The sequence below is a fragment of the Durio zibethinus genome, chromosome 10 (genome assembly GCF_047325235.1).
Source record: "Durio zibethinus cultivar Kanyao isolate XHJ-2024 chromosome 10, ASM4732523v1, whole genome shotgun sequence".
Classification (NCBI taxonomy): domain Eukaryota; kingdom Viridiplantae; phylum Streptophyta; class Magnoliopsida; order Malvales; family Malvaceae; genus Durio; species Durio zibethinus.
Window position 1 is genome coordinate 19,795,249 of NC_143171.1, and position 72,089 is coordinate 19,867,337.

Below are 72,089 nucleotides of genomic sequence, written 5' to 3' on the forward strand. Positions count from 1 at the left end.
TTTGATAGTCTAGCACAATTTATCCTTTGTCATAGGATTGTTCTTAATGTATAAACTTGAAACTTTTGGGAATGAAGGAAAACTTTTAAATTTTCTATGAATGGACGTCTTTATTTACATTGTGTGCCTAAAAGAGTTTGTGAGAAAGAATTATGGTTGTAAATAATATTTTCACCATACTTTTAAGGTGGAAGAAATGTCTTTAAATAACCCGACTTGAATATAATAGGGAATTTGAGCTTATCCTCAATAATAATAAATTTTGACTTGTATATCATACATCATTTGTTTGAATTCATTATTTTTCATACTAGCTAAGGACAAAGAATGATGATTGTGTAAATATTTTTGTTAAACCTTTAAAGCAAAAAAAAATTATTCGTAATAAAGTCCCATATAAATAGTTTTCAATATCAAAAAATAAAAAATAGGTCTTTTCAAAAGAAAATATACAATTTTTCTAGTGAGAATCTCAAAGTAATTAGCGATTACTATAAAAAAAAATCCTCATCCAATACCACTAAACTTTTCCTTGACCACTCTTATGTTGCAATATTTTTGAATAATTTTACTCACCAATCATAATTCTTTAAGCGATATGAATTTTCACTTGTGAACCTTGTTGTCATTTGATATATTGAAACCATAGTCTTTTCTTGGGCAATGAACAAAAGAAAAGTCATTTTGAATTTTGAAAACCAAGCAAGATACTTTTTCAAATTTTTAATTGGTAATTCAATGTGTATCAAATCTTGCCAATATGATTCAAAAAATGCCTGAACTTTCTTTCTCAAGTAACCATTATTTCATATCTTAAGGTACATTAACTAAAAGAAACAAACTTCTTTCTTGCCTAAGACAATTTGTTCCGTGCTTTATTACCTTTTTCCTCATTTTACCAAAATGATAGACAATTTGGAACCAAAATGAGTCTTTTTGTGAATTGTGCAACCAAATTTAGGACATCCCATATAACCTCATAAAAACCTTGAGTAGAAAGACAAGATGGGACATCTATCTATTTCTTCAAATACATTGCTCTTTTAATCAAGTGATCATGTTTGAAATGATGAACAGCCATCTTTCTCTATCTTTCACTTATAAAAAAATTATCCACTTATTACCTTTTTGAGCTTATTAAATTTATTGTTCTCAAAATGAACCCTAGTCAAAGATCACTTTGGAGGGCACAATGAGGATATCTTCAAAAGTCCAACTTTAAGGAAAGTGTCTGATATTGAGAATATCTAATAAGCACTTTGAAAATAAGGGTTTGAAGTAAAAAAAAAAAAGTGAATGACATTTTAGGAAAATAGAATTCAAAAAGTTTATTGCTAAAATAAAGTCAAATGTCACAAAAAAAAAAAGAGATAGAGACAAAAAAAAAGAATGAAAAGAAAAATGGTTATGACATCATGCATTTAGGAAATTTAAACAAATCTTGACAAATTCAAAGCTTTGGAAAAGGGACGAAAAAGCCTAAAATAAAAAAATAACAAACAAAAAAAACTGTTGAAATGAAAATATTTTTTTGAGATCATTTTTCTAAAGAGAACTACTCTTGAATTTAAATTTTAATACCTGAAATGATAAATGACCGTCTTTCATTATCCTTTCACAAATATATAAATTTATCCATTGTTACCCATTTGAGCCTGATTGAATTTTTTCAAAATAAACCCTAATTTACCCTTCACACTAGGTGACAAAAAAGAAACACATTTAAGGTTTAAGAATGGGGATGTTCGAATGGAATCTCATGTGATAAGGGAAAAAGCCCAATATAAAAGTTCACAAAAGTTCTAAATTCATTCAATGAAAGAATGCAAAATATATATATGATAGAAAAAAGGAAAAAAAAAGAATAAATGAATGGGTAAAAGGCAAAAAAAGGAATAGAGCTCAAAGTGCTTCTTTTGAATGGAAAAATGATCCTTTGTTTTTAATACCCTTAAATACTTTTTTTTAGGCCCTTATATCCTTTTCTTTGACAACCCTGAACCTTAACCTACGTTATAACCTTTAAAAAGTCTATATTGGATCAAGTATGAAGGCTTAAAATTGAAGAGTTTCTCTTAGAAAAATGATCATGAATCTTTTGAGTTCCCATTTATTACACAATTTCTTGCTTGGACCGTTAACCCCATTTGAAAAATTATTTTCCTTTTTTGGATTAGTTTTGAATTTTTTAAATGCATGGTGTGTTAATCGAAAAAGAAAAAGTAAAAAAAAAAGAAGAGTAAAGAAAGATAGATACATGGCTTTTCATTTAAAGAATTCTTCGATTGATGCCTTGTTTTAAAGATACAGCTATGAGAATGCATTCTTTCCACACTTGAATTGACTTTTAATCCACACATGTAACGGTAGTGTACACCCTATAAATCATCTTTTTTTATTCTATCGATAGAAATTCAATGACCTAATGGTTTCAACTAAGACTACTGGCACAGGATTAATTACTTGGGTTTTACTTTGCTCAAAAAAGTTTGCCACCATTATCTCGATATAGCTTAAGATCTTTTGGAAGATCACCATGCCATACAATGCCAAAGTAAACATAACCATGCCTTGATCATCATCTAGATGCTCTTAAACAAAATTACAGATGAAGTTTCAATGAATATTGAGATGTTCACTTTTAGGCTTTAGAAAGAATCTATGGTTTCCACTTTAACCCCCATAAGCTTGGCCAACTTTTTGTGATAACCTGATTTCAACTTTCTAGTAAACACTTTTATCCAGACCTTATAATTTTATCCCAAGCAAAATCTAGTATTCTCCAATGGTTAGCACTAAATTTTCCTAATTAAAAATGAAGCATCATAATGGGGGTTCCAAAACTGTATATTTGTCTGGACCAACTATTCCTTGATTAAAACCAAAATGAAGGGATGTAATCTACCCATACTTCTTGTAAAAGCTTTCTTTTCTTTCTTCACTTAACTGATCCTAGATGACAGCTAAGTCTTCTAAATTGCTCTATGTAAGATCCAAATGCATCTTTTTGAGTAACTCATACACATAACTAGTAGGCAAACAATCTCTATTCTGTTACTAGGCTTCCTTTAACCAAACATGTACTTCATTATATGATTCACATGGGATATTGATGAAGAATGAGCAAATCTGTAGTTTTATAGGATCCTTGAAGAACTTCTCAGGAGAAAGATATCCTTGAGCAAATATCTCAATGCAGAACTATATGATATGTTTTAAATTTCAAATTTTCTTAAAAGAAAAATGTCATAGGAATCCTAGATTTTTTTAGCTTTAAATTTCAAATTTTCAATCGATCTGGTAGACTTTAGTGGCTGCAATCCACATTGCCAAGTTAAACAAAGGTGTTAGGCGACTGTGACGATGGTGTTTTTGGTGTATTTAATGCACAATGACTTTTGGTCAAAATGACCTAAAAAGGGAAAAAAAGAAAAATAATAACAATAATGATAATAAATAAGAAAAATTGGACGTTTATAGGCCATGGCATGGAGAAGCTTAGCCAAACCTCCTAAGATTACATCAATGGTGGATTTTGTTATGGCTTGATCTCTATTGCTTCAAAACACAACTATTGATTAGTTGGTTGATTTTTGGATCAAGCTTGGTGTTAAGGAGGCAAACATCTTTGGAGGAAGCTATTTTCTCTTGAAAAATATTACTTAAACCAAAACAATAAGGAAACATGGCAAGAAAATTCATGGAAATGATCATAGAAATGTATGGAGGATAGGGTAGAAATATACCTCCCAAAAGCTTCCTAAAATCTTTTTTTTCCCTCCCTTTACTTCTCTTTTTCATGCTACTTCTTTGGCTACCTCCCCTTTTTTTCTTAGCCTAAAATGATGAATATAAAGGCTATGCAAATGCATGATAGCCTTTGATAAAAAATACATCCAAAGGCCACTAGCTCTCCTCCAAGTTTCCAAACAATCACCTTTCACCTTTAGATCAAGGTCTTTGAAAGATTAATGGTTCATGATGAATCCAGCACAAAATGAGGTTTATGGTATAGCTAGAATAACGTAAAAGTTCATTTTACCCTTTTTTTTTTAAATTTTCTCCTTTTTATGAGATTTTCTTGAAAAGACATGATCCTTTCTTTATTTTTGTGATTTCAATGTGCCAAAAAGTCATCAAATAATATGAAAACATTATCTGAAAGTTTTCGTGAAAAAATCAACCTCAAGAAAGTTAAATTATGAAAATAATCCTAAAGAGAATTTTAATAATTTCACACCTTTTGAGATATGATATAGGTTTTTAATGCATCAAAAATCATAAAATAATTTCAAAACATAATCTAAAGTGTTTCATGAAAAACCAACCTCTGAAGGTCAAATGACAAAAATATTCCTATAGGGCATTTTAATAATTTTAAAGCTTTCGAGGTGTGATCAAGGCCTTTAATATATCAAAAATCATAAAATGATATCAAATTATAATCTAGAGCATTTCGTAAAAAACCAACCTCAAAAAGGTAAAATTATGAAAATACCCCTAAAGGGCATTGTAGTAATTTCACATCCCTTGAGGTACGAACAAAGTTTTTAATGTACCAATAATCATCAAATAATGTTTAAATATAATCTAAAAGTTTTCACTAAAAATTAACTTCAAGAAGATCAAATTACAAAAATATCCTTAAAAGGCATTTTGGTCATTTTACCTTTCTTGAAGCGTGATCAGAGTTTTTAGTGCATTAAAATCACAAATTCCAACCAAAAGCCTTGTTAATCCCATTAGTTATAAATTTTGAAGAATGACCCAAGTTTGATCTTGTTCAATGGATTTTGATCGAGTTTGATCAAATTTGACAAAATTTGATTAAATTTGACCAAGTTTGACCCTAAGGCATTTGGGTCAAATTGGTTTTAAATTTGACTTTGAAAACTGTCAGTATTAAAAAATGTTGGATTTGAATTGAGTTAAATTTTAAAAGCCTCACAACTAGCTAGATTTTGATAAAATAAAACTAAATGTCTACAAAAGTCAAAAGGATACTTGTTTTTTGGCAACAGACAAGATGGCTTTATCATCCATTTCATCATAAAGCACATTTTGATGAATGAAATTAAATTATGGAGCCACTGTTCGTGTAATGTGAAAAGTAATGTATTCATGAATGAACATTTTATACTCTTTTATAACAAAATTGAATACTATATTAAATGATATAATTTAAATACCTTAATTTATAAGTGGTTTAAGACTTTCAAATTTATATTTCATGCAATTGTGATACTTGCTAAGTGTGATATTATTTAAACATTAAAAAATGATAATTTCATCTAATATTATTATTATTATATATATATTTGAACGAGTTTAGATGCTTATTAATGTAATTAATTAATTAATTTCTAGAATTCTTTGCGACCAAATATATTATTGTTGTGTACTTAATTGAATATGAATATTCTAGTAATTACCAATGCTTATTAATTATCTTTGGGACTCGTATTTGTGAATAATTCAAATATTAGTAAGTTTACTATAATGCATCTATCTACCTTTTTCTTAATGTATTTTTATCATAATTATATCTTGTATGTCAATGAAAGATTGGTTTAGTGGCAAGCAAGAGATTTTACATCCTTGAAGTTCTAAATTCAAGTGTCACTGTATGCATTTGATTCAATTTTATATTCTAATTTATTTTAGTTATATTATAATTTTTTTATTGATTATTCAATATTTCTTATTTATGACTATTGAACTTGATTATGATTGTAATTTTAATTTCTTAAAAAAAAAGTCTTATATATTCATTTGATTGATTTTTAAATTTTTTTTAAGGAGATAGTTTGAAAATGAAAATTATGTTTCATTTTTAATTTGTTTAAAATAAATAGACTATTTTACCATGAACTAGAAATTTTTGGGTTAAATCAATTCTAAATAACTAAACTAAAACCATGGGAAAATGGGGGGGTTTATTTAATTCTAAGGACAAATATTGTTCAACCTTAAACACCAAAATATAGTCCAACATTTACAAATTACAATTGGAATTCATCATGAATACAAGTATTCAATTAATTAAGACTCTAGCTAATTACGAAGCATTAAAATTGATTGTAAAAAGATTCAAAAATATATGTCAAAGTGAAATGAAATGATTATTTTAGTTTAGAAAGAGCCTAATAATAATAACTAAAATTCGACCCCTCTTTGTTGGGGTTCATTAAACATTTTTTATTATTCTTTTTTATATTTATGATGCTTTTTAACATAAAATTAATAATAAAATTTTTAATCTATGTGTTAAATATTATAAATATATTGAAATTAAAAAAATTTAATATAATGTTGTTGTATTTTTGTTTTAGGCTTTTTGTGCTATTTTGTGAAAGTTTAGGCTTTATTATATTTTTAATATTTTGTTATTTTATATTTAATAATAAATATATCCAAATAAAAATAAATTTCAAATCCGCCCAACACTTTTCATAAGAATCTATAGTTATTTTTATTTAAGAAAATTTAGAAAAAAATTAAAATGTTAACTTTTGAAAAAAATTTATTTTTAGGAAATATTTTCTAAATAATTATTGTTTCATTATGTTTATTTTAGGCTTTATTAGATTTTGCATTTGATTTAATTATATATATATATATATATTACTTTTTTAGTTTAGGATTTATTATATTTTCTATTTAGCTTTATTATATTTTCTATTTGACTTTAAGGTTAGAAGCTTAATGTGCCAAATAAAAAAATATTTACTCAGTCTTTTAATTTAAGCAAATACAAAATGAATTTATTTGTTTGGAGAAAGAGAGAGAATTTTAAAATTCAGGTGAATTTTTAATAAAAAATTTAAGGTGCTTGAAATTCCAACTAAATAAATAGTTTTTTAAAATTCCTTCTAACCCTCTCTCTCTTTACTACAAATGATCCATCATAAAATACAAAATTAAGAAAATAAATATAATTTTATTTAACTCTAATATACATTTTTAGTTTTTTATACTATTAATGATATATATATTTTTACAAATATAAAGATTTCCGTATTGCATATTTTATTTTGCATATATATTTTTTATCTTTAATATCATTATTATTCTTTTATAATTATTTTTTATCTTATCTAATTGCAATAGATTTTTTTTTTTAAGAAATACTTGTTCAAACAAAATAATTGCAAATGCTAGCATTTTAAAATGCATTCATTCCAAATTTCTTCAAAATTTCAAAATTCTCCATCTAAATGCACTATTAATAATTTTGCAAAATCTTTTTATTTTTTTGCAAAATACCCAAAACAATTCAAAATATGCAAATTATTATTTTAGAACATTGTAAATCTACAATAATTCAAAATATCCAAAATTTTTATTCTTTAAGGTTTTAAACACATAACAATTCAAAATACCCATAATCAATTTATGATCCTTACTCAATAATTTTTTTTTTTCAAATTTTGCTAAAATACTCAAATCCCAATATAGAAATCCTTAAACCTACTAGGAAAAGTAGTCAAAAAATATCAAAATCAATGAAAGAAAATTTTTGAGCAATTAAAGTATGACAACTAAGAAAAAAAGAAAAACCAAAACACAAGAAATATTGTAAAAAATAATCTTATACAATTATCTAATGTTCATCTTTCTCCTATCAAGCCATCACAAAGATAATAAAAAATAAATATAAGGGTTAATATGTAAACTAACATCTTCTATTAGTTTAGTACTAAAAATAAAAATTTTTATTTTAGTATTTTAAATTTCACTTCATTAAGCACTTTTGATACATCACACTGTTATTATCAGTTAAATGACTAACGTTATATGAATATCTAATAAAAGCATACCATGTATCATAAATGTTTAGTTATCGTCATGTTAACTATTGCCATGTCAGCAAAAAATTTTAAAAATTAAAAAAATAATTTTTTTAAAAAATAAAAAATAAAAGTAAAAGATTAGGGAGAGAGAGGCGGAATGAAAGAAAGGGAAGCAAAATGAGAAGGGGGAATGGATAACGTCAATGATCGGCCTAAGGTCAAACTGAGGTCGGTCTACCCCAGGCCTAGTAAAACAACATTGATCCAGCGTAAATGAGTTGTGTCGGTAGATTCGAAGTGGATCATCACCGATTGGCCCCAATCTGGCACTAAGCTGCCAACATTTGTCACCTTTGCCTTCACATTCCCCTATTTTCTCCTTTTGTTTCCTTTTTTTTTCTTTCTCCCTGATTCTTTTCCTTTCATTTTTTTTATTTTTTCATTTTTTTAATTTCGAATTAAGACATATACTTTTAAAAAAAATTTTGAATTTTTATTTAAATGCTGATGATATAACTATAATTGACATTTATGTTATTTGCAATGATTTTGTTGGATACCAATATTATGTAAGTAACTTAAATAACGATAATAGTTTGAAGTATTAAAATACTTGACAAATGAAAATTTAAGTATTAAAGTGAAAGTTTTATTTCTTTAGATACCAAAATGACAAAAAAAAAGTATAAGAGTCTTTTTTATTTAACATTAAATATAAAAATAAAAATAAATAAAAGTTATCCAATAAAATCTAGCCTAACGGAAAACACTAATCTTTTTAATCCCAAAATCCTTTTCATCATCTTCAAAATTAGCATGAAAACTTGCAAAAAATTCCAAAAGAGATCATATTACTTGTTGCAATTTTTTGCATCTAAGATTGCTAGAGAATGTTGCTGCCTTAGGTTGCTTTTACTGGGCATTCTTTGGAGATTTTGTTTTGTAATTGTTAAGAGAAACAAAAGAAAAATGGAGTGGAGTGGCAAGTGGAGAGGGAAGCGTGAAAAAGATTGAAGGATTGGATCGGGTGATTAGTAAGAGATTAAAGGATTAAAGTATGAATTGGTGACAAATAGAGAAGATGGGAGAAATTGAAGGATCAAGTGGGTTAATAAGAGAAAATGAAAGAAACGTGAAAAAGGAAAAAATGGAAATTAATGAATAATTAAAACTAAATTATGAGTTTTACAGGATTTTGATAAAACCAACCTATCTACAAGATATGTTTTTTTTTTGTACAAGTCCTTCAAGGCTTTAGTCGTAAGAATTAATGCTTCTCATGCTATAGTCTAGTGTCACGGACCTAAGAAAGAGTCATGAATCTCACATCGAACATAATAGGAGGGTCACTGGGGTATATAAGGGTTCACACTACCTCCGCCTTGTGAGGCACTTTTTGTAAGATAAAACCGTGAGGCGGGGGGGCCAGAGCGGATAATACCTCACAAGGGTGTGAACCGTGGCAAGAAGGCTGATCTGGGACGTCGAAAGGGTGAATGCCCGGGTCCTGAGCCGTGCGGGTTCGAAGCTTAAGTCTCGACTCGTGACAAGTGGTATCAGAGCCAGTCCTAAATCGTTCGATCCACGCCAAGCACCTCAAGGGAGGTAGGTAGGCTGGACAGCCTCCGTGACGAGGGCATCACGAGGTTGGGTGTGGAAGAATGTCACGGACCTAAGAAAGAGTCCTGAATCCCACATCGAACATAATAGGAGGGTCACTGGGATATATAAGGGTTCACACTACCTCCGCCTTGTGAAGCACCTTTTGTAGGACAAAACTGTGAGGTCAGGGGGGGCCAGAGTGGACAATACCTCATAAGGGTGTGAACCGTGGCAGGAAGGCTGATCTGGGACTTCGGAAGGGTGAATGCCTGGGTCCCAGAGTCGCGCGGGTTCGGAGCTTAAGTCTTGACCCGTGACAAGAAATGTCACGCCCTAGACGGGTGCGCCACGCACATCAGATAGACCAGCAGGCGAGCCAAAGGTTAAGGTCCGCAGATCAGGTGTGCTGACGGGTATCTGTGCGCAAAGCCTAGCAAACGAGTTCAGAACTCCCGTTCGACTTGCAGGCCAGCCCGTGAGACTAAGGCCTAGCATACAAGCTGCCCGCACCACATCCAGAAGGGCCCAAGGTGCTAGACACACAAGGGAAGCTTCTGAAAGCAAGCAGGAGCATCCTGACAGATTTGGTTGACCCTGAAAATCAGGAGTTGGCATCCTGATTGATTGTAATCTGTATAATCCCATGATTTAGCATTTATTCTAGGGATTTGCCATTAAGTGTAAGCTGAAGCCTCAACTATAAATAGAGGGCTACTCCACCCTCATTTGTATATCATCAAACATTTCTACTTCAGTGAATACAAAAGCATTTCCAAAATTTTACCTTCTTATCATGTTTCTCTTTAACTTGCGTAAGTCAGTCTAAAACACAAGCGTACGGGCACTAAAACAATGGGAAGGGCTGCCTCGAGGGAGGTAGGCAGGGTGGCTAGCCTCTGTGACGAGGGCGTCACGAGGTTGTGTAGGGGAGAATGTCACGGACCTAAGGAAGAGTCATGAATCCCACATCGAACATAATAGGAGGGTCACTAGGGTATATAAGGGTTCACACCACCTCTGCCTTGTGAGGCGCCTTTTGTAGGATAAAATCGTGAGGCCAAGGGGGGTCAGAGCGGACAATACCCCACAAGGGTATGAACCGTGGTGGTCAAGCTGATCCGGGATGCCAGAAGAATGAATGCCCGGGTCCCAGAGCCTCGCGGGTTTGGAGCTTAAGTCTCGACCCGTGACACTAGCACTTGCTTCTTTAAGTTTAAGTTCAATTAAACTAAGGAGATATATAGCAAGCCTTTTTCATTTAAGGTTTCACAGTTGCAAAAACTCTAATATATATTTATATATATTTATATATATACAAGAAATTATTAAATATATTAACAATATAAATTTTTAACTTTACAAGTGAGATTAAGATGATAATACATATCATTTATACATTTAAAAAAATTAATTTAAAAAAATAAAATATGTATAATTATCTTAATCTCGTTTGTGAAATTAAAAAATTTTCACTATTAGAATATCAAATAATTATATATATAGAGTAAAACGAGAAATAGGTTTAATGAAAAATAAGTTTTAGTAAAACTCAATATTTTAATAAAAATAATAAAAAAAGTGATGTGGACTAATTTTAACCATTGGATAGTGTTTTTAAAATCAATGGAGATAGTGTTTTCAATATTGGATAGGATCATTTTTTTTTTTTATTTTATGGTTTTTGCTTGTTGAAAGATGATTTTGTACTTCGCCTTATTGTTGTTCTATAGGTTTTTTTTTCTGGGGATACTTTTTTTTATTTAATCAAAAAAATTTTGGGGTTTCATCGAAACAAAATATTTGAAAATTGGATCCAATTTTGATTTTGATTTTCCTTTTTATTTTCTTTGCTGTCAAGCCTTTCCAAAGTTGATTATTTTTCTTGATTCCAAATTCACGAACTTTTTAAAATGTTCAAAATTTTTGGCACATTTTCAAAGGCTTTTTTTCCTTTTTTTTAAAATTTTTCATATTGATATTAAAAATTAATCATAAGAATAATGAAACAAAAATTAAAAGAAATTAAAAAAAAATGGGTAATCCAATTTTTCTTGGGCTTAAAGCTAAATTTGATATTGAAACTTAATTACCAACAAGTAGTTGGTTCAATCGATTAGATTCGTTCACCTTAATAAAAAAATTCTGGGTTTGAGTTTTGTTGGTGATCACTTGTTAGGATCATTTCGAATGTATTATTTGCAATCACATATCTTAAGTTATCAAGTACAACACATCTTATCTTTACCTGAGAGATTGAACAAGTTATCCACCTCCAAATTTTTTTTACCAAAAAAAAAAGAGATTAAAACTTAATTTGCCAATTTCAAATCCAACTAATAATTTTTAAACCCAAAATAAATTCCAAGCGCGAAAGTAAACCTTGAGGTACCATAAAAAAAAATTTGAAAACAAATCTTGAGAACCAATTGGTCTTGCAAGACCTAAAACCAAATATCGACTCTAACTCAACTTGATTAAGGTTCAATCATGAATATGAAAATAAACGCATCTAGCTTTAAGTCCTTAAAAGAATTATTCAATTCAAATTTTTTTAAAACACTTTTAAAAATCTCGAAGAAAAAAAGGATGTTTGTACTTATTCTTTTTATTGTTTTAAATTCAAACAATGTTAACTTAAAACATGTATTAATATCATTATTTTTTTATTTGAAATTTTTTTAATATATTATCAACGAATCAAATTATGATAACTGATTAAAAAATAAATATAATTCTTACAAAACTCTTAAAACAAATACACAAAAATTTTATTTTTTAATTTTTTACTAATATAGTATCATAATTTGATTTGCTACGAATGTTTAATATTTGATAATTGACATACATCAAATACAAATTTAAAAGAAAAATTATAGGAAACAATTATATCACAGTAATATATATTCTTTCTATTCACATCATATTATATAATTATATTATTAAATAAAAATATTAATTTATTATAAATTAATAAATTAATCTATTAAAATAAATATTTAACATTTAATTATCACAAATAATATATAATAAATGATTAATTTTTTAATAATATAATTATGTGATATAATTTAAATAAAAAAATATATACTAACCTGAAATATATCTTTTAAAAAATATATAAACTCTTTTTTGTTTTTACGTTAGACGAAAAAAAAAAAAATGGCGAGCCGCGCACCCTAGGGCACGATAGCGAAGCTGATCTTGGAAATAAATGAATTTTGGTAGAATAGCCTGCCTAGACATGATAAGTTGGCGCATGTTAGCATAGAACCGGAATCTCCTTTCATCTGGGCATAAAGAAAGTTTACTTCGTCTGAATTGAGATTAGCATCAAAATCCGTTGATCGATCTCTTCTCCGACTTTCGATTCATTGAATCCCTTTCTCCTTCGAAATCAATCGGTCAGCTCTCTTTCCCTTAATTTTTAATCCAATTTATTATCTAATTGATGCTATGAACTTTTTTTTATTAATTTTAATTCCTTTTTCAATGATTTCAATACGATGTCATATAGTTGTTCAGGTTTTCAATTTTTTTTAGATTAATTATTTGTTATGTTACGTAATTTATTTTTTGATGGATAAAGAAAAAGGGGAAACAATTTTCTTTCTTCTTTTAAAAAAAAAAAAATCTTTTAAATGTTGAAAGATAGAATATTGCAGTTTTAAAGAATGTTAGACTCGGTTGATTATTCCTGGATGAGCTAAATGAGCTAATTGTTGAATTTTTTTTATACAACTAATAAGATCATAATTTTAATTGATTGATTTTTATCTGCAAATCCAAGACTAACCATTTGTAACAACTAAAAATTGATAAAACTATGACATAACAATAGAAATTAACTATATTGCAATTTTATTTTTTTTTTTGGTTTTTCCTAGAGCAATATGTATTTGGAGAAGAGATGCAGGAACATAGCGAATATGAGGAAACCTCCTTCACTGGTAGACCTTTGTGTTAGGACGGCGATAGATAACGTAAGATACCTTGGGGATGTCGGTGAGACAGATTCACATCTTCTTGAGCGTATTCTACCCCATTGTACAGTGGATCAATTATTGCACGTGGAGAAGAGTACACAAGTAAGTTGATTTGCATAGTTTGTGCAAGAATTGGCATTTGGCTCTGATTATATGTATAATTTTAAAAGGGATTGATTGATTGTTCTAGGGAAGGGATCTTACTCCAGTAACTGATAAACTTTGGAAGAATTTCTATGAGCTGCAGTTTGGTCATCAGAATATGACTCTTGTAATTGAGAGGATGAAGCTCAAGAAAGTTTCATTTAGATGGAGACAGTTGTATGAGGTAGGTAATCTTTTAACTTTCTTTACTTTCATGCCGTCCTCTTACCTAATACTTAGGTTGTTAGTGGAATGTTGAGGAACCAGCAATGTCCCTTTACTTAAGGTGTGCACAGTTTTATGGATTTCCTTACTAAAGTTGGATGATTTATTGTAGGCAAAATTGAAGGATTTTCAGGAGGCTGAGAACAAAGCAAGTGATCGGCTTAAGCAGCTATACAAGAAAGAAGATGCTCGTATGCTCCTTGTTCTTTGAATTCTTAATGACATAAGCCATGATTTTGACTTGTTGCTTGCTTGCTACATGTATGCTTCTGTCTCTTGAACTTTTTTATCACTGGTTTGATTTGCATTTACAGTTACCAGTGCAATATTGCCCCAAGCTTTCTCTTGCAAGCACAAAAGTCTAGCCAAAGAGGCCATTTCATTCAAAAAGTGCTGAAAATTGGAACTATTTCTTAATTACCATTGCCAGCAACCTAAATCAGGCCAAACTTGCACTCAGAAGCAGCCTTTAATTGCGTGTCTATGTACTTGGATTAATATATTGAAGAGAACTAGAGAGTGCTTTGTGGTAGTTGCCAGTATATTTGTCGTAAAATATTAAAGCATTTACTGACTTATGTACCCTTTACCCTAAGACTGATTGGAGAGGACTAAAGAGTTTTTCTTGTGGTACTCTCATATGTATTTAGAGTAAAATATTAGAGTGATGCATATACCCTTTACCTTAATTACTTAAGAGAAATGTTCTTTTTATGATCATAATTTCGTACCATTATTTCTATTTTATTAGGAAAACAAAGTCGGCAGGTTCAGCTTTGCACTAAGGTTCCACCTTCAACCAAAAGAAGCTTTTATGCTGGTAACGTTCTTTGGACCTCAAAAGCTTAGTTGTTTGATCTAGTCCATTGGTCTCGTTTATTGGAATATTTGCAACTTTGGTCTTTGTGCCTGATAATTAAAGAGGGCATTTCATGAATTGTTGGCTTTATTTATGAAGTCTTAATACTTCTTCTAGGAAGTGGACCTGGCTACAATCTCTCCGATGTCAAGAGCAACATAATGAAGAAGGCGAAGATAGATTTTATGAAGAGGTAATCTTTTTCTTTTGGAGTTGTTTTGAAAACCTTATAGAAAGGAAAAAAGAGCACTGCAAATATTTTGCATATAAGGAAAAGTTTCCTACTTCCTCCAAAAGTTAGTAAAAGTGAAGTTAAAGTTTCTTATTTCATAAGGGCATATTTTGTAGCCTCCTGGATTTGAGTGGCAACATTGATTATTTATGGCATTAATACTATAGCAGCTAAAATCAGGAGTTGGAATCAATGAAAATGCCTTTGATTGATAATTTATGATTGTGACAGTGCCATTTTTGTACTTTTTTGCCTCCTCCAATCGTTCCCTTTTATAGTTTATGGGTAAGTGCCTTAATAAATAAGGTATAGTTATTTTTGAGACAAGCAAAGCTAGTCTAGAATTTCTTATAGTAGTATTTAAAATTTTAAAGTTGTAATTCTTGGTTGTATTAACAGAAAGTGCTGTATTACAGTTAAACAACCCTGTAAATACTGCTATTAGGTTATAAGGTTTTGAACTTGTACAATGCTTTAGTATGCTTTACGCCTAGGATCAACATTCCAATTTATCAAATAGAATATTTCAGGAAATTAATTGTTTCCTTTCTTCTCCTGTCATCTTTAAACAGTCAAGAAGTGAAAAATCTTGCAGCCTTGAAGAAAAAAGCAGTGCAGAGTCATCCAAGGTAATATCCTTACCTATATTTTTCAATTTTACGTTGAAAAGCCATCCATTGATTTGAATGAATCACTCATTACATTGGCTTCTTGAAACACAGTGGTAAGGCCATAACAAAGTCCGGTGCATTATTTGGAAAGAATTCTGCTTCAACTTCGAAGTATACCAAACCTTTAAAGAGGAGATTTTAGAAACATGTTTCGAAACATTTAAGATAGACAGTCATAAAGGTTCTAATATTTCCTTCTTTTTTTTTTTTTTTCTATTTTCCCTTATATTGGAATTTAATAATAGAATCATGTGTAATTTGATGAAGTGTATTTTTAAAAACAACGTAATTATTTCCAAGGTTTGCAATTTCCTTAGCTTGTCATGGAATCATATTCCAAAGAAAGACTCGTTGGCTTTACACTAAGGTTATTCACAAAGTCTGATTAGAATTTGCAAGAATCTCATTGTCTCAGTCTCAGGTCTAACAGAAAGAAAAGAGGTTGAAATCAATGTTGAGAGCTTTCTAATGATGAACTTTTAGTAAAGCTGTCACCTACAGCAGGGCAAAAACACGAAAGTTTATTTGAGTAGCTAGCTCAACATCAAGTTTGAACTCAGAATGATGGTTTATTTTTAAGTAGCTTGGGAATTAACCACTCTAAAATGACATATATAGGATTTTCATTCTTCTCATATCTGTATTTGACAGGTTTTGCTACTCAAAAATATATGAGCCTTAGCTATTAAAACATTAGTATTGTTAAAGTCAAAAATATTGTTTTATGGTGGGATAATTGAAACTTGATATTACCTACATTGATTTCTAAATGATACAAAGCAGGGCATATGAAGAAAAAATTTTGATTAGAGAAGGAAGTAAAAGTCCAAAAGGAAATGAGAGAAAGTAAAAACTTTAATGGTTGTTGAAATTGGATTGGTGCTTGCTAGGCTAAATCTTCGCAAGTTTCTTCCTGTCATTGAATTAAGGGTAAAATTCACGCTTAGTCCCCTAACTTTAGGACATTTTTTATTTTGGTCATCAAACTTTGAAAACAATTTGATCACTATATTTAAATGATAATGTTTTTTTTTTCACTATCCAACCGTTAGTTTCTGATGACATGTTAACATAATTGTTTCATGTTAGGTATCAAATTTCATGTGACATTGTCATGTCTTTGATATATCATGTGACATTTTAAATTTGATAAGAGAATGAAAGAAAATGATATAGAAATTAAAAAAAAAAAAAAAGAAAATGGTATAGAAGGAAAATTAAGATATTGGAGTAATATAATCCAGCCAAAATGGTTTTTAAAACCATTTTTACAGCAGGTAATAAGAATATTATATTTTCATAATGCTTTTAATATTTCTCAATTGAATATTTAATTGAGCGGTTTTAACTTTCCTTGGGCATTCTATACAAAAGACTTATATAAGGTGAAAGTGGTGAAATTCTTTACTAGAAATAAGCAAGTAAAAACTAAAATCGACAATCAAAATCGTTAAATTAAAAGATTTCATCATATAAATTAATAATGTAAATTTTAAAAAATTTAATAATTTTTTTATATTTTTATTAAATAAGAATTTTTAGTAAAAATATTAACAGAATTTTTATCGTTGAATAAATATAGATCAATTTTGAATTATAAATAATTCTTTTATATATTATTGATTTTTAAATTGAATTTTATCAATCTATCAGTTTAAATTTTTATTAAAGTTTTCGTTTATTTATTTTTAATAAAAAACTTTACAAACTTCACCCATCAAATTTTATGTAAGTTTTGTCCATATAAAAAAAAAAAACTTATATAAAGTTTTATAAGTGAAATTCCTTACTAAAAATAGACCATTTACCTCTCAAGAAGAGATGGAAAACATGCTCAATATCATTTAATTAAATAGTTGACCCAGCTCCTTGTTGTTTGAAGAAATCCTCCACTTCAATTAGTATTTTTTCACAGAAACCAAACATGAGATAACAAATCCAATCTTTCACTAAGATTTTGAATAACTGTCCTGATTTCAAGTTGATTATATTTTGCCTCTTAAAGACGATCAAACAATTCCCAATCATGGAAAGGAAAGGAGTGGGGTGCTGCAGTCATTTAAGTGGAAGGTTTATTTACCCTTTGCTATTGAGCTCCTGCTTTTTACAAGCACATAGAATAGTGTTTAAGGTGTGAGGATAAGATTATTTACTGCTTTCTAGGCAGAAAAGAGGGACTTCCTAATGCTTGACACATTTACGCACACCTTCCCCAGTGCCTTACTCTAATACCACTCCCTCTCAAACTCACAGCAGGAACTTCTTTTAGCACACAGAATCGGATTAATTAATGGGGCCTTCTGTTAATATAACCGCACCATATTTAGGCTGTGAACCACAGTTGTAAAATTAATGTGTGCTCATGAGATGTGGAATTTATAATACACAAGTCATTCCTTCAGTAATTCCTTTTTCTTAGAAAATACAAGCATATATATATATATAGGATATCGAAAGTAGACATCAAAGTTCCTATTGGTCTCATGTTTGTTTTATATATATATATATATATATATATATATATATATTACATCGGGAGCAGCAGGAATATATATAGGCTATGGTAATGAAGTTCAAGCAGTAGGGTAAGAAGCTTGCATTGCTATGCCACAAAGGCCTTCCTTTGCGCCAACATCTCTCTGCATCCTAATGTACCCTTCTTCACCCCAGCTAGTGCCCCAAGAGTTCTTCACTAACCAATACTTAGTCCCATCTGCATCCACTCCATAACCAACAGCAGCAACACCGTGATCTAGGTCAGTGCCACAATCTCCTGTAAATACACCACTTGAGTAGAACTGGAATTCAAACCCCCCAGCATCAATAGCAACAGAAACTGGCTGGTTTGCAACTGCCTTCTGTAATGCCTCTTCATTATTGGCAGGCACATCTTCATGTCCATTAATATTTGCTGCATGGTTGGCTTCCTTGTTGATATTGCATGTGCCGTCAACTCCCTTGTAAGGGTAATTCGATTCAGTTGTGAGGCCTTTGTTTTTCTGGACGAATTGGAAAGCATTGTCCATCAAACCACCCTGACAGCCTTGATCTTCACCTTTGGTATCACAGTCAACCAACTCTTGCTCAGACAAGGAAATTAGCTTACCTGTTGCTAGTTTAGTTACCCCTTCCATGGCTGCCACAGCCGAAAATGCCCAACAACTTCCTGCATTTTAATCATACATCGACAGTTAGAACCAATAACTAGCTAGAAGAACCAAAAATCATTATTTCTTGTAAAAACTTTGAACATACCACATTGGCCTTGGTCCTTAATAGGTGTTACAGCTCCTTTATTTCTCCAGTCCACGGTAGAAGGTAATGCAGTGAAATTTTCATATTTGAAAGTCGTAGCCTTGTTGGAACACATATGGCCCTTGAACCTATTTCGAGAAGCAATGAACTCTTCGTTTGTAAGATCTGCAAATTGATTGACACCGAGCTTGTAAGGTTTGTTATTGGCACTATTGAAAGATTCTATGCGAGCCACATTTTGTTTGAAAATATTGAAACGTCTTTCCCTCTCATTGTTGTCCGGGTACACTCGTCCATAACGGGCCATCCATTGCTCATGCCTTTCATACATCGATGCATCTTGAAGAGCGCGTGATGTAGCTTGACAAACTAAAGCACCAACTGTGAAGATTAAGGCCAAACAATTGCATTGGTACTGGCTTTTGTATGCCATGGCGGGGTACCTGCTAGGATTGAAGAGTTGAAAATTGATGAGGCACACTAAAATTTGATGAATCTTTACACTTACATAGTAAAAAATTTACTGAATAACATACTTGTTTTAGGAACTTTGAGATCACTTCTTGCTTATCTACGTGCCTTTGAAGATATTCTGATGAAGACCCATTATCAGAATTGGTTTGGGTAGAATGAATGGAGTTAATGTTCAAACTTAAATCCATGTACAGGTATAGTTTACAGACAGTTTTATCGTTAGTGATAGTGGTTTGGAAGAAGTTGGATTTTGTATTCAAAATAGCTAACCTCATATATATTAAGCCGAACAAAATTGGTGTCATCGTGCCTTTTCAGTCATGTGACAATTAAGGAAAGCTGTTCATTAATAGTTTATTACTCAAAGCGATATCTTTTGGGGGTTACACCAAAAAACTAGTTTATCACATCCAGTTATGTTTGTAAATTGATTGAATGCTTGAGGTTTTCTTTTCTAAAATATTTTAACTGCAGGCATCCCTCCTAAAATCATCATTCTGTTTTTTTATCATTTCAACTAATGAATAACATTTAGAAAATATTTTCAAGGAAATTACAGACCCCTTCCATGCCCTTCTCAAGATCGTCAACCCAAACATTCTTTATATGGAAGAGTTTAGAAATTGAAAAGATTAACTAATTGTCAAACAATTGGTCGGTAATTGTTTAAAATATATATAAATTTTGGGAGGAGATCAGTTGTTTTAAACTAAAGGTATGGGAGCAGATGTTGGGAATTATCTTCACGTATGATCTCTTAGCGTCAAGACGGTTAATATTATCGATTTTTCAATCTGTCATTTGTTAATCATTTAATTCATTATTAATATGTATTAATTTTTTTATAATTAATAAAAATAATTCATATCCGATAAATTTTGATTTATCATAAATCGAAATAGGATTTTTTTTAAATCAATGGTCGAGTTGGAGGGAAATTTTAAGATATTTCATCCCTACATATCTTGCAATATATAAAATATATTTTTTTATTTATTTACTTTTATATTTATATATGTATACACGTATAAATATTAACAAAATAATTATTTAATATTTTAATTTAAAATAAAAATTTAATAAAAATACTATATTTGCATATAATTAAAGTATAATTTATATTAAAATTAATGTTTTTATGAATATTATACTAAATTAAAGTCATTAAATTAATTTCAAGTTAGATATGTGTCAAATGCAAATTATACATATATATATTGGATCAAGATCAAGTATTAATAGTAATAATATGATATCGAATCAAGTTAAAATCAAATAAAATTTTTTAGAATTTAAGTCAGAATTAGGATAAACAAAAAAACATCTCAATCCAACACGTTATTATCCGTAAATAAACAAAAGAAGACCTTATTTTAACTTCTTTTCTTTCATTTTAAAATCTATTTATACATTAAATTTTATGCATATATGGTTCACCCTTGCAGTGCCACGTAGCGCTTCCTCACTTTTTTTTTTCTTTTTTTGCCTTTTTAAGATTTTTTTTTCAATTTTCTTTTAAAAATTTAATAAATATTTTTTAAAGATTAAAATTTTTTAAGAAGGTAATCACTTTATATGAAGGTTTTTTTTTTATCTCTTTCTTTTTTTTTTAATTAATTTTTTTAGTTTTTAAATTCTTTTTTGTGTAAGACTCACTTGAGACTAAAGTATGAATCCATAACACCTATAATTCTCTTTATTATAATGCTACAATTAGTCAATTACAATAAAAAATTATATAAGAATCTATGATTTAATGTATAAGCCCTACATTATTTTTTATGGATCCAATACAATGCTAAATTAAGATTGTTTAACTACACTATAATAATTATAGGTGATATGCTTCTCAAAAGTATGTCATATGATTGCATTTTTTTTTTTATTAATTTTTATATATTTAATAAATAGTTTTTTAGATTTTAAATTATTTTTGTTTAACCCATTTGATATCGAGAGAAAATTACATATCAAGATATTTGCTTCCTTTTTTTTTATTTTTCTCCTTTTTTAATATTTAATAATTTTTTTAATATTTTAACCTTTTTAAATGTGGAGGCATATTTGATAGTATTGATTAAAAAAAATTATTTTTTAATTTTTTTTTAATTTGATAATTTTTTAAGAAAAGGATATTATGGGGTTGTCAACTCACATTCGAATTTGACTTGTTTTTCTTTTTTTTTTTTTGTTTTTTTGTAGTTATTTTTAAATCAATGATATAAATTTTATAAAAAAATAAAAAAACTCATCATTACTAATATTGCATAGCAATTAAACTTTCTTTTTTTTTTAATTTTTTTCCTTTTCTTTAATTGGATCATTTAAAAAAAACCCCAATGTATGTGTACAGATAGCATAATATTTTGTTTTATGCGTTTCACCTTTTTTTGTTTTTATTTTGTTAATTAGATAAATTTTGCAACATAAAACTAGTAAATAAATTTTTTAGAAAATGTCAATGAAGATATAGATTACAAAATAACCCGTATTTATGGGTTTCAATTCGTTTAGATCCAACAAATTTTTTTTTTTTTTGAGATTGGATCAAGTTTTTTCCCATAAGTCAAGATCAAGTCAGATGCAAGTTTAATATGTTTTGCTTCACCCAAGTATATATAAATATATTTTTATTATTCATTTAATTTTACATTTTAAATATACAAGTATTATATTAATAAAACTATTATTTAATACTTTGATTTAATAAATCCACGTTGCTCCATTTTCTTTCTTGTTTGTCTTCCATTCCTTTGTTTTTTCAAAAATTTTTTACTCTTTTTTTATTAGATAAATTTTGTAAGAAAAAAAGTTAATGATGTAAGGATGACAAAATAACTCATATCTCATAAGTATTAATTTGTCCCATTGTATTATATTTAGTTTTTAAAAAATCCATCATTGAGTCGAGGTTTTTCCTTTTTTAAAATCAAGGTCCGATCAGTAACAAGTTTAGCATTTTTCGTCTTAACCTAAGTATATATAATTATTTTTTAATTATTTATTTTATTTTATATGTATGTATTATATTAATTGAATTTTCATTTAATATCTTAATTTAATAAAATTATATATTTATAAATAATTAAGATATAATCCATCCATCTATTATATGAATTCTACTTATTTTAACTTTTGTTTTACCCTCATTCAAAATGTCACATTGACACTTTATGTTTCTTTCATTTTTTGCATTTTTTTTCTTTCTATTTTTCTTTTTTGTAAACTTTTTTTAAAATTTTAATTTCGATAAGTTTGTGAACAAAAATTCAATTAAGGTGCCCACACAAAACCCAACTTTTTTTCCTTTTCATTTTTTTTAATTATATAAATTTTGCAATAAAATGACCCAATGAATAAGAATAGTAAAACAATTTATCAAATGAGTTTTGATCCAAATTGATCCAATAAGAGGTATTTTTTTTTAATTTTTTTACTTTTCCTTTTTTCATTTATTTTTTTTATTATATAAATTTTGTAAAAAATAATGCTGATGGTGGTGTCCATGTAGCATTTCCATTTGTTTATTTTCTATTTTTTTTAGTTTTTATTTTTTAATTAGATTAATTTTACAACAATAAGTTCTTTGATAAATGTAACAAAACAATCAGTATCTAATAGATTTTGATTTATCTCAATTCAATATGGCATTTTAGTAAAAATCAATATCAATGAAGTTAGGTCATTTTTTTTTTAGAAAATGAGGATAAGTCAAAAGCAAATTTAAGATGTTCAATATCAAGCAATTCCGTGGTATATAAAAGTATATATTTTATTGTCTAATTAATTATATATGTGTATTATATTAAAATTTATTATTTTATACCTTAATTTAAGATATTAACACTTTAAACTCAATTTGGATATCCATATAACACTCCAATGATCTCTCTTTTCCTTTTTCATTTTTTTTTATTTGTACTTTTTTTATTTTTTATTAGTAAATTATTATTTGATACCTTAATTTTAAAAAAAAAAAACATTTTAAGCTTAATTGGGATGTCACATAATACCTGTTCTCTTTGTATATTTTTATTTTTATTTTTATTTTTCTTTTTTATTCTTTTTATGCCTTTTTTTATTAAATTAATTTTGTTAAAAAAAAAAAAGGCCAATTGAGTTTTCTAAGGTGGTACCATCATTTGGTTTTTTTCTTTTTCACCTCTTTTTTTTGTATTTTTTACCAACTAATTTTTGCAGCAAAAGGTGTCCATTAATAAATATGCAAAAACAATTTATATCCAATGGGTTTAATTCTTCTCGATCTGATAGGGCCAATTTTTTAAATTGATATTTAATTAGGATGGATCAATTTTCTTTTTGCGAAAAATGAGAACAAGACAAAAGTGTATTTAAGGTGATTTGTGTTGACTAATTTTGAGATGTCCATATTATTTGATACTCAATCTAATAAATTAATATTTTTAACTCAATAGGATGTCCATATATATAACAATCTCTATCAGCTTTTCTTTTTTTCATTTTTTCATTTTTAATTTTTTAATTTTTTGTTTTTTTAAATTTCTATTTTAGGCTTTTTTTAAATAATAAACTTTGTAAAAAATGAGGTATTAACGTATCACATTCATTTATTTTTTTAATTTGATAAATTCTATAATAAAAAATAAATAAACAAGAATGATAAAATAAAAAGAATTGACCTACAATAATATATTAGTATTCATCAAGTATATATAAATATATAGAGAGAGAGAAAAAAAGAGGGTGCTCCGAAGCTTCGGCTCAGCCACCATTTTGGCTCTTCCGTTGAAAAATTATCCAAAAAAACGTGAAAGAAAAACTCACATAAAGTGATAAAGGCCTTAATCAAGGCTGTTGCCTTGGCAAGGAAACCTTTTACCTTTAAAATTAATAAAAATACGATCTTTTACCTCAGTTCTTGATTTTGCTTATTGGCTGAATTAGATAGGTCGTTTTTCTTGAATTTCTCAAAAAGAAATACTAGCTAATATATATATATATATATACATTATATTATATTAATTGGCTATTATTTTCAATTACCTATAGAAATTCAGTAACTTGATATATGTCGTAACCTGCATTGCTATGCCACAAAGGCCTTCCTTTGCATCAACAGCTCTCTGCATCCTAATGTACCCTTCCTCACCCCAGCTACTGCCCCAACAGTTCTTCACCAACCAATACTTGGTCCCATCATCATCCACTCCATACCCAACACTAGTGACTCCGTGATCCAGGTTAGTGCCACAATCCCCTGTAAGTACACCACCTGAGTAGAACTGGAACTCAAAACCCCTGGTATCAATAGCCACTGAAACTAGTTGGTTTGCAACTGCCTTCTGTAATGCATCTTCACCATTGGTGAGCTCATCTTCAAAACCATTTATCTTCATGTTCCATCAACTCCCATGCAGGTGTAATTCGCTTCAGTTGTTAGGCCTTTGTTTTTTGGGATGAATAGGAAAGCATCGTACATTAAACCACCCTTGATCGAGCTCCTGCTCAGACAGGGAACTCAGCTTACCTGTTGTTAGCTTAGTAACCCCTTCCCTGGCTGCCACAGCCGAAAATGCCCAACAATATCATGTAAACATCACGTCAACAGTTAAAACTAATTAGCTAGAAAAACCATAAACCACACTGGTATTTTGGGTATATTTCTTCCTACTAGAAATTTGAACTTAGCGCGATGGCCTTGGTCCTTGACAGCTCCTTCCTTTCTCCAGTCCACACTGTTGCGCCTGAAGCAATAATCACAACAATACAGAAGCAATAGACAACAATCAATAATCAAATGCGCAGGAAAAATAAAGCACACCAAGATTTACGTGGAAAACCCTCCAGTGTAGAGGGAAAAACCACGGGCCACCAGAAAAATCTTCACTATCAAATAATAGTTATACAAAGTTCTTCTCTAGCTAAAACTAGAGCTAATCAACAACTAGAGAAACAATTGGAGAAATCTCACCAAATAAGTGACTCAACAAATACACCCTGGATTTGTTCCTAGAGAGCTTCAAACCCGATCTTCACCGTTCAGAATGTATAACTCTGAATCATAAACCTCCTGACAAGGTTCCAACTCAATCAGACCACGGATCGACTTCCGTTTAATCAACTCTCCCTTCTCCTTTTTCTCTCTCTGCTTTTCCTGGCTTTTCTTCTTTCTCTGCTTGGTTGTCGACACACACTTTAAACAACCCCACCTCTTTTTTATTAAGTAGCTAGGGCTCTGTGTAAAATAAAAGATCAAGGCCCATGGCCTTTACTTGGTCCAAAACCACTTACATGGGACTGGACCCCATTTTCCTAACAATCTCCCCCTCCAGTCCCATTAGAAGGAGATTCATCACCATAGCAATTTCATTTGGAACTTACCTTGGCCAGGGAACTCATTCCGGCCAAGTTACTGCAAAGCTCAAGCTTTTCCCTGGGAAGTATCTTAGTCAACATATCTGCCACATTTTTATCAGTATGGACTTTCTTCAATAGCATCTGCTGTTCTTCAATCACTGAACGTAACCAATGATATCTAACATCAATGTGCTTTGTTCTAGCATGGTACATGGTATTCTTACTCAAATCTAAAGCACTCTGGCTATCACAAAATACCACATACTCTTTCTGATTCAACCCCAATTCAAAAAGAAAACGTTTCATCCAAAGCATTTCTTTACATGCTTCAGTTGCTGCAATATACTCAGCTTCTGTAGTTGACAAAGCAACACACTTCTGCAACTTAGACTGCCAAGATACAGCTCCTCCTGCAAAAGTGAACAAATACCCTGAAGTAGATTTCCTACCATCAAGATCGCCTGCCATGTCAGCATCAGTAAACCCTTCTAGAATTGGTTGTGAAACTCCATAAGTCAAACACATTTTTGAGGTACCCCTCAAATATCTAAAAATCCATTTTACTGCTTCCCAGTGAACCTTCCCTGGATTAGAAAGAAATCTGCTCACTACACCAACTGCATGAGCAATGTCAGGCCTTGTACAAACCATAAGATACATTAAAGAACCGACTGCAGAAGAATAAGGAATACTAGACATAGCTAGTTGCTCTTCCTTAGACACTGGACAAGATTTCTTACTTAGATGAAAATGGTTGGCAAGTGAACTGCTAACTGATTTAGCATGTTGCATGCTGAATCTACCAAGCACTCGTTCAACATACTTTTCCTGTGACAACCACAGCTTTCCAGCTCTCCTATCTCGGATAATGTCCATACCAAGAATCTGCTTTGCTGGACCTAAATCCTTCATATCAAAGGACTTAGACAATTGTTCTTTCAACCTGCAAACCATACTAGCATCTTGTCCTACAATCAACATATCATCAACATATAATAATAGGATAATGAAGTTACCATTAGGGAATTGTTTAATATACACACAAGAATCTGCTGCTGTTCTTTTATAGCTATGACTCATCATAAAAGAATCAAACTTCTTGTACCACTGTCGCGGAGCTTGTTTCAAGCCATACAAGCTTTTCTTCAATTTGCAAACTAAGTGCTCTTTCCCTTTCACTTCAAAACCCTCAGGCTGATTCATATAAATGTCCTCCTGCAAATCACCATGCAAAAATGCAGTTTTAACATCAAGTTGCTCAAGCTCAAGATTCAAACTAGCTGCCAATCCCAGTACCACTCGAATAGAACTCATTTTTACAACTGGAGCAAAAATCTCATCAAAATCGATGCCTGGTTTCTGAGAAAAACCTTTTACTACCAATCGAGCTTTGTACCTCACTAGTTTGTCACCATCCTTTTTCAACTTGAACACCCATTTATTCTTTAATCGCCTCTTCCCTGTTGGAAGTTTAACAAGATCATAAGTACCATTCTTTCGTAATGACTCCATCTCTTCTTTCATTGCTTTTAACCAGTGCTCTCTATCCGGAGTAGCCTGCACATCTTGAAAGCTTTCTGGCTCTCCTTCACTGGTAACTAAAATAAAATCTGAACTTGGATACCTGGTAGATGGCCTGCGCTCTCTAGTAGATCTCCTGAGCTGAGACTCTACATCACTTGATGCTGAAGGTAGCTCCCCCTGCTCAACACTCTCAGGTAGAGAGGATTGCTCCCCCTGCTCAAAACTAATAGCATCTGGCTCATCACCAACTATGGCTGGCTCATTCATATCCTCAAGTTCTGTTTCTGGCTCATTTTCACCATCTGTGGCTCTTTCCTGTGAAATCCCTGTCGGTGTTGAAACATCACACTCAACAGTAACTCGTGTAGTCTTCTCATTTTTCTCAAGGTCTGCTATGGTTTCTTTTTCATGAAAGACCACATCTCTGCTTCTGACTGTCTTTCTCTTTACTGGATCCCATACCCTGTAGCCAAATTCCTCATCACCATATCCTACAAACACACACTGTGTAGCTTTACTATCAAGCTTTGACCTCTGCTCTTTTGGTACATGCATGAATGCTTTACACCCAAAAACTTTTAAGTGAGAGTATGAAGCATCTTTTCCTGTCCACACTCTTTCTGGAATGTCAAAGCCCAAAGGAACTGATGGTGACCTGTTAAGTAAATAACAAGCTGTGTTGACTGCTTCACCCCAGAATGGCTTTGGTAATTTTGCCATCCTCAACATACATCTGACTTTTTCCACAATGGTGCGATTCATTCTTTCAGCTATACCATTATGCTGCGGTGTTCCAGGTTCTGTCCTCTCATGCCTGATCCCATGCTTTGAGCAATACTCTTCAAAGCTTTTAGATGTGTATTCCCCACCATTATCAGTTCGAATACACTTTAAGGGTAACCCTGTCATCCTTTCAACCATGGCATGAAATTTTTGAAAATACTGCAGTACCTGACTTTTATATTTCAACATATACACCCAAGTCTTACGTGAAGCATCATCAATAAAAGTAACAAAATATCTGCTACCACTTAATGACTCAACCTCAATGGGACCACATACGTCAGAATAAATTCATTCCAATATATTTTCTTTTCTCTGAGAACTTTTGCGAAAAGAAACTCTATGATGCTTACCAAACAAACAATAATCACATGAATCGAGAGACATACCTTTGGTCAAGGGAATGAGAGAGTGCCTTGCCAAAACCTGTAACCCTTTTTCACTCATGTGTGCCAGCCTCCTGTGCCACAAGTTTACTGAAGCATCATTTTCAACGGTATTTACCTGGTTACCGTTCAATTGCATCCATGTCTTATACATTGTGCAGCATAGTTTTCCCCTTGCAACTACCATAGATCCTTTGAGAAGCTTCCACTGTCCATTCTTTTGTCGGCTTTCATATCCCTCCTTATCAAGGACATTAATAGCAAGCAAGTTCATTCTCATATCTGGAATGTGTCTGACATCCCTTAAAGTCAACATGCAGCCTGTACTAGTTTGTACACCAATATCACCAATCCCAACAATCTGCGACACACTCTTGTTTCCCATCTTGGTACAACCAAAATCTCCTGCTTTGTAAGTTGTAAACAACTCTCTCTTAGGAACACAATGATATGCCGCTCCTGTGTCAACTATCCACTCAATGCCGGGATCACTAACATGATTACAATCACCATGTGTACAAATCAAAGTAACTGAATCACTATCTGAATTCACTGCTGCAACATTGCCATCATCTGAACTCTTGCCTTTCTCATCTTTTCGCTCTTGCTTCAAGATTCTACAATTTCGTTTTATATGACCAGCCTTACCACAATGGAAACACTTCACTTTACCTCTAAACTTAGATTTATGTTTAGACTTACAAGTTGCAATCTTTTTAACAAGCATAACTTTATTCATACCTGTTTTTCTCTCATACAATGCTGCCAATTTTTCCCAAACAATGTGAGCATCTGACTCCTGCGCTACATGATGAAACACGCTGATATCAACCCATTTTCTGATTGTAGCCAGCGTCTTTCTACCTAGCTTCTTCCAGCTTTCATCTTTCATATCTGCTGGTTTAGCCGAATCACCCAATACTGGCTCATACAAATCTTTGCAGTATAGATGATCCTCCATCATAGGCTTCCAAATTGAATAATTTGATGCTGTCAATTTTATCATGGAACCTGTATCACCCTCCATGATCTCAAACAGAATTTACTTCTATCCTGGGATGCTTCTGTATCGATGTCTCAAAATAACCCTCGCTCTGATACCACTTGTTGCGCCTGAAGCAATAATCACAACAATACAGAAGCAATAGACAATAATCAATAATCAAATGCGCAGGAAAAATAAAGCACACCAAGATTTACGTGGAAAACCCTCCAGTGTAGAGGGAAAAACCACGGGCCACCAGAAAAATCTTCACTATCAAATAATAGTTATACAAAGTTCTTCTCTAGCTAAAACTAGAGCTAATCAACAACTAGAGAAACAATTGGAGAAATCTCACCAAATAAGTGACTCAACAAATACACCCTGGATTTGTTCCTAGAGAGCTTCAAACCCGATCTTCACCGTTCAGAATGTATAACTCTGAATCATAAACCTCCTGACAAGGTTCCAACTCAATCGGACCACGGATCGACTTCCGTTTAATCAACTCTCCCTTCTCCTTTTTCTCTCTCTGCTTTTCCTGGCTTTTCTTCTTTCTCTGCTTGGTTGTCGACACACACCTTAAACAACCCCACCTCTTTTTTATTAAGTAGCTAGGGCTCTGTGTAAAATAAAAGATCAAGGCCCATGGCCTTTACTTGGTCCAAAACCACTTACATGGGACTGGACCCCATTTTCCTAACACACACCACGGTAGAAGGTAATGCGGTGAAATTTTCATATTTGAAATTTGTAGCCTTGTTAGAACACATATATATGGCCCTTGAACCTGTTTCTAGAAGCAGTGAACTCATCGTTTGTAAGATCTACAAATTGATTGACACCGAGCTTGTAAGGCTTGTCGTTGGCGCTATTGAAAGAGTCTATGCGTGCCACATTTTGTTTGAAAATCTTGAAACGTTTCTCCTTCTCAGTATTGTCACGGTACACTCGTCTGTCCATAGCGGGCCATCCATTCCTCATGCCTCTCATACATTGATGCATCTTGAAGAGCAGTGCTCGATTGATGCACCAGGTTTTTGAAAGCCATAGAGTAATATTATAGGAGCTGGTAAATTGGAAAAATGACAAGGCACACTAACTCTGGTGAATTCTTACACTCATAATATAGTCCCAATTTTCCTGCAATATTACATAATACCTGTTTTAGGTGCTTTCAGGGACATGTCTTGTTTATCAACGTGCCCTCCAAAATATTCTGCTGAAGACCCATTATTATTAGTAACAATTGCTTTGATAAATATGGTGATTGGTTAAATCCGATGTAGTTGTTTTGTAGACTTGTAGCTTATCAATATTATTCCAAGTAGTTGTAAGAAGTCAGATTTTGTATTCGAACGGCCTCACATCAAACCTATAAAAGTGCTCTCACTCATCTTGCCGTTTCATTCATGTGACAATATGAAAAGTGGTTTAGTTTATTACTCAAACCATTACGAAGCACGCATTAGATCAAAGCTTAACGTCCTCTTCCAGGAATTATACTAGTATTTCAATTCATGCTATATATAGCAGGTTCTGATTGTTTCCAATGACATCTACTAGCATTCTATTTTATGACCAAAATTAAATCTAACTCGCTATTCCAATTAATTGTCAAGCAGCTTATATAATACCTTGAGTACATACTATATCAATCTGCAACCAGGTTCAAGTTGACAAGTGAAGGCAATGAATTATTGCAGTTGCCTTCGAACAGCTCTTTAGCTTTGTTCTCGACCTCTGCTAGATGGAATAACCACATTCTTAATTTAGCCATGAGGTTTTTCCCAAACCTATTAGATAATTGAAATGCCTTTTATTCTATAAAACCTGGGCCGTCTAGATAGGATGATCCCCCGTAAACGTTTCTGGGTGATCCAAGTACCAGTATGCCCAAGCTGCATAACCACTAGGGCTAGGTAATATCCAACCATTCACGAGTCTAAACCTATGGCGTGCACAAGACCCTGGTCTCTTGCTTATATCTTGTTTGTTCACCCTGAGCCTTTCCCAACCATTTTGAAGAAATAATGAGAAATTAATTGCATTAAAAACTTAATTGATGATTATCTATTTATAATATATATTTAATCTAATTTTCCACTGATGCAACTAAAAATGCAGAATGATTTTAGATGTATAAATACATACATATATATATATATATATAGTAACCAAATAAATCTATGACACGTAGAATGTAGTCACAAAATATAGCCAGCTGCACACGCTCGCGCACACCGTATGTGCACCAAGCAACTGTTTTCCAGAAATCCACTTTAAGCCAAGTTGTAGGTCCTACGGACTCGGTATGTGAACGACAGTAATGATGATATGATGTCAGATATATTTATGCATACTGTGAGAGCTTCCACAAAATATACAGCATTGGTCGACAAAAGACCATTCAGGCAAAATACATTACAGCCTTGAAATGGTGTATCTTTATTGTCATAAAAGGAAATGGTGAATGTCTGCCCATTAATAGTAATACACAAAAACTAGAGACACACATATAACATTTATTCAAGAACACTAAATAATTCAAGGAATTTCCCGCTATCAAACAAGCACCAGATAGAAGAAACCTACAAATCCTAGGAAAGAAAATACGGACTAATTAACCTCTTCATTAAAAAATAATATCTTCATCCTTCTCCCTGGCTGCAGATAGCAAATTATGAGCTGAATTTATTGAAACCCCTTTTTGCAAGGAAACCTTCTCTGCAAACTGATCCTCCGCAAACTGCTTGGCAGCAGCAAGCTGTCTCTGTATCTCCCTCTTCTTATAACCTTGAATCTTCTTTAACCTGAAGAAATCCTCCCTTTCAAGCTCATCCAACTCTCCCTTGATGTAACTTATCGTATTCTCCAACCTTGGTTTCACAACATTCTCTAAAGCATTAACCCTACGATTTGTGGTCTTAATTGCCTCATCAAGTGTTAAGAATGATGTCTGAAGAGAAGCAAGCTCAATTAGAACCTCAATTGCTTTCACATAAGCAGCACGGCACTGTTGGACCTGTTGCCCACCTCTGGCTAAGCCAGTCAGATCATTCTTGCTCTCAGCTTCTGTGAAATACTCAAACTTGGGAAGCTTCACTCCAGCAACATTCTCTTGTCGGGATCGAACTTTAAGAGAAGCATTTTGAACATTCTCAAGGACAATATGTTTGATGTTCTCACCCGCAACATACTTAGCCTCGGTTAGGGCAAATGAAGAGGTTTTCATAATCTCTCCCATTGATTCCTTTGTAGAGACTATCTTCTTAAGAATCTGACGAAATTGTACAGTTAGGGCATCACTCTTCTTCTTGAGAAGTGCATGACCTCTTGTAGCACCCACAAGCCGAGCTTTCATGATTCCAAGCATTGTAACAGTTGGAACCACATTCAAGCGCTGGTTTTGACCAGACATCTTTCAGATATCTAAACCAAAAGAAAATATTGGTAGGATTAATAAAAAAATAACAGAAAGAATGTTGCTTAGGCTACCTTCAAACAGAAGGAAATTTACACAATTCTTAATAATTTTCCAATCTTAAAGGCACATCATTAACTTTAGCTTAATTCACCAACCTTTTAGCTTTAGTTAACAGTTTTACCAAAGCTCTTAAATTGCACCAGCAATTAGAGCGAAGGACTGCATCGGAATACCAGATCAGAGAACCATGAAGCACTAAATAAAACGTCAAATCCTTCTTCTTCCAAAGAAGAAGAAGAAGAAGAAGAAGAAACACCCAATAATTTATGAGTATCTAGTCTATGCTCATTCAACGCTATCAAGTTATATACACAGCAAAATTACATTCACAGTGTAGCTTCACACAGAAAACCAGAAACCAATCCAGAATATGAGAACAAACCCAAAGCACTATCAGAAAACCAAGTGATCATGAGTATCTAAGATTTATGATTGACACTCCGACACAGAAGTAAGTATCTGAGTTTCAGACCAACACTAGGACTAAAAAGTGAGCATCCAAGTTTGATGATCAGACACTATGACTCAAAGGATCATCGATCACAAAGATATCTTCAATATTAAATTTAGAAACGGAACAAAAAAGAAAAATGAAAAGATAAAATCATTTGCCCCTATACTGTAAGTCATGGGTTTCTTTTGGTTTTGGCCAGTAGAATAAGATGTATGCTTGGTGCAATGGCGACAATGGCAGCTACAGAGAGAAAAATCTCTCATCAATTCCAATAAAGTTTCAATTCAGTTAATTATTTTTTTAACGTAATGATCAAAATCTTCTTGCTTTGAATTGAATTGAATTGAATTATGAAAATGCAAGCCATAATAATGAAATTGGAATCAGACTCAAGAATTTCTAATCAGAAAACAAAATTTTCCCTCTTAATTTCCTAATAGGAATAAAAAAAAGTAACCACTATAACAGCCCAGATCAAACTATCAATTAATTCCTTTATAAAAAAGAAATAGAGAACTTACTATGGATTTAATGAAAGTAAAGGAGAAATCGGAAATCGAGGAAGAAAAGCCTGAGAGAACGCGTTGTCACCGGTAAACAGAGCAGAGATTCACCACCGGTTTTTCCAAGTTCGAAGAATGAATTTTAGTTTGCGATGTATTTCTTTTTTTCTTTTTTGGGGTATTTTGATTTTGATTTTGATCTTTCGGTTAGAAAGTGACGGAGGAAAGTGGGGCTTTTAAAGGTGGGTCCCATATCCCACTCTTGCTTGGCCCTTTTTTGTCTGAGATTTGGCACTTGATTATTTGCTTGGCCGGCTTCTTTGTCGGATCCGCTTTAATTTTATAGCCGAATTTTAGATTTTGAAAAAAAAAAAAATCGAGAAAGTGTGAATTTTTTATAAGAGATGATTCTTTGTCTAACGTGAATGTGAGATTTTTATATTTAGTTTGAAAAAAATGTTAGAGTATATAATAAAAATTTTTTATTATAATATTTTTTATTATGTGTTAAAAATAATGTTTTTTTAGACATAAATGTAGTATTAAACCAAAAAAAAATGAAATCAAATATAATAAAAATTCACATTTTTATTATTAAAAAATAAAATCAAATATAGTTAAAAATTATATTTTTGAACATAAACACAATATTTTATATCAAATATTACTTTTTTATGAAAATAAATGTAATGTTTAAAATGTTTAAATTACCTAAGTTTATTTAATTAAATGATTGCATTTCGTTAAAAATGATATTTTAAAAGAAAAAAAACATAACCTTTTAATTTTAATAAAAGATTAGGTTTATAAATGTACGAACATAATCGTTGATATAAAAATATTATTTTATTTTGTTATTATTTTAATTAATTTATTATATTTCATATGAAAAAAGGTTGTGTTTTTTAGATTAAAAAATTAAAAAATTTATTATTAAGGTTAAATATAAAACAAAAGTAATTTTTCTTTTGGAATCTTAAAAATCATAAGACAAGGTAGATTTTTTATTTTGAGACATTTGGGCAATGATAAGAATTTTAGATTCTTTTAATAATCAAATATTATGAACCGAATATGAGAATCACGTTTTGAAAAAATAAGATTCCAAGAAAAAATCTAATTTTTCTCATACCAATCACACCCTAACTAATTTTACTGTTTACAGGAGTGAAACAATCATGATCCAATCAGATTTTAGGAGTAAATACACTTATAATCCTAATAAATGTATATTGTTTTGATTCTTAAAATAAAAAGAAATTAATTTATTAATCCTTATCATATGTTCTAATAAAATGATTATTTCTTTGATATCAATCATATAACCTATTGATAAAATATTAAGGTCATGTTTAGTATAAAAAATTATGATAAAATAAAATAAAATAATATTATAAATAAGATTAAATTAAATAATATCATCATATCTTATGTTTAATGTGTATAATGAGTAAAATAGAATAATTTATTTATTACTCAAAATTATTTTTTTCAAAACTTATAAATTTAAATTATTGATATAATTTTTAAAAGTATAATAAGATATATAAATTTAATCCCATAAATTAAAAATAATTCTTTATAGTTTAGAAGAATTAAATTATTTTATACCAAAAAAATGATAATCCTCCTTGTAATTATATATATTTCAATTAGATAGAAACTAAACATAATATAAAAAAATTATTATATTATTCTATCTATCATTCTATGTATCACGTATGATCTACACTCTTAATTTTAATGTTAAAAGTTCAAATTCTAATAATTTCAAATATAAAAAATATCATCTAATTAATTTTGCTGTTAAATCTAACTTTAAATCCTAATTAGCGCCGCACGTCTAACATATGGCAAACATATGACAGCTAACATGTACAAAATATATGAATTAATAGTACTCATAGTCTTTAAACTTTAATTCAAATTTTATTTAGGTCTTTAAAATTTAAAAAGTTTTAATCAAATTTTTAATTTTTCAAAGTTGTCTTATTTTGGTTATTTCATCTATAGAACTGTCTAAATTGACAACAAATGCCAACTAACATCACATAATAATGTTGGCTACATCTCACATAACAGATAAAAGATCAAAATAAAATTCTCTCATAGTTTAGAGACTCAAAATAAAATTATCTCAAAATTTTATATATTTTATACATGTGTTATAAAAATATTAAAATTATATTTGCATATTTTTTGTTATAATATAACTTATTACATAGATTTTTGTTTTAAATAAAAAATAGATATTCAAAACTTAAAATTAAGTTAAAATTTTCAAATTTATTTTTTAAAAATTTAATAAATTTCAAAAACAAAAAATTATTAAAAATATTAGTTTACTCATAAGTCATAATAAAACATATTATTTTCTTTTCAAAAAATTTATTTTTTAAAATATTAAATATATTATATTTTTCCTTTTTATATATTTTATCAAATATGTTTTATAAAAAAATTAAAAAAAAACATTTTAAATTATATTTGTTATTTTATATGAATATAAAGTTTTTATATTTTGAATAAATTAATAAATATATTTTTGAAACTGATCTAAAAATTTTTATATAATATTTTAACATGATATAGAGTTTTTATTTAATTTCTTAAATCGATATAAAAATTTTTACTTAATTTTTTAAAATGATATATAATTTTAACAAAATTATTTTAAAATTTTAAACTTAATTTTACTTTTCTAAAAATCTATTTTCTATTAAAAATACTATTTTATTGATAAATCATGTCATAATAAAAAAATAAAAAAATTTAAATAATAATATTTTATAAAAAAATATTTGAAATATATAAAAATCAATTTTTCTTGAATTATTTTTATCTTTTTCTTTATTTATTTTTTATAAAATATATTAGAAAAAGGAAAATAAAAGATATTTAATATTTTAAAAAATATATTTTATGGATAGAAAATATTTTTATTATGATTTTTAAGTAAAATAGTATTTTTAGTAGAAAATAATTTTTTGTTTTTAAAATGCTATTGAATTTTTATAATTTTAAATTTAATATTTTATAAAATATAAATGAAATTTATAAAAATTTTTAGATAGTTTCATTTTTTGTCCCTAAACTTGAAGAGAATTTTATTTTGATCTCTTATCTATCACGTGAGTTGCAACTGACATTATCACGTGATACCAGCTAATATTTGTTGCAAATTTAAACGATTCCATAAAACGGAATGATCAAATAGGATAACTTTAGATAATTAAAGATCTAATTAGAATTTTTTAAAATAAAATTTAAGTCAAAGTTTAGGAACTATAGATACTATTAACTCAATATATATTATTACGAATTTTATTATTTTATTTTAATAAATATATTTTTATTAAAATCGAAAATGAATTATAAATAATAATTTTTATTATAATTAAATTAATTTTTTAGTTTTAATAATTTATAAAAATATATTAATAATTTATAAAAAATAAAAATATATGTAATTTATTAATACATAAATATGTGGAATTCAAGATGCTAAATTAGTTAATTGCTCAAATTACAATGACCACAAACAAGATGTTCCCTCTCTATCTCAATAACATTAATTGGTCATGCATCTTAGCAAAATTGAGCGAAGCGGCTTAGCTATGGCATTTTTACTATGATCATTTGAATTTGAGTGGTTTAAAGAAACTTCATCATAAAAATATGGTTGCTGGTCTTCCCAGTTTTGCTAGCCCTCCAAAAGAATGTGAAGAAGGTATTGTTAGCAAACAATACATTCCAAGTTTTTTATTTTTATCTCTATCACTACAATTAGTTTGTTATTCAAACACATCCAATCATCGAATTTAATCTTATGTACCGATTATAATATGCAATACTTAATCTCATCATCACTATTATTTTCATTTTTAATTTCACTGAAATTAATCTTATGATCCATCTAAATAAATCAAAATTAATCAAATTAAACAAACTATTTTAAACGAATTTCTTCCGTTAATTTGGTTTTAAACTAAAATTGCTCACCTCTAAGCAAGAGAGTGGTTTAGAGTGTTTCAAATCCTAATCTAGGGTGCAACTCTTTCTCCCTACACACGCCCCAGAGCAGTGGGCCAAAGCTAGCTAGCAAATGCGTTACACATTACATTTATACTTGATGCAGAAAATCTCAAACTACTACAACATAAACAAGTTACCATTTCCAACATAATTATTTTAAGGTCTAAATTATGTGACATTGGTTCCTAACAATAAGAGGTATATAATAACAAGGGGCCAATGTATCAGCTTCTGCCAAAAATACTCTTTTGATGCAGAAAGCAACTGACAATGGTACATTTATTTTCCTGGCGATATCTGTGCCGTTTATTTCACTTGCAATGCCTTCTATATAAGCTAAACCCCAGATCCAGCCAGTCGCCGCCTTGAGGCATTTGATATGGATACTTGAGTAAGCTTATCCGCCTCAGTTGACGCCATGCGCTCCTTGAGTGGCATATAATGCCTTAGCCATACACCAGTATAAACCTGAAAATTCAAGTGGAATAAGAGAGACCAAGAAATGGCATTTTAGTAACTCTCAAAAGTATTTTATCACATTGCAAAATTTCATAATTCCTATAACTTAGTGGCTAGGCCACTTATGCAGCCAAAAGGTGGAATGTGAAGGAAAAAGTTTTGGAAGCCTTGGTTTCAATGTTCTAAAGTGTTTTCTACACTATTTAGGTAGATTTCACAACAAATCACAATAGACTATAAAATAACACACACCTTTCCTTATATGCCAAGAAGCAAGGAATGAACATGTCAATAATATTTCATTTGCACCATCATGATCATGATCATCATAGTAATAATTATAATAACATGGCTTTGAGTCTGAACTATTAACTCACCTGTTGTGGTCTTATTATCTTTGTATCAGGATCATCTAGAGACTCACACCAATGTGACAAGTATCCGGCCATTCGAGGGATTGCAAATAACACAGTGAAGAACTCCGGAGGAAATCCCATTGCTCTGTTGAAAAAAAACCTTACTTATCACCAGTCCAACACTTGAAGGAAGAAAACTAACAAAATCTTATGCATTTGTCTAGTTTTTTAAGGTACGCAAAGAAAATAATCATGTCTTTACCGATATATTAGTCCAGAATAGAAATCAACATTTGGATAAAGCTTCCTCTTAATAAAATACTCATCAGACAATGCAGCCTTCTCCAAAGCAATAGCTACCTGCAATGCAAAAAATGAAAGGGAAGAAAAAAGCATATTAAATCATTTACAGTAAACAAAGAAATCATAGACAAGTGTATAAATGTCTCTTAAATTACAACTATAAAGTACTAACAAATTTTATTTAAACCCTACTAATTTAATCCATATTTGGAAAAGAAAATACTATTTACAGAATCTGCCATCTAAGTCAATGCCTTGATCAATGCCAAACAACCAGCTTTCAGAAACATAACAGAACTCTCATTCTATGCCTTATCATATCTGATCAGCTTACATACCATTGATAAGCACAAGTTTAATATGGAGTGATTGGAAAAACATGCAACAGATAAGGCATGAGAAAAGAATAAATGCTTTATGCAAAAGAATATAATTTTTAGAGGGTAGATAAACACCTCAATAAGAGGGTCCCGGCCGACAATAGAAAAAACTTCCTCTGCCAATTTCCTTATCACCTTTGCCCTGGGGTCATAGTTTTTGTATACACGGTGCCCAAAACCAGACATTTTCCGCTTCCTAAAGAAATGAAGATATATTTGAAAATAACTAAAACATTTGAAAGAAAATACAGCTCTGGATGCAGGACCTTTAGCTTCCTGTCACTTTAACTAACAGCAAAATGCATATGAAGCATTCACCTGTTCTTGACACCCTCAATAAACTCTGGAATGTTCTCAACTGTTCCAATCTCACTAAGCATCTTGAGCACAGCCTATATGAACCCAGAGAACAAAAACAAGCTCAGGTACTGCCGGCACAAACAGCTCAAGAGAAAAAAAGAATTGATACACTTAAATAAACAAAGAGCAGCCCAAGTGCAATTGTTTAGTCTGAACTAGCATATTATAACACCATTCTGTTGGAAATTGAATTCCAGACAACTAGCAATAAGAATGGAGTTATTGTGAAACCGCAAATATTTGGTTCTGCATACCTCATTTGCTCCACCATGAAGAGGACCATATAGTGCTCCAACAGCTCCAGCTAGAGCAGTGTATACATCAACTCCACTGCAGAAGCAGATGCAAAAACAAATATTTAATACAAAACTTTTGGTTGTTCTAGCACAGTAAGACAATAACATTAATAGACCTACCCTGATGCAAGATGCCGGGCAGCGGCTGTGGAACAATTCATTTCATGTTCTGCATGTAGTATGAAAAGAATGTCCAGCACTCGAGCTAGCCGGGGGTTGGGCTTGTAAGACCGATTGCCCCTGAAAGTTATCAAAATGAATACAGTAGTTAGGCAAAGGTAGGCCTAAATCTTGCATTTCTTGAATGAACACCAGGTAATAGCATAAGTATTGATTGTTCATGGCCTCCTAGATGAGGATGACCAGATAAAAGAGCATTAAAAATTATCAACGAAAAGAAAATTTAGCAGCAAGGAGATAACTGTTACAATTTCCCAAAGTAATGCGTAAATGTAGCCAATACATTAATGAGAGAATTAAAGGTTCCAAAGGACATACATTGAGTCTAGCATGTAGAGAAAGTTCTCAGCATAAGAAAGGTTGCTGGAAGGAAGAACTGGAGGCCTTCCTGCCATCCTCAAATAAGCTGCTGCAGCAATGGTTGGTGCCTGCAAACAGAATAAAGCTTTGTACTGATCTCTCAACAGAATGAAAATAAGTGACAATCCAAAACCCATAGGACAAGATGAAAATAACAAGTTCATGGGCCACAGTTAAAGTCATTTCCTCATGAAATGAATCAACTGCTTTAGAGTACAAAAGACACAAAGAGGGGAAAAGGAATTAAATGCACAAACCTTTCCAAGAATGCGTGCTATTTGCTTGTCTCTCACTTGTTTTGACCGGTATAGATCTTGGCCCTGCATTAATAGTAGGTCTATGATCAAACACCAGACAAACTAGGAGAATAAAATAATCCCAGAAAGATTTTTAAGTTATTATTTAAAAAGCACAGCAGAAGTTGATGTCTTAAAGATGCTACACAAAGTAAAGCTGCAAATAACTTAAGCCTGAACTAGCATGAGGAGATACCTCAGAGTCTTTCTCTAACAAACAGAACAGGAGGTTATTGCAAGTTGTCCAGATTTTAATGTTTCTACAATTGCTTCCCACAAAAAATGTGCTCTAATCTGGCCTGGATGGTGTTAAAACTACATTTGCCTTCAATCAAGCCATACTGCCAGAGCACTTTCTTATGTTGTAAGGATGAGGTCAAAACCCCTAATTTTCAGTTTTTGACCCTTTTGCAAGGGGCTACCTCACAGAATACATATTTATTAACTCAGTTGTGGCCAACTCTCTCTCTTTATAACATATATATAAAGAAAGAGAGATAGAGAGAGTTGGCCTCCACTGAGTTAATTTCTTTAATCACTTTTGACATATGTGAAATAGACCCTCAAGACAGGCAACTTAAAATATAGGTAAAATGTAATATCCAGTGTCTTATAACAATGTGATCTTAGAATCCATATAATTCTAAAACCACTTGGCACACTTATCATATTTTTTTCTTCCATAAAAAAAAAATAACTTTTCACTATTTTTGTTACCTATGTAATCTCATAGACCCAAATCCATGAGGGTGCAAAAAGCTATTGCAATTGTGTCAACTTAAAATGAGTCTTCATAAAGCATTTGTTGAAAGTTAACCATCAACTTACTCTGAGAGCAGGATTAGCATCGGGATGAAAGACAGAAAGAGCGCTCATTGCACTGACAAGTACACCCATTGGATGAGCATCATGAGGCATTGATTGTATAATGTCCTACAAAACAGATAAAACAAGAAACAGTTGAAGAAATTCTGTTGTACAATCAGGACAGAGCTCAGTTAGTATTATTGCCGAAAAAAATCAGAAATTTGGCCCTTAAACCAAAGAAATTAGAAAAGCAAGGGAACCTGCTCTTATAAACATCACACAGATTGCAGCATCACTAGGATTAGACATGGATTATTGTTAGAAGAAAGAAAAGCATACCAGAATCCCTTGTGGCACAGCCGAATGCTGAGTAACAGCAAATTCCCAGTCTGCTAACTGACCTTCAGAAGGCAAATTCCCATACACTGAAAAAGTGAAAGCAAGTTATTTAAAACACATCACTGAACAGATAAACAAATACATAATTGCAATCAAAGACACATGAATATAAATCTTTATTAGTTCCAGATAATTAGATAAAACCATTGTTGAAATAGTTTGCAATTGATTTATTAAGTTAAATTCCTGTCTGTCATATCAACATTGAAAGAGACAGGCAAATATGATTTTATCTTCAAATAGTAGTCAGGGAATTATTAGTTAATCAAAAAGGGTTTTGCCTTAACCCCATATTGATCTTCATGACACAGCATGTCACAGGATTTACATACAATCTCCATATGCATCTATTTAAAATGGGCATCACCAACTGTTTTCTTTGATCCATTAAAGATTTCAATTGACTTCGCAGGTGTGAACTATCTTTCACCAAATAAGATAATAGCTTTGCAAGGTGGGATTTGCATATAATTTAATCCTCGAATCCCACGCATGCAATTTCATGTGCATAATGTTAGGTACACCAAATTAGTTTCCGGGAAATCTCAACCAGACCGATCACTTTAAAAATTACATAGATGCACGAATTTAATCTATTTTCCATAGAAAATTTTGAAACAATCAAAGTTTGCATAATGAAAGGGGTGTTTTTATTTGTAAAAAGCTTACCTAAGAGGTAGGCCACTTCCAAGAAAGTGGAACTCTCAGCCAATTCCTCAATTGCGTACCCTCTGTATCTAAGAATCCCTTCATCTCCATCTATATAAGAAATCGACGACCGAACCGGAGCAGTATTCAAGTAACCCGGATCATAAATTTTCAGCCCCTTGTCATTATTCCCTGTTGTTATCTGCAATTAAATTCAAGGTTCAAATCAAAATCAGATGATTTTCTTTTTAAAAAAAAAAACTAACAAATCCGTTTAACTTTTAAATAAATATAAAACCTTTTTGAAATCGGTAGCTTTGACAGTGCCGTCTTTGGAAACAGGGACCTGGTACTTCTTGCCGGTTCGCTCGTCGAGAATGGTTAACAAACCGCCAACAGAGCCAACGGTCTGAGCCGAGACGCACCATGGCTCGAGGATGGTGAAGGTGAGGTCGTTGGAGGACGAACCAGGAGATGCTAAATGAGCAGAGAGAACGGCCAACCGTGCCTTCACTTTTGAAGATAGTTCTTCATTCGATGACATCTTTTAAACTAAAATCAAAACAAAATAGCAAAATATCGAAAGGACAAGATGAAGAAGAAGAACAATTTGTCGAGATTTAATTTGGGAAGATGAATTTTTTTTTTTTTTTGGTCTGCTGGGTCGCTTTCTGTTTTTGGAGCTTGTGTTTTGAAGAAGAGATAAAAGGACCAATGCCTGATTACCTATATATAGGAACTAGTTTTTTTTACCCGTGCCATGTACGGAGTTTTTTATTATATTTTTTATAATCTAAAATTTTAATTTATATTAATTTTTATATTATATATAAATAAATAAAAATAATCATAATCATTTGTAATTTGTAATTTGTAATTTGTAATTTGTAATTTGTAATTTGTAATTTAAAATTTAAAAAATTGTTTACATATAAATGATTATGAAAGAATCTAAATAAGTATTATGAAAGTTTTAAATTATGAAAGTAAAATTATATACATTAGAAATATAATTTTTTGTTCATAATTACATAAATTTTTAAAAGTATATATTATTTTAATATAAATTAAGATTTACACATGTGATATATCATGAAAGACTTTTTCATATTTAATTTTGAAATTTTATCTTTTCAAACTTTTATGACCAAAAAAATTTTGATTGTGAGAAAAAATTGTAAAATATATTTGATAATTATTTAATTGAAAAAAATTTAATTTTTTAAAAATTTAGTTTATCCAAGTTTAATTTTAAACTAAGATAAAAAAATTAGTATAATTTTAAGTTTAGATATGTGTGTAATTTTAAATTGAGATGAAATATTTTTTTATTTTAAATTATAAAAAATAAAGACAAAAAATAAATAAATAACAGTGGTTCAATCATAAATTTTATTTATTTAAATTTATATAAATATTAATTTAGACGATATTCCTAAAATATAAGAATTTAACCTTTAAAAACTATTTGAATTGGGTAAGAATGAAATATGAGAAGATATATTTTATTATATTTAAATTAAGATAAATCTTATATATTTTAAAAAATTTTGATAAATGTAAAATTTAAAATTTTTAAAAAATAAATAATTGATTAAATAAAATTATTTAAAAATATCTTACGTGTAAATAATATAGATGGTCTATTTAAACATCAACATAAACAAATGTTATCAAATTTTAATGTATATTGTAATACAATATTATAGATGATACGAATTTCTTTGGATTTTTTTTTTTTTTGGAATTTTGTTTTTTGATTAGGGATTTAATATAATTGTTGTGCAGGGATTTTTTCTTTTTGTCAAATTATCTTTTACTCCTTTTAGTTTTTCAATTTTGCGGTTTCGGTACATGTACTCAATTTTAATTAAATTTTTTTTTGGTCACAAGTAAATTTATTTCTCATAGAAAACAATGGAACCGCATTGCTAAGCTTATAAATATAAAATTATTTTGGTAAAAAAAAAATTTGGTCAACATTAGTGTATTTTATTGATAAATTATTGAATGTTAAAATTAAAAAATTAATATATCTCAATGCGTTATTTAATCACCAAAATACTATACTATCTAAATTAAGGCCAAATTTTTAACACTATTATTATCATCAATTTTCTTTTTTTTTTTGTTTTTCCTATCTATAGTAATAATAAAATTTTTAATTGTGTTTAACGAATGAATGTACCAAAAATTAAAATCTAATCATTAAATAATTATATTATCTATCAATATTGTCACTTTACTTTTGTCGATTGTCGTTTTAAGTTAGTTTAATTCTAAACAAAAATTAATCATAAAAAAATATTTCATTTATGTAATTTATATAAAACGTTTAGAGAAAAATATAACATTGAAATTTCACAAATTTGCTTTATAATCAAATATTATATTTCTTTTATTAATACATCACGTTATTGTAAATCTTATATATATATATATATGTTGTTATAAACAAACATTGGCAGCAAACTTTTTTTTGGGATAAATTATATGAATGTAAGCAAATATTAATGGAATGCTGTTACACTAATAATATTTTATTCCATTAATGGAATGTAGCTTAGCTTGTATTCTGCTCACCGGATAAGGATAATTTTTTTTCCCAAATTTAGAAACAGGAAAGAGTTCCGTTTAAAATTCTAATAATGTAATATACATCCCCCTATGGGCTATTAAATCATAGCGGCTGAGTTAACGGTGATGGGTACATGATCACATTAACGCAACGGTGATTAAAGCCGGAAGATTTTTAATTGTTCCAACTAATCAGCGTTATATGCTGCTGCATTTTTATTCTAGAAATTGTTTAAAAATGTGAATGCCAGGACGCTTATCTATCATTAGGTGGGGTCCACGATGACTTGGCTATTTGTGGAAACCTGTCGCTGTTAGAAACTCGCGATGTGGGTTAACCACGTGTCTGAGAATATCAAAATAGCCATTTGGCGGATAAAGTAGCGTGTGATGATTGTTTCGTCGGTTATGAGAGTAGGTTTGAGACTCATAATAACGTGTGCAATTTGAATATTCCTTGAATTTCTGAACGGTGATCTGTCCTCTGTAGGCGGTGATGGCTTTGAGGCTAGTTTCCATTTTTAAAGGACAGTGGGGATAGTTTTTTTTTTATTTATTTCTTCTTCTTTTAATTCTTTTCTATTTTATTCTCTTCCGCTTCACCTATCAATATCATATTTGTTTAAGAAAATAAATATTATATAGAATGGCAAAACTATTCTATAGACTCATATTGCTTTACGCTCTTAGATGTAGAAAGAAAAAAGTTAACAACAAAAGAGACTTGAATGGCAAAACTATTTATATAATTCGACATAAAGTTTAATTAAATTGATGGATGAAATTTATCATTTAGCTATCAATGGATGTAATTTTTATTACTTTATTCGTCTCATTTTATTTATTCACTTTTTATTTTTTAAATATTCTAAAATTATATTTTTTAAAAAATTAATGATTTTATTTTTTATATTCTAAAATTATTTTTATTTTTTTAATTTTTATCAAAACTTAATTTTATAAAATAAAATAAATTTAATATTACATAGACTAAAGTGAAATCATTTTCTTTAAATTCTGTAAAAATTATAAAAAAAAAACAAATATTATGATAAGGAAGGAATAATATTATCAATTTGAGTTAATAAAAATATTTACAAGCTAAGCTAATAGATAGGTTCGGAATAAAGATGACAATGGATCGAATCAAAGTAAATTTTTACTCATCCTAAACTCAACCCATCTTAATGATTTTTTTTTTATTTTTTATACTCGAACCCAACCTAATTTGATATTATATAAAACAGTACTCAATCTGACTCGATCTGACCCAATCTAAAATTAATAAAATATTATTTTTTAATATAAATATAAAATTAAATAAATATCTAAATATATATAAATATAAAATTAAAAAAATAATTATATATATACTGGATTGGAGTGAGTTTGCCTAAAATTTAATTTCGACTTTGTTCTACAATTATCCTATTCAAAACTTGATTTAAAAAAAAAATCAATTATAAAAAATCAAGTTAGATTGAAACTTGTTAAGAATGAGTTAGGTTGCCATTCCTAGTCAGAAGCTTGAGTTTAATTGATTCCTTACATATGATGTTTAGGTGTAAGTTTTAAAAGTATTTTATAATAAATAATATATTTTTATTAAATTTTAAATTTTAAATATAATAAAAAATATCAAAAATATTTTATTAATATGTTAAGTTGAATGTGTGGAACAAAGTGAAGCTTGAATTTTTAAGGTGTTGGTTTAACTTGGTTCACTAGAGTTTTGCGAAGAACATCTTTAGTTAAAAGTTAAGTATAAAAATATTTTACAAAACAATTGAAAAAATTAAGAGTAAGAATTTATTTAAACTAGTGTAAATCTTATTTTTTTTATTCTTGAATTAAAATTAAATTCATAACTAATTTGGATCAAACTAATATTTTTAATTTTAGTTATTTTTATTCAAAAATAAAAAAGAATAAGATTTATATCAATGTAAGTGATTTTTTTAAATATTTAAACATGTAATTTTTTTAATTAAATTAAAAAGTATAATGATAAAATTATATTTGTTTGAAGATGAGTGGTAAATTTTATTTTTTTTTATATATTTAAAGTTGTTAGAAATAAAATAATCATATACACTTTACCAATTGACCAAGGTTGTTGCTAATTTTTTTTTTTTTAATTTGGGAAAGTGAGATTTAAATGCAACTATTTGAACAAAGAATCAGACACTAATCATTGAATAAATCTGAAATTTACCATCATATTATAAGTAGGGTGATAAAATTGGATGCTCTCACCTGTAATCCATATAATAAATTTTGTAAGTTTCTTCGGACATTAGTTGTCCACGTGTCGTCCAAGTTTTCTTCCCACATGATTTCTTCTGTTTTCACGAAGGCAAGGAGTCCTTAATTTGAAAAAAAAAAAAAAAAAAAAAAGATGGAGAGACGGGATAGGTAAGAGAAATCAATTTTTTTCTCTTTTTTTTGCTATTTATTTTTTTATCAATTTCAATTAAAGTATTAAAAATAGTAACTCAAATTTTATAAAAGATTTATTTTAATTTTTTTTGAGATTGATTACATATTGTTTGATGGATAAAAAAATTTTCTAAAAGAAATTTTCTAAAAAAAAAAAAAATTTAATAGTCAAGTTAGTAAGCTTATATATATTGTAAGTCTTTATAAGGTAATATATGAGAGAAAAATATAAGAGAGTTATAAATTTTATCATAATAAATATATTATAAAATCATAAAAAATTAAAACAGTATATATAATAAGTGTATATGTTTGAATATTTAGTGTGTGAATACTCCATAAAATTGAAGAATAAAATAGTCCATGGCTATGATGATTATTATATTTGTGAGTAGATTAGAAGAATGAGAGGGTTTACATGGGTTTATATGTAAATATTTGAATTGGGATTATTAGAGATTGGTTTGGGATTGATTTGATTGTATATTTGTAATTCTCAATAATTGATAGATTTTTTTTTTTCATTTATAGATATAGACTATTTTAGATTAGATTGAATCATGTTAAATTATATCTCTTGAATAGATCATTTATGATTTGATTTCATTTTTGCTCGCTTGGATATTTGATTGATTGATTGATGATTTTTTTACTCATGAACTAGTATTAGAACAAATGTTCAAGATGTAAAAAAAAAAAAAAAAAAAAAAGCTTAGAGGAACTCAATCAAATAAAGAGTTTGAGTTCGTATTTTAAAATATCGGTTTGCATGAAGACATAGAAGAATATTGTTATAAGATTTTTATTGTGTGTGAAGCTAAATATGTCTAGCATGAAAAATGATAATTTGATAAAATTTAGTTAATGTGAAGGTTGTTAGAAATAATAACTTAGATGCCGTAAGAAATTTGTTTGAGATTTTTTCAAGATTAACTAGATATTACTTGATGGATAAAAAAATTAAAAAAAAAATTAAGAAGAAAATGATTCTTAATAGGTAAGTTAATAGTCTTATAATTAATGGGAGTTTTCATAAGATTAGGCATGAGAAAAATATATAAGAAAGTTATAGGTTTTACCGGGATAGATACCTCATTAGAAAAGATTGAGAAAGTTTATATAGGTATGTATATTTGAATGTTTAGAATTTGAATACTTTATAGGACTAGATAAGAATAACAGGGTCCGTAAGTATGATAATTGTTATGTTTATGAATCGGTTAGAGGAAAATGATAAGGTCCACATGAGTATGTGTGTAAATATTTGAATTGAGATAATTAGAAATCACTTTAGGATTGATTTAATTGTATGTTTGTAATTTTTCACAATTAATAAATTTTTTATCTCATATGTGAATGTAGGGTCCCATTAGATTTGGTTAAACCATGTTAAATTTTTATATATTGTATGGATGATTTGATTTTGCTTCCACTCACTTGAATGCTTGATTGATTGAAGACTTTTCACCTAATACTAAGCACATCAATTTGGCTTGTTTTTTCAACGGCCACCATCATAATGGCTTGCAATACTTTCATCAGTGCTCTTTTTGTTTCTTTTGGTCATTTGGTTTGAAAGAAGAAAATTTTAAATGATCTCAACACAATATTTTAGGGTTTAAAATTTGATTCATTTAAAAATTTTACTTTTCAGCTCGGATTTGATTGAGGTTTTTTATAGTCTTTTTTCTGGGTGAGATTCTAGGGATTTTTTCTTTTGATTTGATAAAATTTACGGTTAAATTTATTGATTTTTGAGACTTTAATTGGTTTAATGTAAACACCCATTTGTGTCCAGGGTCAATCAAACCGTGTGAAAAGTCAATTGGATCGTATTCTTTTTTTTGTTATATTATATTATATTATAGTATTATTATCATATTATTATTAGTATATTGTCTAGTATTATTATTATTATTATTATTATTATTATTATTATTATTATTATTATTATTATTATTGTTATTGTATTTTATTTTCCTTTCCATTTTCGGTTGATGACAAGAATCATGGAAACTGAAAATCTTGAATCAATTAAATCAAAGAACCCAATTGGCATAGTCAATTAGAATTCAGAATTCAATTCACGAATCTTTTCGGACAAATTAGCAAAGATCTAGCCTAAAATCAGGCTCAGGCAGAATTCAATCCTAATATTCAAGCTTGAGATTGATTTTATCTATTTCTTAAAGATTGCTCTAAGGATGCCTATAAATTGAACTAAATATCAAAGGAACACACACAGAATGGGCTGGGGAGACACAGTGAGAAATTGGAAAATTTTTGGTTGTTGCAAGTATGGGAAACAGTTTCTGGGCAGAATATAAGTTCTAGGATTTTGATTTTTGATTTTTGATTTTGGGTTCATTTGAAAGATTCTGAGTTAGATTTAGGTTTCTGGAGGTTGGATTACGATTCTGATGAGTTTTTGAAGAAATCTGGGCAAATCTGAGAAATTTTGAGATTTTTCTGAAAAAATCTAGGTTTGGATGAATTTTTTTTATGAATGTTTGAATTTTTTGGTTGAATTTTCTAGCGACTTTTCAAAAAATCGATGGATTTTTCAATTTTTGATTGAAGTTTTTGATGGTGTTCTTGGGAAATTCTAGAGATAAGTCAAAGTTTTTCAGCTTAGAAAGAAAGAGAGCATAGGGGATTCTGAGAAAAATGTTGGGACTTAGCTTATACAGCATCCCAAAATGACAGCATTTTGGCACACCCAAATCCACACTCTGACCCCTAACTCGCATGCTGACTCGTGTTAACATGACCCAAATCGCAAGGTTTCCCTTTTTTATTTTTATTTTATTTTTTGTTAAATTTTTATTTTTAGTTTTTTTATTTAATTTCATTGGTTTTTATAAAAAAAATCTTTTTTGAAAAATAGAATAAGCAAAGAATGAAAAAAATGATGAAAAAAATAAAAGATAAAAATAAAAAATAAAAAATCTTTTTCAAATAAACATCTTTACAAAATAAATTCATGAATTCTACCAAACTATTGAAAAATTTTCATGGATTTAATTTTTAAAATGGAATTTACCAAACTATTAGGAAATTTCATGAATCATTCTAAAATAAATAAATAAAATAATTTATCCTCCAAATGATTGTAGGATTGATTCCTAAATTAAGTTTACCAAATTATTGGAAGACTTAATGAATTTTCTTATAAATATTTAATAATAAAATCTCACCAAACTGTAGGAAGATCTACTTCAAAGTAAGTTTTATCAAATTATTGAGAGACTTTATTAATTTTTTAAAATAAAATACTTTAACATATCCGACGATGAAGCCTTTTCAGAATGAGACACTAGTCTCCATAAATGCTCTTGAGGTGAGAGAATTATCTTAAATTGCTACCAAACTATTGAGATAATTTTAAGACTAATTTTCAATATTAAGTAATTCAATAAATTATAAATATGATCAAAGCTTGGATAATCTAAAATCAAACTAATACCATCCTTTGGATGGGCACTATGGGAGTGCTATAACCTTCTTCACATGTAATTGCATTCCCAAACCTAATTCTAGTTTCGTAGATCAAAATCTATTATTTAAAGATATCTAAGTCAATCTTGGGTTCCTCTTTAAATAAGATAGATTCAATCAGGTAGCCAATCACACCTAAATAAAAAAGATTAGTGGTGAATCCTTTAATCCATATTTAGAGGTAAGTCATAGATCTATACGTTATGACAGTATGGCGACTCCACCAGGGATACCGAGAGTCAAGCCGGTGAACAATTTCTTATTATCCAAGCCTTGCCTAATAAATTTGGAATTTTTTTCTCTTTTCTATTTATTTTTTTCATTGCTTATATTTGTTAGTTATTCATTTATTTATTGTACATATATGTTATACATTTGCATATACATAACATAAAGCTCTCCATCTGAGCTCTACCTTTAAGAGGGAGTGAAGTACCTATGCCCTTATAAGATTTCATGTCTCCGCATGGGCTTACAAAATACTTCTACTCAGATTGAATCATTTCTGCTTGTAGCCTATAATGGGTTAGGATTTGGGTACTTTTCTAGTATATAATGGATTATGATGTAAGGAACAATTTGAGAATATTTTAGAAGTAATCCAAATTGCATATAGTTAACTTCAAGAGCCTAACCATAGATAGAGCCATGTCTTTCCACCCTTTATAGTTAACCTAAAATTTAGAGTCATGTTGTTATTTTACTTACTTTATAATGTTTATTCTTTATTTTTTATTGATGTGACTAACCGATTTCTCGTCTTCTTTTTATTTCTTTTCTTTTTGTGTATATTCATAAACATACATATTACGTTTACTAACCTTTTTTTTTATTTATGTACGCATGCATTCATGCATCACTGTATTCATTCTCATGCATAATTTGATGGTTCCATAAATATCATCTTAAATTTGCACTACGATTATAAGAAATCAAGGTTCAATGATAGCTCAACACTAGTGTTACACTCAAGCCATACCCAAAAAAATGGAACAAGACAATACAGACTGGTTTGAGATGTTAAAAAAGGCCTAGAAAGTAATTAAGGGGAAGTTAAGCAAGATCCTTAAAGCTTTAGAAAAGACAAACAAAGGGAATCCAATAAAAATAGACATCTCACATAAGATATTGAGCCAATGTATCCTTCAGGTTTCGTTTCACATCAGACCCAAACCATTTCAAGCTTTTAAGAATAATAGACCACATTCCCAAATTACAATCAAGGGAATATTCAAAGCTATACCAATCATGTCTTCGTTAAAAAGGCATATGAGCCTATCCAAATTCCCAAAGTGAATGAAACTTAAGAAAAAATGAAGTTGCAAATAGTTGTGTCCCTAGAAGACTCTAAGATCGATCAAGCTATGAGTATGATTGAAGAAAGATTACGGATTGTAAAAGACATTGATTTTTATGGATCCATAGATGCTCTAACCTTTGTCCGGTCTTAAATATTGTGATTCCTCTAAATTTTAAGGTACCAAAAATTGAAAAGTATGATGGTACTAAGTGCTCTATTACACATATCACAATGTATTATCATAAGATGGTACCTTACGCTAGTAATGAAAAATTGCTCATACATGTGTTTCAAGACAATTTAACCAGGTTTACTACAAGGTGGTATGTCCAGTTAGATAGGACTCGCATTAAGTCGTAGAAGGATCTGACTCGATCCTTTATCGGCCAATACCATCACATTATAGACATGGCTCCTAATCGTCTTTAATTACAAAAGATGGAGAAGAAAGCATCTAAGTTTTTCAATGAGTATGCCCAAAAGTAGCAGGATGTCACTGCTCAAGTATAACTCCCTTAACAGAGAAAGAGATGACAGTGCTATTTGTATACACTTTCAAGTCACCATACTATGAGAAAATGGTAGGGAATGTGACTAAGAATTTTACTAACATGGTGATTTCAGAAAAAATCATTAAAAATACAATCAAGAGTGACAAATTGAAAGAATGAGGTCTTCTATTACTAAAAAGATGCCCAAGAAAAAAAAAGTAAGACTCAAGCTGTGAGTTTCGATAGGTCATAATTCAAAAATTACCTTTAGCCATTATATCCCATATATCATTCACCTACAAGTTTTGCTTCTACTGTAGTGTATCAATCAACTCTATGACTTTCTTATCCATTCATGCCTAAGCCTTTTGTTCATCCAATTACCCCAACAAGTGGTGTGCGAAAATCATAAAATTAGGAAAAGCCTATATTTGACCTTATTCGTTGAGCTACACAGATTTATACCAAGAGCTTTACAAGAACTATTTGATTACTCCCATTCCTACAAAACACCTCGAACCTCCCTATCCCAAATGGTACGACTCCACGACTCACTGTTATTACCATTTTAGGGTGGCGGACTATTCCATCAAAAATTATATCTCTTTGAAACATATGATGCAAAGTCTGATCAAGAAAAGGATAATAAATTTTGATACCAGTGGAAACACAGCATCTAATGTCAATGTTTACCCGTCATTCAATCATCCAAGGGCATAATTTTGAGGAAAGTTGATTGGCACTACCGATTATCTTATGATTTCTTGATAATGTGAAATTTTTTTTATGTATTTAGATTTCATTTTTATTTTTCATCATTTTAATGAAAGTGACAAATTTGATGCATTTCTATGACATTCTTTTTTTGTGTGAATACCTATTATCTACTTTTACCTTTTTATACCTCTTTCCCATATCCATTCTTCATTTTCAAATAATGAATATTTAGACAATCATAATGATAATTTAAGATTCAATTTTGAAAACATCATTCATGATAATTTGATTGATAGATGAAAATTCATTAGGACTATTGAATAAAAAGACAAATCTGGAAAAAAATTTCAAAACTGATGCAATGCATGATCTTTGCAATTTTTCACAAGTTTGCTATTGGTCAATGAATGTTCTTCAAAATGAGAAATGGCTATCTTTCTTCTATCATTCCAAAAAAAAAAAAATTATCCCTTGCTATCCCATTTTGAGTCTGTTAAAATTTTTTTGAGGAACCCTAAACAAGGATGACCCCACACTGAGGGCTAAAGTTTGAGAAATTCTTGAGGGTAAAACCCTTTTGTGATCAAGTTTCCTTGACAAATGAAAAAATGAAAAAAAATGAAAGAAAATTGATGGGGTAAAATGTCAATGTGCTCCAAAAAAAAAGAAAAAAAAAGGAAAATTGATGGGCAAAATGTCAAAATGCTCCATATGAAGAAATAATCATTGGTTTAATTATCCCACAAATACAATTTAAGCTTATTTTATCTATTGCTTTGGCAACCTTTACCCTAGCCTACGTTACGTCCCTTAAAATTTCATTTCGATCGAATGTGAATACTTGATCTAAAGGATTATGAATTGAACTGGGACAGGTTTGCTGTTGGATTATTTGAAGCTTTTTATCAAAGTGTCATTGATGAACAAAGAAAAAATGGAAAAAATGAGAAAAAGGGGTACAAAAAGCAAATAAAAAAGATAAAAAAAATTAAAAAATTGTAAAAAAAATAAAAAAATTATGAAAAAAAGCAAGAAGAAAAGAAAAAAAAAAGGAAAAAGAAAGAGAATAAGAAAAAAAATGATGACTTAAACTAAAAACTCGAAAAGATAGTTTAAGTAAAGATGAAAACTCAAAAAATAACTTCATATAAAGGTCCCACGAATAAAAATGATTAGCTCAAAGAAGATATTAATGAAATGTATTTGCAAAAAAAGATCCTGAGTTTGAGTTCAAAATTGTTTCAATAATCGTTATTTTGAGATGTTAACATCCTATTTGAAAAAATGACGGTAGTTTGCCTTTGTTTACCCTTGATTTGTTCTTGATCGTACCTTTTATTTTTTAAATAATAAAGACCCATTTTTCTCATTCTTTGCCAAATATTCCTTGAATAAACTAAAGAAAGGTATCATATTTGTCACTGATTTGAATGATGGTAAATAAATGAATAATATTTTTCATAAAAAATTTTTCATTTTTTGAAAGAAATCCAAGATGAGATAGATGAAAGAAGCATGAAAAAATTATTTACAAAAGGGCAAATAAGGTGACCCAATGATGAATTCAGTTGACACGATCTGTGAGTTGTGATCAGATGAGAAAAATGACATGGATCTGTCAATAAAATTTACTCTGAGACTATTAATACTGAGAAGCTAAAAGGACTGGTAGAGTCTTAAGAATATTGTCACCATAATTAAAATTTCATGACATCAGCATTATCTACATTGTGCTTACATCTTCATCCTGGATAGGACATGCATTTACATTGTTCCTTTATCATTATCACTCATTTCAATCTTGGCTTAATCCATATCAATTTCTTGATCGCGACATCGTTTCAGTCATTCATTTCTAACTTTAACTCGATTTTAGTCACTTTTAGACTCGTGGCATCATCTTGATCGTTCAACTTTGACCTCGACTCGATCCTAATCATTTTATTTTTTTGACTCGCAGTTCAATCTCGATCACTCATTTCAATCTCGACTAGGCCAAATTATTTTTTTGACCTTTGCAAAACTTGAAATCTTATGAATCTTTTTTTTTTATGAATTTAAAAGTCCTTGCATCTTTGCGAATCTAAAACCTTTATAAAATTTAGAATCTTTAGAATCTTTTTTTTTTATAAATTCGAAAGTCCTTATATCTTTGCGAATTTAGAACCTTTACGAAACTTGAAATCTTGCCAATCTTTTTTCGCTGCGAATCTGAAAATCCTTGCAATCCTAAAATCTTTACGAATCTAGAACCATTGCGAAACTTGAAACCTTATGAATATTTCTTTCTTGTGAATATGAAAGTCCTTGCAAACCTGAGATCTTTGTGAATCTAGAACCTTTGCAAAACTTGAAATCTTGCAAATCTTTCATTCTTGCGAATCTGAAAACCTTTGCAAACTTTGAATCTTTGCAATTTTGTTAAACTTGGAATATTGAGATTTTTCAACTTCTGTTATTAAACCTCATAAATTTTTAAATGTCCAAATTATGAATATTTGGATTTAGAGTGAAATTTTGAACTTTATTTTATTGACTGGTGATATCATCCTAGTCATCTGATTTTGGCTCAGACCAGATCATTTTTTGACCTACGATATCGTTACGGTCATTCATCTTCGACCTTAACTCGATTTTGATTACTTTTAGACTCGTGGCATCATCCCAGTCATCCGATCTTGGCTCAAGCCAAAATTATTTTTCAACCCACGACATCATCCTGATCATTCATCTTCGATCTTGACTTGGTCTTGGTCACTTTCAGACTTACGGCATCATCTCAGTTATCCGATCTTGGTTCAGGTCAAATCATTTTTAACCCATAATATTATCTCAGTTAGCCATCTTCGACCTTGACTTGGTCCTAATTGCTTTATCTTTTCGACTAGTGACATCGTCTCAATTATCTGATCTTGATTCAGGTCAGATCATTTTTCAACCTGCGATACCATCCTGATCAACCATTTTTTACTTCGACTTGGTCTTGATCGTTTTCTCTTTTTGACTCACAATTTCATCCTAGTTATTCGATCTCAACTCAGTCCAAATCATTTACTAACTCGTGATTCTATCCCGGTCAGCCACCTTCGACCTCGACTCGTCCTGGTCGCTTTATCCTTTTGACTAGCAGTTTTGTTATGGTCATTTAATCTCGACTTAGTCTAGATCATTTTTTGATTTACGGCTTAGTCCCGATCACTTGTTTTGATCTCGACTTAGTCCAAATTATTTTAATTTTTGACTTGCAGCTCAGTCCTGAACACTTGTTTTGATCATAGTTTAGTCCAAACCATTTTTTGACTTATGGTTTAGTCTCTATTATTTCAATTTGTTGCTTTGACTCTTGGAACGAAGTATGTATCTAAGTCTTTGCATCATCCCTATCTAACAGGAATATGCAAAGAGAGACAGCTGTTGACACTCATTTGTGTCCAGGGTCAATCAGACTATGTGAGAGGTCAATTAGACCGTATTCTATTATTTTTTATTATATTATATTATATTATAGTGTCATTATCATAATATTATTAGTATACTATATAGTATTATATTATTATTATTATTATTATTATTATTATTATTATTATTATTATTATCATTATCATCATTACTATTGTTATTGTTATTGTATTTCATTTTCTTTTCCATTTTCGGTTGATGACAAAAATCATGGAAACTGAAATTTTGAATTGGTTAAATCAGAGAACCTAATTGGCACAGTTAATCAGAATTCAATTCAAAGATCTTTTCAGACAAATTAGCAAGGATCTAGCTTAAAATCATGTTCGAACATAATTCAATCCCCGGATTCATGCCTGGGATTGGTTCTGTCTGTTTTCCTAAAGATTGCTTATAAATTGAACTAAAGATCAAAGAAACACACACAAAATGGGCTGGGGAGACACAATGAGAAATTAGGCAAATTTTGGTTGTTATAGGTATGGGAAACAGTTTCTGGGTAGCATAGAAGTTCTAGGATTTTGATTTTTGATTTTGGGTTTGTTTGAAAGATTTTGAGCTAAATTTAGGCTTCTGGACGTTAGATTAGGATTTTGGAGAGTTTTTGAAGAAATATGGGTAAATCTGAGAAATTTTGAGATTTTTCTGAAAAAATTTAGGTTTGGATGAATTTTTCGATGAATATTTGAATGTTTCAATTGACTGTGAGATTTTGACAGCTTTTCTAGAAACCAATGGGTTTTTCAATTTCCTATTGAATTTTTTGGTGACTTTTCCAAAAACTGATGGATTTTTCAATTGTTGGTTGAAGTTTTCAACGATGTTCTTAAGGAATTCTAGAGAGAAGCTAGAGCTTCTCAATCTAGAGAGAAAGAGAGCAAAGGGGATTCTGAGAAAAACACTGGGACTTGGCTTATATAACGTCCCAAAACGACAGCGTTTTGGCACACCCAAATCTGCGCTTTAACCCGTTGACCCGCGCGTCGACTTGTGCATTAACCTAACCTAAATCGCAAGGTTTCCCTTTTCCCTTTTTATTTTATTTTTAAATTTTATTTTTAAAATTTTTTTTCTTAAATTTATATTTTTTATTTTTTATTTTATTTCATTAGTTTTTATAATTTTTTTTACATAGAAGAAGCAAAGAATGAAAAAAATAATGAAAAAATAAAAGATAAAAATAAAAAATATAAATATAATTTTCAAATAAAAATCTTTACAAAATAAATTCATTAATTCTACTAAACTATTGGAGAATTTTCATGGATTTAATTTTTAAAATAGAATTTACTAAACTATTGAGAAATTCCATGAATCATTCTAAAAAAATAAATAAAAAAAATAATTTATCCTCCAAATGATTGGAGGATTGATTCCTAAATTAAGTCTTACCAAACTATTTGAAAACTTAATGAATTTTCTAAAATAAAATTTTTATAAATATTTTACAATAAAATTTCATCAAACTATGGAGAGATTTGCTTCAAAGTAGGTCTTACCAAACTATTGAGAGACTTTACTAATTTTTTAGAATAAAATACTTTAATAAAATCTATGATGGAGCATTTTCAAAGTGAGACACTAGTCTCCATGAATACTCTTGAGGTGAAAGAATTATCTTAAATTGCTATCAAACTATTGAGACAATTTTAAGACTAATTTTTAATATTAAATAATTCTATAAAATTACAAATATGATTAAGGCGTAGATAATCTGAAATCAAACTAGTACTATCTTTTGGATATGCGCTATGGGGGTATTATAATTTTTCTTACACGTAATTGCATTCTCAAGCCTAACTCTAGTTTTGTAGATCAGAATATGCTATTTAAATATACCTAAATCAATATTAAGATTTCTCTTTAAATATGACATATTCAATTAGGTGATCAATTACATTTAAATAAAAAAATTTGATAATGACTTTTTTAATCCATATCTAACTATAAGTTCACGAATTTATATACGTTATGACATTTAATATAACTTTTTTTTTTTTTCATGTCACTTTGAACAAGTCTAACAGCATAATTGGTTTGATGGAATTGGAATTTCACTTCAGCTATTTTTCTTGTGACTTTTCCATTCCATAGTTTGGCTCAATTTTTTAGCAAAGAATAGCTATTCCATGAAATGGCGATTCCTTAAAAAAAAAAGGAATAGTTATTCTTTATTTTTTTTTTATAAGAATTGCAATTCCTGGTTCATAGAAATTGAGAGTAATATTTATTGAATAATTTTGTCTTAATAAATTTAATTAATTCTAATTTTTTCATATATTTCATTGAATATAATTGTTATGATAAGTTAATAATATTTTATATCATTAATAAAATAATATTAATTATAAAATTTAATTCGATAATTAATTAATTTAATTAAATAATTTACAAAATAATAGTAGAATATTATTAGATTAATTATATATTATTAAAATATTATTAAAATTAATTAAATAATATTAAGATAATACTAAATTAATGTTAAAATTAATTAAAAATATTTACATTATATTAAAATTAATTAAATAATACTATAAAATATTAAATTTATTTTAATATGAAATTTATATTAAATTAAGTAAATAATATTCAACATGATTAAATTAATTAATTGATATTAAAATAAGATTAAAATTATCTGAATAATATTTATGTTACATTAAATTTAATTAAATAATATTAAATTAAATTAAATTAATTAAATTAAATTCAAATATTATCAAATGAAATAAATATTATTAAAATATTAATAAATTCATTAAATAATATTAAAATTATAAGAAAATTAATTAAATTATATGGTAATAAGAAATTAATAATATAACTTTTAATTAATTAGTATTAAAATAATAATTAATTAATGAATTAACATTTAAAATAAATTAAATAATTCTATATTTAATTGATTAATACTAAATTAATATAAAATTAATGAAATATTATTAAAGTTATATTATTTAACTATTAATTAATTAAATGATACTAAATAATTATAAAAGATTATTAAATTAATTACATAATATTAAAAAAGTTCGTTTATTATTAATTAATAAAAAATTAAAATAACTTAAAATATTATTAACTAAATTAAATGATATTGAAATATGATTAAAGTAATGACATAATATTATAATATTATGAAAAAAAGCTTATTAAATTAATTACATAATATTATTATTATATTATTATTAAATTACTTAAATATTATTAAAATAATTTGAAAATATGATTAAATTATTAAATAACATTAAAATATTATAATTTAATGATATAATACCAAAATAATATTAAACTATTATTTATAATTATTAAATTAATATTTCAAATTTTTATTAATGTTCAATATTATCAAATTAATATGTAATTTCTTTATATTAATGTTTAATATTTTTCAATAATATTTAATATTATTAATTAATATTAAGTAATAAAATTATTAGTATTTACTATCATTAATTTAATATTAATTAATATTTAATCATGATATTAAATTGTTATTAATTAATTAATTATTTTTATTAATTAATAATTTCAATAATAAATTATAAAGGGTAAAATAGTTTTTTAAATTTATTCCATTCATATTCTTTGAATTAAGAAAACATATTAATACTATTTTTTTTCTATTCCATTATAATAAATCAAACTTTATAATAATCCTTCTCTATCCGTTGTGGGTCGAGTACTTCTTCTTCTTCTCCTTCTTCAAACTCTGAAAACTTTGATTCATCTTTTTCATAGAGAAATCTCTGATCAACGATAGAAGACGATCCACTTTGCATCATTAACAAATTAGTGATTGCAATTTACGAGGGTCGTTTTAGCTATATACAAAATCCTTGATTAATAATAAGATAAATAAATTAGACTCATCAAAGCACGTAAGTCAGGATCTTTCAGAAAATGAATTCCTATTTGAAGAATGCATAACCGCATGAATCATTGTCTAAAGCGAAATTTTGTAACACATTAGGGCATCCCATTAATAAGTCGACATGGGCCAATTCCTCCGATTTTGATATTATTGATCGATTTGTGCATACATGTAGAAAATCTTTCTCATTCACAGTGAATCTTAAAAAAAAAAAGGGTTTGTATCAAATAAAATATATACTTCGGCTTTAGAAAAAAAATAATAAATCTAGATATGATACTATATGTATATTTTACATTTGATATTGGTTGACATGTATTATATTATATTCCACCTATTTTCTATACAATTCTATACCCTTTTACTCTATTCCTCTAACTACAATGTGCCATAGATGTTTTCTATGAAAAAGTATTTGTAAAGTTCGAAGGACAATTTAGAATAGTCATTCTTACAGTATGAATATATATTTCTAGTTGTACCAAATAAAAAATTTGAAAAATTATAACCGAAAATCGTTATTTTAATGAATTGTGGATTGATGCAGGTATATGTTTCTTCTAAGTAAATTACTGAAAACACTTCTTTCAGTAATAAAATAAAACTACAATTAGATTCACGTTTTATTGCGAGATTATTTTTTTAATTTTTTAAATTATATTTTAAATATGAGAAAAGTAAAATTTTTATATCAAATTTTAATGGATGATAATATATAAATAAATATAAGTGTAATTATTTTTTAATATAAATTATAACTTAATTATATATAAATATATTTTTTATTTAAATTAAGATATTAACTAATATTTTTATTAATATAATACATATATAAATTAAACAAATAATAAAATATATTTTTATACATCCTAATAAAGGTTGAGATAGAGTAGTTTAAACTTGATCTCGACTCGATACAAATTGTTCAAAAAAATAAAACTTAACTCAACTCTTTTTTTTTTAAATTGCATTGATTTGATCAAAACGAATCAAAACTTATCGAATATTAGTTGTTTTGTCATCCTTACATCCATTGATTTTTTTTAAAAAAATTTATCTAATAACAAAATTTATAAAATAAAAAAATGATAAAAATAAAGAAGCTAAATGAGATAGCACGTGAATTTATTAAGTTAAAATATTAAAAAAATATTTTTTAATAAAATACAAATACAAATATATAATTAAATAAAACCTTTCTTTTACTTGAATTTGATTTAAAAGAGAAAAAAACTCAACTCAATTATCCTAAATTCAAAAAAAAAAACACACCAATTGGATCGAGATAAATTGAAATCTTTTGAATTCAAATTGTTTTGTCATCTCTATCTCAATTGATTTTTTTGTTACAAAATTTATCTAATAAAAAAATAAAAATAAAAATATTAAAAAAAAGAATAAAAAATCAAAAGCTTAAAAAAAAAAAACAAAGAAAATGAAAAATAAAAACTAAAGAAGATAGGTGCCACTTAGATATTGAAACGGAATGAAACACTTTAAATCCATCTTCAACTAGACCTTACTTTTTTTAAAAAAACTTCAACCTAATTTCAATTCTTTTAAAAAATGCGTTTATGTTGACTGGATATGAACTAAAATAAATCAAATAGGACTATTTTATTAACCTATCATTGATTTTTTTTTATAAAATTTATCTAATAAATAAAATAAAATTTAAAAAACTGAATAAAAAAGTTAAAAAATATAAAACAAAAAACAAAAAATAAAAGTAAAATGTAGATTTTTGAAAAAAGAATGAGGTTCCAAGTGAATACTCTCTCTTTCCTCTAAAATATGCAAATTCAACATAATAAAAAGATTGATAATTAATAAAATATATTTATATATATATATCTAAAACGAGATGAATTATCTTAAACCCCATTATGATCCAATCCTGATTAAAATAAAAAGGTTTTTTTGATTGGATCTCAAATTTTAAAAAGGCACTTAATCGTTGAATTAAGATAAATCAAAACTCATCGAATACAAATTATTTTATCATTATCCTCTTTTTTTACAAAATATATCTAATTAAAAAGTTAAAAGTTAAAGACCCAAAAATTAAAGAGTAGCAATAGAATTAAAAAAATAAAAAAAGGAATGATGGGTATTAAAAAAATAAAGTGAAAAAACAAATAAAAAATAAAAAAACCAATTAAAAACAAAAACCAAAAACCTAATAAAAACACAAAAAAAAAAAAAAAAGGTGGGAGGGGGGGGAAGGGGGAAGGGGGAAGAGATGTCACGGGGACACCCTCCCACACTCAAGTTTCTGCAAAATTAAGTACTAGATCTGCCAAGATTTGAATACAACTAATAACTTTCTGCACCAAAAAAAAAAAACCTTTAATATGGACTTAGAAAATTGTAATCACTTTGCTCTTAGCTCATCCTTAACTCTGGAAACAAGGGATTTTGACTGCATTGTTTATTAAAATGCTAAGACAGAAACAAATCACAGATCTCTAAATTACAAGTAAAAATTTTGATGAAAGACCTGATTAAATAGGACATACACAATTCTTCATTAGTTTTCCTTGGTACCAAAAGCAATAAAATTTACACTAATATCGTCTGATAGAGACCACCTCCCAGTTAAGGGGTTGTAAACAAATCCGGCCATCTCTTTTACCTATGCAGCCAACCAACCATAAAGTAGCACAGAGGTTAGTCATACCAACAGGAAGAGTTCAGTTTCAGATATCAAAGGAATTAACTGGTTTGCTTACATCAATGGATGCACGCTTTAAAATCATGGTAAGTTCTTCTGGGGTAAGGAAACTTGACCATTGGTGCGTGCCTTTAGGAAGCTGCGTAAATCAAGAGTCACATATTATGAACATATAAATAGAAACTATGATAAAAAAAAAACATCTAACAACTGCCTGTGCTTGAAAAATTATAGAAGAATGGTCTATAATTTTGGAGGTAACAGGTTTGTCATGCTTGTTCCGGGGCAGTGGCCAAATATGCATTTATATGTAAGTTTCTTCTTGTATCTTGAGCTGTTTCAGCTCAAGGTCTATAACATGCTTTGCAAGGCAACAAATTCAGTTCTAAATCTATTTCATTGGAAATTTAAACTTGTAACATTGTTTAGCCATAATTTTGAACCAATATTCGATGTTTTGCATATGATAAAACAAATAATAGATGTGAAAACACATGACAATAAGAACTCAATTAGATTAGTTTTCAGACATGTGATGCATGAAAAGCAAGTCCTAGAATTAACGGTTAAATCTCTAGAAGGTGTTTGAATAAAACACAAACATAATTACATATGAAGTAGAAAAATAAATAGTGAAGTGCTGTATTTAAAGAGAAGATAGCAGAATCATACCCACTGGAGCAGGTACTCGGCTGCAACAATGGCAGTTGCATATGATCTCATAGAGCGATTAATTGTTGAAACCACAGAAGCCCCATCCTGAACAGTTAATGCAGCGAGAGACTTGCAGAATTGAGCAGGATCTGCTACGTGCTCAATCACCTTAAGTAAAAGTTATTGATTTCCCAGAAAAATGGACACGAATTTACAACAACAAAAAGTGTAAAAAGAATGAGTGAAAATATTTTATGAAATGCTAAACAACATGAATAGACCATAAAATTGCTCTTTAGCAATAGTGAGTACACCATGAATATGTCACCATAAAGAATTGTAGAAGATCATAAAAACAGCATTCCTCCAACAATCTGTAGAGCCAGGTGGGGAGAGAGAGAGAGAGAGAGAGAGAGAGAGACATAGTTGGCCGGAGAGAGCATACCTCTAAAGCAATCACTGCATCAAACTGTCTCTGTTCATCAACCAGCTTTTCTGTTCATGAGAATGTATCCACATAAGCTATCATTAAAAATACACAACAAAACAAACATCATAAATGGACAGAAATGAGGAACTAGCAATAACTATGATTGTTATAAATAAGCATAACTAATTTTTCTGTTTATGAGAATATATCCACATAAGCTATCATTATAAACACAAACCAAACAAACTCATAAATGGATAGAAATGAGGAACTAGCAAAAACTATGATTGTTATAAATAATCATAACTAATTCAAATCAGCCATGTCATGCAGTGTGTAATAATATGACAAGGTTATCATTTATCAAAGTTTATCAGTCAAAATTATAATCTGCAAGCATTTATAACAATCAAAGTACATGTGGCCATCACATACATCCAGAGACAATGGTTACAACTTCAATTGTCTTAAATATCTTTCATAGATTCAAAAAAGGAGCTGTCAAAGAGCTGTCAAAGATTACAATTGACCATGTAGCTGAGTAGCTATATCTATAGCTTTCACACTCCGATAAGTGAAAAAAGCAGAAGAGATCACATTGGATAGAATACTAACCCCAGGAAATCTAAGGTTCACCACAAACAGAAGAAATCTATTATAGTTATGATATATTTGAGTAAAAAACTCAGCTACAGCAATTCAGATAGCGTTTCTCATTGAAAAATTTTCCAGGTTATTGGCTCATGAAAATCAACGAAGAAACATCAAGTTCCTAGTAAAGGGCTACTTACACCTAAGCGAAGAGAAATGCACATATGGCAGTTCTACCATGAAGAGTTTATTTCCAAGAGAACTACTATTACATTTGACTACATTTTCACATTGAAATTTCAACCTGATTGCAGTGTCAGAAGAGGCAAGCCAACAAGGACTTTGTCCCCCCACTCGCACTCATCCAGAAATGTCACTATCTTAAAGATTTAAAACACTTACAAAACAGAGAAGCAATGCTCGTTTCAACTCATTATAGATCTAGGATTACCAGAAAGATTAACCTATGGAGGAAGAATTCAGATTAGAATGTACCTGCTGTTATACAATCGTACTCAATAGTTGATGTTGTTGGATCCAAATCCTGTACAAACAGGTACCTCATAAAATTCAAGTTCAGGTCTATAACACAATAACCGTGAATGAGAGATACAGGCAGTTAACCAATGTAAACTTTAAACTTGTAATTTGGTGTTATAGTATTTAGACACAGGAGATTCATCTTTAATCAAATTGGTAGCAGGAACCAAATAGCTATAATTGAAAAACAATTTGAATTTGGGAAACACAGTAACAAGAAATAATCAACAAAATTATGAGAATATAAATCAAAATATTTATGGAATTAAAACTTAACAAAAGTCACCCTCCGCTTGCTTACCAAGGAAATAACATTTCTAAGAGAGAAGCTTTTTGTAAAATGTTCCAGTAATAGGTTCAGATATGTATTTGACAAGAAAATAAATGAATGATAGGAAGGAATCAAAGACAGAGATAGGAAAAGTAGGAAATCATGAATTTGTTTAGGATAATTTAATAACAATGCAAATAATTGAGAAAATATTTCAGACATGTATACAAGCCAGAATGACTTGACTACTGAGTCTAAATCTGTCACTTCAAGTCTTGAAAACTTCTTTACATGAAAAATGCTTAACGTATATCCAATCATCAACCTAACTAGCTTGTTGTGCCAAAGTAGAACCGGGTAAGAGCTTTCCTTTTCAAGAAATTTTCATACAAAGAAGTTATGCTTGATAGAATAACACACAATCCAATTTGACCATAGTCTTTATAAAATACAAGCTATAGTTTCAAAGACAAAAGGTAAGTAAAAAGCCTTGACAACACATAGCATCTTCAAAACTGAATTCCTAAAACATAATTATCATCACATAAGCAATGACAATCTATTTGTTTTCATTCAAACCCAAGTGCAGTTATTACTAAAATCAGCCAAGATGTAGAAATGCTGGAGTTCACTTGAATATAGGAAATAATGCTGCAAAAACTGGAACATATTCTACTGATAGAAAATTATGGAAGCTTAAAATTGCAAAAACTATCACTATCTCCAAATCATGAGAATAACTGAAAAGAAGAAGATAGCATACAGCATGAAGACGGGCAATCTTGATGTTTTTCTCTACAGCATCAATTCCAGTGACAATTGCTCCCATTCGAGCCAAGGGCTGAGAGGAAAAAGAAAATAAAAAATACCAGCAAAATAGCAAATCTGGCTTGAACAGTTTGTATCAATGTCTAATGGATGAAAGAAAAAAAAAAAAGCAAATGTGGAATGAGGAAGAATAACATCCATTGACAAATATATATAGTTAGTTTCCTACATAGGTTCTTGATGTTTTTGTAAAAAGATGGAGCTATCTGCAATTCTGCACAAACCTCTCAAAAGAATGATAAACTTAAAGGAAAACAGGAAAAGCATTGCAAATCACTCTTTCTTACACCTTAACAGAGTCAAATAAAAAATAATAGCAGGAAACAGAATAGTCTCCTCTGATAACACCTGACGATGCGTGGTAGACTTCCACAGTCCTCTTTTCTTGTTTCCATATTTCCCACAACACAAATAAGAAACTTCAATAAAAAAAAAAGGACAATAAGCTCTCAATCTTTTATCACACAAAATTAAAACTATGGACTTTTGTTTTATTACAACCAGAACTTTGACATGATGAAATAATTCCATATTTAGTTAAAACTTTCTTACTTGAATGATGTAATCTATACAAAATGATTACTTTGACTTATTTGGATGAATTCACTGACAAATAAGGGAATGCTATTTTAGTAATTCTAATAATCGGACTTTATTCCCCCATTTTTAGATTTAACGGGTATAATTACATTGAAATAAAAGTTTAATGCCTTAATTCCATACAATAAAAGATCAAAGGCTTATTTTCATCTCTTAGTAAAGTTCAAGGGCTTATTTGGTATTATCCCTCCCTTTTTTTTTCCTCATTTATAATTTTGTCCATCTGAACCACAGCTTTCTATGCATAATCACTTCTATAAGCCCATTTATCATCTCCCTATATGTAAGATCTTCCTAAATTTAAGGTCCTTCTTCACTTCAAGCTAATCACTCTGAGATCAAGCTTCAAAGTTGAGAATCTAAAGAGAAAGAGCCTTTCTACAAGCACCAGTAAATTAATGATATCTGGTAGTCCTGCTTCCTAGAGTCCTAAAATCATTATTTAATTTTTTTTTTTAGATGTGAGTAGCATTTTCTTCCTCAACTGTTTACCTTTGATACTAGAATTATTCACAGATTCTTATAATCCAATGCCTCTGGCATTTAAGTAGTAACAACATGACAAGGAACACAACTTACAGGCCCTTGTTTCGCCAACTTGTTAATATCCTGGTTGTTAGTGGCATGGTGGCCGACCCATATTTGACCATCACAACCTTATTTTCTACCATGACCAATTGACAAAGCCACTACTCTCTGCGCAAGTACTAGTTTGACTCATCATCAATACTTGACCAATGGGAAGTAGACATATAGATAAACCCCATATTACCATATTTTTGTAGGTTATGTTAACTGATTCTTCCACAGATTTCCTAAAATCTGGCTTGCCAATTAATGGAAGTAATGTAAAATGGGAAATGCTTAAAGGGGATTGATTGGTTGCAGTAGGCAATCAAGAATTTGAGAATACAAAAAACGGAGACTTGAAGTCCATCCAATATCTCCTACCAAACAATATTTTCAAGCAATATTAAGTAACACTAAGATGTCATTTACCCAGCATGTCATTTGCAATAAGCTGTTTATGTGACTCCTGGTTGGAGCTTTTGAGTGAACAAAGCAGGGTCTAACTAGAAATTGGTGCAATGCCAGACTAAATAATTTTACATATAAAAAAAAATTCCAGTGGCAGGCATGCATAAATACCTCTGAAAGAATACCACCACCGCAACCAACATCAATAATCCTTAGTCCTTCAAAAGGCCTAGCACAGAGAGGATCCTTTCTAAAATGACGAGCAATCATCATATAAGCGATATATGAGAGAAATAAACGCAACTAGAGCTTAAAATGAAAAAAGTCCGAAAATGAGATATCAAAATTGATGACATAATAAACTAACAAATCAGTATTTCCAGGAACCAAATAAGCCATCTTAAACAAAGTCAGCTGGTAAATTCTTCTAGTGTTTCTGAAACAAAGGGAGACATACCCGAAGTGTCGACAAAGAGTAGAGCGGATGAAAGCTAGCCTGGTAGGATTCATTTTATGCAATGGTTTAAATGGTCCCTCAGAATCCCACCTGCAAATGATAAAATGCTCAAATTAAGTGTTTCAAATTTTTTATCGAATTGAATTAAAAAATCCCATTTTTTACAGACCAAGTATCGGCAATGGCAGAGAACTTGGCGAGTTCGGGTTCCTTCAAAGAAGAGGGAGTTGAAGAAGCCTTGTTGAACATGTTGTTATATTTGGGGTCAATATTGATTTGAGGTTCAGAAACATCAGAGAAAAGCCTGAAATTGGAAAGATTTCTCGGAAGGAATCGGAACCACCGAAGTTGGCTAAGGAGCTTTAAAGAAGACATTAGAAATTATGCTCAAGATTTGGAGAGCTGAACAAGAGGTTTTGCAAGCAGCGATGCCCAAGACAGGTTTAATTGCCTTCGTTATAGATCTGAATGGGCTGCAGAAGGTTGAGCTCTTCCAAAAAAAATCCTACTCGACCTTTTGATCTCGTGGGCTGGCCGACATCAAACTGCTGGGATCAGCGCTGAAGTTTATCTATTGAAAAAAAAAAAAAAAAAACCTTTGATGTACATTAACAGGGTTAAATATATATTTAGCCCATGAGTTTTATATTTTTTGTCACATTTATATTTAAAGAATTATATAACTATATTGGTGCATGAATTTTTATTTTATTATCAAGTTGATACCTATGATTGATGTCGTTAATTAATTTTGTTAATATGATATCAACATTTAATAAGATATCGATATATTTTAAAAAAAATTCATTTAACGTTACATTATCGATGTCATGTCAATATAAAAAAAATTTTAAAAATTTTAAAAACTTTTAAAAAAATTCAAAACAATTCTAAAAAATTTAAAAAAATTTAAAATTTTTTATTAAAAATTTTGAAATATTCAAAAAATTTTATATTATTTTTAAAATGAAAAAATTCAAAAAAAAATTAAAATTTTAAAACAATAAGTTTTCTCAAAGTTGAAAAAAAATCATAAAAACCTAAAAAATTGACAACAAGAAAAAACTCTAAAAACTTTTAAAATTTTTTAAAAAATTAAATAATTTCAAAATTTTGAAACATCTTTAAAAATTAACAAAATCTAAAAATTAAAAATTTAATAAAGATCCAAAAAATTTTCAAAATAGTTTAAAAAATAATTTAAAAATTATTATATTTGTTCGAAAATTTTTTGATTTTAGTTTTTAAAAGTTTTTGTTAATTTTTTTAATTTTAACAAATTTCTAAATTTTATTAAAATCGTCAATTTTTTATTTCTTTAATTTTTTTTAACTTGGAAAATTTTTAAGTTTCCTTAATTATTTTTGAATTTTTTATTATTTTTTAAAAAATTTTGGAATTTTTTAAAAATTTTTAGTATTTTTTATATTCTGTTTTAAATTTTTAACTTTTCTGAAAGTTTTTAAAAAATTTTTAAAAATTGTTTTAGAATTTTTGAGATTTTTAAGAATTTTTTAGAATTTCTTAAAATTTTTTTAAGTTTTAGATTTTTTTAAGTTTTTAAATTTTTTTTATCATTTTTAAAATTTTTTAGAATTTTTAAATTTTTCTTTAAAATTTTTTCTAAAATTTTCTTTTAATGATGTCGTAGCATCGATGCTGTGTCACTGATTGAATTTTTTTTATACGTATCAGTATCTTATTAAATATTTATATTGTATTAGTAAAATTGAAGAACAACGTTAGTCCGAGATACTAATATGATAACAAATTTAAAAGTTTATGTATCAATATGATAGTATGATTTTTTAAGTACTAATGTGACAAAAAATATAAAATTTATGGATCAAATATATATTTAATTCAATAAAAAGTTATATACTTTCCTTAATAGCATATTCCTGTCATAAAAAGAAAAAACAATCTTTACAACTAATATTAACGAACCAGCAATCATATAATTTATTAATAAATTATTAAATTTTTAATTGTAATGATCAATAATTTTAATAAATAGAATTTCATCCCAACAATTTTAAATAAAAACAACATTAACAAACAATTTTCATCAAAAAGTTAATGATAAGTTAGCCAATTAATGAAAAGGTGGCCTCATTAATCACTATACAAAAAAGATGATTACCACTTCAAAAAAATTACTTTAAACACGTAACCCAAGATATGTTAATAGTATCTTAAAATTTGCGGTTTTATATTTGAATCTTAATGTATGTAAATTTGATTGTTTAATTATATTTTAATTTGTTTTAATTATTAAGTTTGATGATTTATTATCTAAAAATATATTATATAAAAATATAATAATTAATTATGATTGTAAATTCTTTTCTCCTTATGATATAATTTCAAACAGATATGTTAATAGTATTGAAAATGATGACAATCCATGTTTTTATTTATTTATTTATTTCATCACTTTTCCAAGGTTATTACGTTACCTTATAAAATAAATATTTATTAACATGAACGTTTATATAGATAATTTTTTTTCACGTAAAATTTTTTTTAAAACTTATCATTATGATGGCACATAATATATTTATTAATTTTAAATTATTTATAAAAATATATTTTAAAAATTATTAAATTATCTAAAATTTTAAAATTTAATTAAAAACTAATTTAAATTCTAATGAAATTCCTTTCTCCTCGATATCACCTTATCTCAATTTAAAATCAATTTTATATCTTTTTCAATTTATTTGCACTTAACATGATTATTTAAATTTATCAAAACTTTTAAAATATTATTTAATATTTTTTTGTAAATAATTCTTACATTATTTCCAACTTTTAAATATATCAGTTATAGGTAATGATAATTTTAATAAACAATCCACCAATTTTAAAAAATAGATTTAGATATATTTAAATTAATATAAAATTTAAATTTAAATCAATATTTGTCATAGACTTTTAATATTAATATTTTAAGAAAATGTGAAAATATATATATATATATATATACTATAACAATTTCAAGAAAACCCTCATTATTGGTAGTTTTTAATTATATATTTTTCTCAATGTCCCACAAAGCATATGAGCTAAATGTATTTGCCTTATTATTAATTTAATCTCTCTTTTTATTAGTCTATTCTTGCTATAGGAA

At 29.0% G+C, this 72,089-nt stretch overlaps 5 protein-coding genes and 1 pseudogene across 9 annotated transcripts; 1 reads left to right on the plus strand and 5 right to left on the minus strand.

The window, feature by feature from the left end:
* Nucleotides 1–12,526: 12,526 nt before the first annotated feature.
* On the plus strand, nt 12,527–15,825 carry LOC111293036 (uncharacterized). Of its 2 annotated transcripts, XM_089766888.1 has the most exons (9): nt 12,633–12,796; nt 13,280–13,480; nt 13,569–13,706; nt 13,860–13,938; nt 14,499–14,567; nt 14,724–14,799; nt 15,070–15,123; nt 15,411–15,467; nt 15,561–15,825. In XM_089766888.1, the coding sequence occupies exons 2-9, from the start codon at nt 13,286–13,288 to the stop codon at nt 15,649–15,651; spliced, it is 759 nt and encodes a 252-aa protein (XP_089623014.1). In that variant the 5' UTR covers nt 12,633–12,796; nt 13,280–13,285; the 3' UTR covers nt 15,652–15,825. The 2 variants fall into 2 exon arrangements, with proteins under 2 accessions (XP_089623015.1, XP_089623014.1); XM_089766889.1 differs by lacking the exon at nt 15,070–15,123 and having other exon boundaries at nt 12,527–12,796.
* Nucleotides 15,826–18,049: 2,224 nt separating this feature from the next.
* Nucleotides 18,050–19,508, minus strand: LOC111292215 (senescence-specific cysteine protease SAG39-like). Its single transcript, XM_022884473.2, has 2 exons — nt 18,765–19,508; nt 18,050–18,675 (listed from the first exon to the last, which is right to left on the minus strand). Exons 1-2 carry the CDS (start codon nt 19,195–19,197, stop codon nt 18,083–18,085), a joined length of 1,026 nt encoding a protein of 341 aa, XP_022740208.1. The 5' UTR covers nt 19,198–19,508; the 3' UTR covers nt 18,050–18,082.
* Nucleotides 19,509–24,259: 4,751 nt separating this feature from the next.
* On the minus strand, nt 24,260–30,420 carry LOC111293338 (senescence-specific cysteine protease SAG39 pseudogene; annotated as a pseudogene).
* A 1,223-nt stretch (nt 30,421–31,643) lies between these two features.
* LOC111292156 (V-type proton ATPase subunit D-like) lies at nt 31,644–33,854 on the minus strand. Its single transcript, XM_022884397.2, has 2 exons — nt 33,715–33,854; nt 31,644–32,684 (listed from the first exon to the last, which is right to left on the minus strand). Exon 2 carries the CDS (start codon nt 32,671–32,673, stop codon nt 31,888–31,890), a length of 786 nt encoding a protein of 261 aa, XP_022740132.1. The 5' UTR covers nt 32,674–32,684; nt 33,715–33,854; the 3' UTR covers nt 31,644–31,887.
* A 3,992-nt stretch (nt 33,855–37,846) lies between these two features.
* On the minus strand, nt 37,847–43,279 carry LOC111291865 (citrate synthase 3, peroxisomal-like). Its single transcript, XM_022883965.2, has 13 exons — nt 42,874–43,279; nt 42,597–42,777; nt 41,868–41,953; nt 41,550–41,654; nt 40,683–40,745; nt 40,384–40,493; nt 40,006–40,125; nt 39,844–39,919; nt 39,548–39,621; nt 39,305–39,425; nt 38,809–38,906; nt 38,568–38,691; nt 37,847–38,199 (listed from the first exon to the last, which is right to left on the minus strand). Exons 1-13 carry the CDS (start codon nt 43,117–43,119, stop codon nt 38,068–38,070), a joined length of 1,536 nt encoding a protein of 511 aa, XP_022739700.2. The 5' UTR covers nt 43,120–43,279; the 3' UTR covers nt 37,847–38,067.
* Nucleotides 43,280–63,329: 20,050 nt separating this feature from the next.
* On the minus strand, nt 63,330–69,556 carry COQ3 (coenzyme Q 3). 4 transcript variants are annotated; one of them, XM_022884874.2, is made up of 9 exons: nt 69,126–69,556; nt 68,957–69,046; nt 68,671–68,749; nt 66,857–66,934; nt 65,778–65,826; nt 64,707–64,756; nt 64,280–64,429; nt 63,666–63,746; nt 63,330–63,568 (listed from the first exon to the last, which is right to left on the minus strand). In XM_022884874.2, exons 1-9 carry the CDS (start codon nt 69,329–69,331, stop codon nt 63,464–63,466), a joined length of 888 nt encoding a protein of 295 aa, XP_022740609.2. In that variant the 5' UTR covers nt 69,332–69,556; the 3' UTR covers nt 63,330–63,463. The 4 variants fall into 4 exon arrangements, with proteins under 4 accessions (XP_022740609.2, XP_022740610.2, XP_089623016.1 ...); XM_022884875.2 differs by having other exon boundaries at nt 68,671–68,728; nt 69,126–69,465; XM_089766890.1 differs by lacking the exon at nt 66,857–66,934 and having other exon boundaries at nt 68,671–68,728; nt 69,126–69,465.
* Nucleotides 69,557–72,089: the final 2,533 nt, after the last annotated feature.

What these genes read in the sequence shown, in the direction of transcription:
- LOC111293036 (XM_089766888.1), top strand. Translation starts at nt 13,286, where the DNA reads ATGTATTTGGAGAAGAGATGCAGGAACATAGCGAATATGAGGAAACCT. An exon ending in ACGTGGAGAAGAGTACACAA is followed by an intron (nt 13,481 to 13,568) that starts GTAAGTTGATTT and finishes TGATTGTTCTAG; the next exon opens with GGAAGGGATCTTACTCCAGT. An exon ending in ATACAAGAAAGAAGATGCTC is followed by an intron (nt 13,939 to 14,498) that starts GTATGCTCCTTG and finishes CTATTTTATTAG; the next exon opens with GAAAACAAAGTCGGCAGGTT.
- LOC111292215 (XM_022884473.2), bottom strand. Translation starts at nt 19,197, where the DNA reads ATGGCATACAAAAGCCAGTACCAATGCAATTGTTTGGCCTTAATCTTC. An exon ending in TAAGGACCAAGGCCAATGTG is followed by an intron (nt 18,676 to 18,764) that starts GTATGTTCAAAG and finishes ATTAAAATGCAG; the next exon opens with GAAGTTGTTGGGCATTTTCG.
- LOC111292156 (XM_022884397.2), bottom strand. Translation starts at nt 32,673, where the DNA reads ATGTCTGGTCAAAACCAGCGCTTGAATGTGGTTCCAACTGTTACAATG.
- LOC111291865 (XM_022883965.2), bottom strand. Translation starts at nt 43,119, where the DNA reads ATGTCATCGAATGAAGAACTATCTTCAAAAGTGAAGGCACGGTTGGCC. An exon ending in TTCATGGTGGAGCAAATGAG is followed by an intron (nt 39,622 to 39,843) that starts GTATGCAGAACC and finishes GGGTTCATATAG; the next exon opens with GCTGTGCTCAAGATGCTTAG. An exon ending in TATTCTGGACTAATATATCG is followed by an intron (nt 38,692 to 38,808) that starts GTAAAGACATGA and finishes TTTTTTCAACAG; the next exon opens with AGCAATGGGATTTCCTCCGG.
- COQ3 (XM_022884874.2), bottom strand. Translation starts at nt 69,331, where the DNA reads ATGTCTTCTTTAAAGCTCCTTAGCCAACTTCGGTGGTTCCGATTCCTT. An exon ending in AGATTGCCCGTCTTCATGCT is followed by an intron (nt 65,827 to 66,856) that starts GTATGCTATCTT and finishes CTGTTTGTACAG; the next exon opens with GATTTGGATCCAACAACATC. An exon ending in ATGCAGTGATTGCTTTAGAG is followed by an intron (nt 64,430 to 64,706) that starts GTATGCTCTCTC and finishes CTTTTACTTAAG; the next exon opens with GTGATTGAGCACGTAGCAGA.